This window comes from Haliotis cracherodii, unplaced genomic scaffold (genome assembly GCF_022045235.1).
Source record: "Haliotis cracherodii isolate W230 unplaced genomic scaffold, xgHalCrac1.p SCAF_25, whole genome shotgun sequence".
NCBI lineage: Eukaryota > Metazoa > Mollusca > Gastropoda > Lepetellida > Haliotidae > Haliotis > Haliotis cracherodii.
Genome location: NW_027266281.1, coordinates 5,448,051 through 5,520,139, shown reverse-complemented (window position 1 = coordinate 5,520,139; position 72,089 = coordinate 5,448,051). Strand labels below are relative to the sequence as shown.

At 41.7% G+C, this 72,089-nt stretch overlaps 2 protein-coding genes and 1 pseudogene across 2 annotated transcripts; 2 read left to right on the top strand and 1 right to left on the bottom strand.

Annotated features, from left to right (window-relative positions):
- The first annotated feature begins 21,501 nt into the window (after positions 1 to 21,501).
- On the top strand, positions 21,502 to 51,520 carry LOC139472872 (uncharacterized). The gene is made up of 15 exons (XM_071255339.1): positions 21,502 to 21,565; positions 24,802 to 24,928; positions 26,197 to 26,292; positions 27,043 to 27,147; positions 28,489 to 28,628; positions 29,984 to 30,081; positions 31,054 to 31,148; positions 32,632 to 32,772; positions 33,539 to 33,622; positions 36,183 to 36,282; positions 42,953 to 43,138; positions 45,236 to 45,376; positions 46,226 to 46,377; positions 47,447 to 47,517; positions 48,160 to 51,520. The coding sequence occupies exons 2-15, from the start codon at positions 24,821 to 24,823 to the stop codon at positions 50,219 to 50,221; spliced, it is 3,579 nt and encodes a 1,192-aa protein (XP_071111440.1). The 5' UTR covers positions 21,502 to 21,565; positions 24,802 to 24,820; the 3' UTR covers positions 50,222 to 51,520.
- LOC139472578 (uncharacterized) lies at positions 38,215 to 41,645 on the top strand (annotated as a pseudogene).
- Positions 51,521 to 56,968: 5,448 nt separating the features above from the next.
- LOC139472730 (methionine-rich protein-like) lies at positions 56,969 to 63,773 on the bottom strand. Its single transcript, XM_071255182.1, has 3 exons — positions 63,653 to 63,773; positions 60,481 to 60,855; positions 56,969 to 57,180 (listed from the first exon to the last, which is right to left on the bottom strand). Exons 1-3 carry the CDS (start codon positions 63,771 to 63,773, stop codon positions 57,107 to 57,109), a joined length of 570 nt encoding a protein of 189 aa, XP_071111283.1. The 3' UTR covers positions 56,969 to 57,106.
- Positions 63,774 to 72,089: the final 8,316 nt, after the last annotated feature.

Below are 72,089 nucleotides of genomic sequence, written 5' to 3'. Positions count from 1 at the left end.
ATTTCAATGTTAACATAACCACAATTTACGGTCTCCTGCATAGATACAATGCTACACAGACCACAGATGACCTTCCTCGGAGCGGACGTCCTAGGGTCACCACACCTCGACCAGATCGGCAGATTACCCGTCAGCACCAGCTACATCCGTTCCTAACTGCAAGTGAAAGTCCTCGACAGACAATAGGAACACATAATCGACACATTAGCCGGGACACTGTGTTCCGACGTCTCCGTTCCAACAACCTCAGATGTCCCCGACCAGCACGTCGTCCTGTTCTCCAACCATGGCATCGACAAGCACGACTTCAGTGGGACACAATTGGCATCATCGTGAGTGGAGGCGTGTCATCTTCCCTGATGAAAGTCGCTTTTGTGTCTCCCATGCAGACGGAAGAGTCAGAATTTTTGCAGTGTCGAGGTGATTGGACTTAATGTGAGACTTGGACCCATGTGCTTTCTGAATATTGGTCAGATCGGGGACACGGCGTCACTGCTCAGCGGTATATCAACCAAGTGATCAGACCCCACGTTGTTCCATTCTTTGCACAACATCAACAACACATTTTCCAGCAGGACAACGCTCATCCCCATGTTGCCAGAGCTACCATGGCCTTTCTGCAACAACACAACATCCATGTTCTACCGTGGCCAGCCCTCAGCCCTGATCTGAACCCCATTGAACACTTGTGGGATGAGGTTCAAAGGCATCTGCACAATGTGCGCCCAGTCCCTACACCTGCCGATGACTACGCACAGCTACTCTGGTTATGTGCAGGAGGATCTCTAGGGCCTTCACAAATCGTCTGATCCACTCAATGTACAGGAGATGTGTGGCAGTGATCAATGCTAATGGTGGTCACACCAGGTATTGACTGACATTTTGGGTATTGACCTGAAACTGTGTAATCCCTTTACATTTGAAAAAAAAACAATTATGTCATCTGCCTTTTAATCCATTAAACTGTCTTCAGTCAAATGTTTATCAATCTTGCCCTATTAGTATTTTTTGTCTTTACTGTTGAAAATAAATAACATGTATACTGCATACCCGACTTGCGTTTCTTTTGCGTGTGAGTTTATATAACATTCATTGACATGCCAAGACCTATGTGATGCTTTCTTTCCAGCTCAACAGTCTTAAGTGAAACGATCTTTCAACAACGAGATGCAGGCAAAAAAACATATATCGTGTTCAAATTATTAGAATTTGGATTCGATCTCGCAATGATGTCGTCAAATCGTATAAAGCTAAAAGCAAGAGAAAAGGTGAAAAAAACCCGTTTTTTTTAAAAATTGGAACCGCACTTGCAGCAGGATCACACAATGCGTATGGTTGAAAATGCAGCTCACAATATTTGTGACCAACTATAGCTGGAATATTGCTTATTGCGGCGTTAAACAACAACCAAACAACCAAACATACTTGCCTCAATCTGCTAATTATAACAGGAGTGGTGGAAACAGGCACGAGTTGGACTGGCTCCACAATGCACTTATGGAATGTTTCGAGTACCATGATTAAACTGTTTACTAACTGCCGTTCAGAGCTTGTTGTATATGTTGTGGATAGGAGGGTGAATGTTTATTGTTCGTGTCCCAAGGTGCAGGATGAAAGATTAATACGCCGGGGCAATGAAAAGTTGTCAATGTAAATATAGCGTGACAATGTAAAGCTGTCAAGGTAAATATAGCGTGACAATGTAAAGCTGTCAAGGTAAATATAGCGTGACAATTTAAAGTTGTGAAGGTAAGTATAGTGCGTCAATGTACAGTTGTCAATGTAAATATACCGGGGCAATATACAGTTGTCAAGGTAAATATATCGCAACAATGTACAGTTGTCAAGGTAAATATAGCGGGACAATGTACAGTTGTCAAGGTAAATATAGCTATATGAGGGTGGTCTGTAAATAATCAAGTCTTGACAAGACAATCCAGTGATTGACATCATGAACATCGATCCACTCAATTGGGTCAACCAAGTCAGTGAGTCTGACCACCCGATCCGGTTAGTCACCTGTTATGACAAGCATAGTCGCCTTTTGTGGCAATCATGGGTTGCTGAACCTATTCTACACCAGATATTCACGGGTCTAAGAGTAAATGAGTTGCATTTAATTTGCTTTGAAAAGTATGTCAGTTGCATCCTAACGTGTAAGCATGATGTGCCAGGGACGCCGTTCTTCGCTAGTGCCAAACCACAAGCAAACCTATTGGATTCGAATAGTCCATTGATCGGAAGAGCCAATAATGCTGCTTTGATATATAATTATAGTAATTTGGGATTTAATATACACTCTTCACAAAAAGAAACGCACTGGTAGATTTTTAGTGAATTTATTGTACCTTATAAAGTCGATATATTTAATTAAATATCAGAGATACAAATATGAAATTTTGGAGCTCGATAGTCACATGTTGTAGTTGAACAATAGAGCTGAAAACTGTTCATGTCTTGTCACATATGGCCACAAGATTGCGCTGAACTCTCCTCAAACCAGGGATGCGTCCTGGAGTCTCCGTGGCTGTGGTATTGGGATGATGTAGGTGGAACAGTCGAATGTAGCGATCCTGTGCAGGGGTGGTAACTCTTCGTCGCCTGGTTCTTGGGCGGTCTGCAGTGGAATAGAACTGTGCACTGAGTCTCGGCATTTTCGAACTTTAAAAATGTTGACAATTGAATGATAAATTATTGGATTATGTTTGCCTTTCTCGTACCATGGGTTGCAAATGCCTGTGTGACAATTGCTGCGTTTTGACGCACAGTTTGTCGAATATCAGGCCACCAACATTTTCCAAAAATATATATCCAATATCCAATATGGACCAGATTTTTGTGTAGTCAGGTTCAATGAACTAAATACTACCTGTGTGTTTCTTTTTTTGAAGAGTGTATCAGTATTGGAATTTTGGTTTAAGTTTTGAAAGCTGTGACACCATTTGCGTAGAATTCAGCTGTGTTCACACATCCTCATTATCTACGCCACAGGTAATGATATGCCTGTACTTCCTTGCATTCTCTATCATTGACATACGGACGTTATTTGCCATCACCTCTGACAGGGAACATGATCATGACCTTCCTTTTTGGGGCAGAAGAAAATAGTAAAGGTGATAATATTTGTGTTTTCTTTGTGGGAATATCATTGGAGAATTTGGGGTAAAGTCTCAAAAAGCTGTGAAATTGTTTGTGTTTGCATTCACAATGCCTCTTGGTACTGTGTGGCTGTTGGAGGAACTCCCATGCATAACATTCAAGAGTTCTAATGATAGTATCACGTTATGGCACGGGGACCATGGTTACAAAATTAATTTTGTCATTGATGTAAGTCATCCTGTCATCTAAACATCATTAATACAAAGCATACATGGATATCTGTGCGAATGATTGGAGTTGAATTTCGTGTCACTAGCCTAAGGATGATCACAGCTCCATGATCAGAATCAATTTCAGTCTTTGTCAACTTTTGCAAAGAAAAATACAGTGATTAACATCCAGGATTATCGTGTTTAATCCGTGGGCTTGTTTTTCTTCATTTTAACTGGATATTTTACGGCACATTTCAAATTCAATACATGAAAAGAATGTTGAAATTATCTCACTGTTCACTAAAACATTATAACTGTACAGATGTAGGTGGTTTTAAAACAGAAAAATGAAAACAGTAAGTATTTTATAAAACACTAAATAAAGACCATTTTTACCGCACCATGTGTAGCAGAACCCAGTCAACTTGGCATGTTTCGAGGAATTTCAATTATTACAGATGATGTGGATGATGGACATAACTAGCATAACTTTTGATGTCAACTGACGACTAAAAAAAACGTTACCAAACTGAAAGTTGGACAAACCAAACGAAACCCTGAATAGTTTTACAAAACGGTTGGGAATCAATTGACCAAACACAAAAACAACAGTTTGCTGAGTAATGCACGTGTTTCATTACCAAGTGCCTAGATTTTTGAAACGATCGTAGCCCTAAAATTATCGTAAATTTATCATTAGGAAATCGTAGGCTATCGTAGCATATTTTCGAAACTATCGTAGCCCTAAGATATCTTAAGACTGTTGTAAATTTAAGATAGCCCCATACCTGTTGTAAGTTTATTTTATTGTCATCCAAGATGGAGGCATACTTTTCCATAGATATTTTTCCAAACAATTAGTCTGCTTTACGTTCAAACACTGACATTTCATTTTGTAAAACTGAGTGATTCAAATTGACACTTCAAAAACATGAAGAACGCATCAAGGATTTCACGTCAAAAATGTTCTTAATCGCGACAGCGATCCACATAACTGTGGAGTCAATAGCTTTCTATATATATATAGTCAATATATTTCTATCCGAGTCTGTGCTGAAGAAGTGTGAAACAACATACCTTTTCGATGTTTTGGGAAGGATAAAAACGGAAGGTGCAGGCTACAGTAATGACCGTGACCTCATTGATAACTCAGGGGGAGCTAATCTTAGTTCAAACTCTAGTTGACAGTGGTTTCCCTTTGTATTCGCCCGGGACACCTTCATCAATGTTACAGTTTTCATAAATACATGTGGTCAAATATTTGTATACAATATCTAATATTTTTCTTGCAAAAGTAATTGTTATTTGTTTCATTTTAAATTCAATACCTATGTTATCATTGGTTAACGGCATATAATTAAATTTCCGTTGTGTTCATGGAAATTCCTGCATTCTGATTAGCTAAATTGGTCACGTGTTATTGCATTCATTTCCGAAATAAAATAGGTTCCTATGCTCATTCTGGTTCTCGTCAAAATGTAGCATAGTTTTCAAATTCCAATATATCTTCGCAGAAAAAAAAGTTTATTGAATGATCAATATAAAATACACATTTTCAACACAATAATCTTTGCATTAAATAAACCGGTTTTAACATATTTTGGTGTTTTTAATATTTAAGTCTACATCTTCCCGTTTTATGTTAAAAAAATATATAGATATGCTTGAGACCATTCAAACAATATAATCGTTGTCACGTTTAGGGTCAACGGACAAATACTAGCAAATAATCCTCAGCAATGCTGTCAGACAAGCCAAACATCATTGAACTACGTTCGGGAACAGATTTGACACATTACAAAGTATTTAGCTCCTTAGTCAGATTTAAATGAAATCAGACAAATCAGTGTATTAACTCTACTTAATTTAAAAGGATATAAAATGACTACATTATACGTATGTTTACATTAACTTGTGGTGTGTTCCATGAGACAATATAACTTGACAATTCCTAAATTATCTCTCTTTGCAAACGAAAATTAGTGTCACTTTTAAACTTTGAAAAGAATTATGGATCTACATAGATAAAAAATAATTTCATCATCTAAATACTTATAGCTTGATATTGTATTTAATTCCTTGGTTAATTCGTCAAATATATTGGATACATAAATAATAAAACAAACTTAATAAGCTTAGATTGTCATAAAATCTTGCTTGTGGGTGCGCTGCTTCCTGAACAATTTTTGTTTTGAGTGTTTCCACGTATAATGTTGGTGTTTACATTAATGTAAACTTGACTTTTGACATAAACACAAACATATACAGTATACATCACTTAACATCAGACTTGAACACGCATGTTAAATGCTGAACACATATGCTGTTCGACCAAGGGTCTCGTCATTGTCATTTAGAATAACGTCCCTTACTTTCGTCCTTGACTTTGTACGCGATGTGTTTATATAATAAAGTTCTGCGCGGTCACGAGAGGACCATTTGAAGGGAAAATAGTGAAGAATCTTTTGGCACATTATTTCCATTCTAATAGCTAAAGTGTGGTAACACTATACTTATTGATTATAAAACATTTTGGCTTTAAAAAATGCTATTGCATGGCACACGAATGCTTTTTGTGTTCAGTTAGTCATGGCATCTTTTATCATAAGAACAACACGTCTACATGTAGGACATATGTAGGATTGTACAGAATTTCACTTTAATATGTGTGGGTTAAACAATGTGACCTGACAATGTGATCATGAATTCCGTGTCATTTATCTATGTTGTTGTTATTGTCAGCAGCTTGGGAATCCCCATGACGTCATTGGAAACACCCACTTTTTCGATCTCTAACACAAATGAGTTCTCTGTCAGAGTTATGATAGGTATCGTAGCTCTGAACGATCTGCGACAGGTTTACGATAGTTTCGAAAATCTATCTTATCTTAACCTTAGGATATCTTATCTTTGAACGTAAGTTGTTAAGATTTTATCTTAGCTACAATCGTTTCGAAAATCTACGCCCAGATCAGTGGAACTTGAGTTTAAGCCTACAAAGATATGGATATAAAAGGAACAATGTATTGTTTATTCACACCCAATCCGTCGGACAGTGGCAAATAACATGCTGAGATTAATGGTACTGAAAGAACAAGCCTTGGTAGGATACATAAAAAAGCAACACATGACCGTTTTGGCTGTAGCCGAATGACAGTCACCATGCAGATCCGTTTTGGACGGGAGACAGGCGATACTTTGTTGACGTCGTCATTGGTGATGCAACAACTAGCCATGCACCATGATAATGCCCCTGGCGTCGTGGACCTTTTGTCCCCAAAAGCATTTTTATAATAGTGAAAAACAAGTACAAAGAAAAATGCATTTCTCAAATCACAAAGATCATTTTTTGCCTCAGATTCGTCAGAAATTAGGACACACTCACTTACATCATCACAAAATAGACACAGGTAACACCTGACCCATAAGGCTTCCATTTTATAGGCAAAACATTCCCATAAAGAAGAATGGTCCAGACAGATGTCAGTAATGTTTGAAGCCAATATCACTCAGTCCAGTTCTTCTGAATGGCACTCTCCCATTGTCATGGTTAAAATATGTGATAGCTCTTACGGCTTTGCCGTAGATTATAGACGCCTCAATGCAGTTACCAAACCTACCACCTCTGCCAATATTTTAGTGTGCTTGATTGTGCTAGAGGTTTTTGGCAAATACCATTCCATCCAGATGCAAAACACAAGTCGGCCTAAATTACACCTGGTGGTACTTTTAGATGGAATCGCCTCCCTTTTGGCATCAAAAAGGATTGTACAAGATAATTGATAACTAATTATGTTTGTATATATATCATCAAATACACATTATAACTCACAGAAAATGGAATATATTATCATAACATGACAGCTTGTATTTCCAACATCTTGCCATGGATATTAGTATTAGATTAACAAATTATTGATGTAGACTGTACTCTCGATTAATGAATGATAATCTATTGCGAGTCTTCAACTCTCATTTGATATGTTATCTGAAATGTCACCAATGAGTAAACAATATATATTTTTTTGTTCAATGACGTAACAATCTGCAATTGTATTTGTCTAGGCTAGTAGACGGTTGGTGATTTCCCGCCGCTGAGAATTTGTCGTCTGGACAGGTGCGCATGATTTGAATGATAAGATTCTCTTTGACTGAACTAGAAAGATTTGGTCCATCATGTTTGGAAAGATTTCCAAGGTGACCGACGAATAAATGAGATGGTTTATCACTTGACTAATACTGTCAGAATACTTTGCGGATTTTTCTAATTTTGGTATGTTGACTTATATGTGCTTTTCATATCTTTTGGAAGACTTGATATTCCAAGAAAATAATGTGCATATGATTGAGTAATGGAATGGAAATTATTTACAGCGAGAAAGCTGTCCAAATGGATCCAATATTAAACAACCATTTTTTAATATTTTAGCCTCATATATTTTAATCTCACATGGTTTAATTTATAACAGTAATGAAGTAATGAGATTTACACACAATACATATAGATAATCAATTTCTGAATGACAAAATGATGTCAGTATAGATGTGATTTTTCATATTTTGGATGTTTTAAATAGATTTCATTATGTTTTTTTTTCAATGTGCATTATCTATATTATCAAATGCTTCGACCAGTGAAATACGTATTAGTAATAATATTTGTTTTGTATCCTTAGTAAGAAATAGAATTTGCAAAAAAACCATCTTGTCTAAGAGCACAATAAGTGCATTCTTGTGTTTCTTTTTTCACAGTTTTGAATTGTAGCTGTTGTTTAGCTCGGCCAAATGAATAAAAGGAAAGACATAATAACTGAAAACCATTTATATTAAAGATTTTGCTCGAGTTATATTGTCGAAGTTCAATACCAAGAATATATTTTTCCTTTTATGACAAGTAATTGCATTATTTTCATTGACGTACAATCATTATCTATTTCAAACTTTTCCTTTTGTAGAATGGAAAAGTGTTCTGGAAATAAACTATCACGTATGTCCTTGAATGCATAAACTTCTAAAGTCGTATTCATAACGCAATATGAAAGAAAAAGTGGTATTTCATGGACTGGCCATACAAGCATATTTTGAGCAAAGGTCAAAGGTGGGCAGGCAATAGCGAAATACTAGCTGAGACGAGGATGTATGTTTTCTAGTGGTCATAGTAAAGCAAATTTGTTAAGTGTTTAGGGAACATGAACTGTATATACAATGAACACTACTTACATCAAAGTAATTTATATATTTGTAATTTTCTCTTAATCCAGACAGTACTTATAATTGTGCTGTAAAAACAATAGTATTGCCTTCTTTCACCTGTGCAAGTTATCAGCAAATGGCCTGGACAAAAAGAAACAGTTCGTTATATCCGTATTAAATATAGGCTTCTTAAATTGAGCTTTCAAACTAAAGTGTTAAAATTGTCCAATCTACATCTCGTTTCAAGCTTACTATCAGTTAGGTTTAAACCATTAACAACACATCATAACGCCCAAAGTATAAACAAGTGGTGTGTGTGATTGCAATGAATGTGTATTTCGACATAAATGTCATATTTCAATCACGGTTAGGGTGAGTGAGTCAGTTAAAATTTAACGTCGCATCAGCATTATTTCAGCCATATAGCGACGAGGCCAAGTTACTATATTTACAATTAATTCTTTTTTATGCAAAGTTTTATTTTAAAACAAGTTGTGAAACATATTTGAGCATACTATATTTAGAAACAATTGATGAAACATATTTGAGGATGACAATATTATATATACAGTTTTAAAACACGGGCTATAGGCTACCAGTAACCAAAGCTAGGCCACCTCACTAGGGACTTGCAGTATCTCTGCTTCCTGCACAATACACCAGCAGGATTTACGCCATCACTTTAGCTACTGGTGGTTATGCACAATACTAGCCAATATTAAAAATACTCAGCAATGAGTTGGCTTAAAAACACTGGTTAATGATAGTTGATTATGATAGGATTACGTGTCACACAGGGGGACAATAATTTTACGTGCTTTAACCACCTGCAGCTAGACTTCAATAATGTCAGTTGATATTAGCATCACACCAAATTTAAGAACAAGCATTTATTTATTCTCATACATATTTCAAATCTATTGTACAGACCAATTTCTTTCAAATAGCTGATAATAAGATGCCCGCTGACACGGGAAAAGAGATCTTTCAGATTTACGCTCTGATAATGTGAATGTGTTGAGATTGCAAAGTACACACATTCAAGCTATATGCTTGACGGCGCACCTTTGACCATTAGGATATGTACTTTCCAATGATATGAATTTTTTTGGACGTTTAGATTTCCAACAAGTGTGCTTACTTGACTTTACTTGCGATTATGAAGAAAAGTAGGAAACTTACAACAACAGCACTTTTATCAATGGCTAGGCAGTGCATAAATCTTTTGGATGTATTGACTTTAGATACTGTTGGAAAGACAATCAACTCGAGTTCCATGTTATACAATTTGGTTACACTATGTAAAGAAATATGAACGTTGTAACACTGTTGATACAATGTATAAATTTTTGAAACTGCGACCTCATCACAGTGCAGCACTGACGGCCAGGCACCATGAGGGTTAATCGTGCTGTCTACCAAAATGTATTGCCACACTGTCTCATTTTGTAGCCTATAATTGTACAAATAATTATTCATATATGACATCTGACAACTGTTGTAAAACTACTATTCTAAAAGTATTTGCTTCCGCGGTTGTGTCAAAAATTGGCTCTTTCGATCAGAGGAAGTTTATTGTGATTTGACACCTTTGATCGAGTATTTTCCAAATTCCTGGTAGAATAACCAATGTGCTCTTTAATAACAATTGTTATGTCTTGTACATTTAGGTAAAATTGGGGAGGTGAGGTGAAATGGGGTTTGACGTCACGTTCAATATCATTGCACCTGCATGCACGTGTGTGTGTGTGGCTGCTTGTACTAGCTCTAATGCCAATTAGACTTTTAAAGTCATACCCCACTGAGAGAATTAATACATGAATGCCCCACTCAGACACACTATACTGACTCCGATCAGTCCTTGATTTAGCTCTTTGATGCCAAGGCCAAACAGGGTAACAAAAAGTACCATCTTTCTAAACGTTTTGGTATACGCAGCCATTGAACGAACCCACAACCTTCCGTTTTCCGGGGAGAGGCTATATCCACTAAACAAGGGGGCGGTCCAGGTTTAACGTGGTACTCAAGACTAGGGGGCAAGCAGAAAGAGATACCTTTCCACAGACACAGTATACTGAAGGCGAGTCAGTCCTTGTTTCATCCCATTAACGCTGAGCGCCAGCCAGGGTAACAAGTACCAACTGTTATCGTCGTTTGGTATGACGCCACCAGTACTGACAATGCATAATGTTCTGACAATCAACATTGCTTTGAGTAGAGATTTCTTATGAATATGGGAAGTGTTTTGCGGTTTTTATTTGTTGAAACTAACAACGATATGTTAATTTTGAGTTACGTCTGTTGCGTTCAAGTGCAGATATATACAGGTTAAGTCACCCACTCACTGCTTAAATGAATGATAAAATTTACAACAGATGGTTAATGATAAAATTGTCTCCACAACAAAAGAACACAAGATGCCTGTTACAAAATCTGACATCAAATCATTTCATAAAAAATCCTGATCACCAAGATTCTCCTTATCAACACTTCACTGGACAAAAGAGGAAAGTTCAAAGAACGATTGAAATCCAAAGTAAGAAACCAGTCATTAACAAACACCAAGGCACCTACCTACCCAGTGTGTCACTGTGATTTAATCAAATCGTCAATCACAAATGGACATCTTGATTGACTTCTTGTTCGCGTTTCCATCGTCAGCCCCTTGTTATTACACTCAAACCGACCCTTGAAGATCTGGGGTGGAACAGGTCTTCAGTAACCCATGCTTGTCGTAAAAGATGACTATGCTTGTCGTAAGAAGTGACTAACAGGATTGGGTGGATTGTGTGGATCGATGTTCATGATATCAATCACTGCACTGTCTGGTCCAGACTCGATTATTTATAGACAGCCGTCATATAGCTGGAATATTGCTGAGTGCGGCATTTAACAACAAACAAAAAAACAAAAAACACTCAACCCTATCATAACACAATCATTATACTTAATTGCCTTCTCTTCCGTTAACTCGTTGGTTTTGTTATTATGTTGTTATCTTTGTCCATTAACCCTACCTGGATTAAACACACCATCGTGTATATGTAATAACTCTATATGCTAACTTAGTATTCACCTGATGAAGGTGCAAGAAGTAGCTCTGAAACATCACTGCCAAGTAGTTGTTATCCATTCAAAGTGTCCTGTATTCATGTTCTTCCAACATCCAAGTACCCATCAAAGACTATATTGATTGGAACTTTGTTATTTAGCTGCCATTCTCTACACAGTGAATTTCAGACATGTCCAAGGGTGGTATTCTGGCGGTAACAACTCTGGCAAAGGCTTATCTGATATCTATCTCCTCACGTTTCCTCAGCTGTTGTTTAATGTGACATATGTCATAGATAAGAGGTCGAATTTATTAATGGTACATGTATTTGTGGTTATCATGCTCATATATCACACGTTATCAGATATGTATTGTGGTCGTATTGACTCTTATAAGTTGAAACCATAAACAAATATTCACTTGGAGACGACAGCATCTCAAAATACATTCATAATTGTTAAAACAAGACTTTACAATTAAAATATGACAATTACATAAAATTGAAAAAAAGTAATAGATAATATTTTATTTTTTTAAACTTTAAAATAATCCGTATTCGATATTAACCACCCACAAAATATCTTCGCGAGAACGGTACCATGTCACGACATTTGAGATGCTCCCCTGATTGATTCTTTGAATGAGAACAGTGCCATGTTTAAAATAGACGACGTTTGACGTGCCCACCGATTTCAGAAGATTTCTGTTGATGTTATAGGAATGTGGCCATTTCAAAAGCACCAGCAGACATGCGCGGAACACTTTTATTACTTGTTCTTCATCTTGTGATGGTTTTCAATCAGTATCAATGTAATGATGAAACATTTGTGTATGTTTCCGGGGCCATGGTTCATACTGAAACAGCACCCCCATCTAAAGCTAAAACCGGAATTAAAATGTGTGGCGTCATGTGTGCCGAGACCACGGGGTGCAAGTCGTACGTCTATGACGCCGAGCGACTGTTCTGTCAACTGGCCTGGCGTCATACAATGAAAGCGTCTGAACCAGCAAGTGTTCACCACAGGATGAACGACACACAGGTAACTTCTAACTACATGTCTTTAAACAAATACGTCACAGTGTTGGGTCTTTGAAAGGCATTTAGTAGTGATACACATAAGGAAGAGAATATATGGATGTCCACTTCTTTATTATGAGGAACACAACGTTTCTGAGAATATACTTACCCCTTCATCAGGTTAATGAATGCCATGAGGCAGATTACATATATATGTAAATGTAAACGTTTTAATGTTTTTATCCGAGCGTTTACTAAAATAATGGACTTCTTTGTATCACATATATTCAGCAGCATGAAACAGGCGACTAAAACATTATCTGTTTTATATGTAAGAAACACGATTGAATGTTTTCTAAAATAAACATGGCATTGAAAGGTTATGTTTAATGAGAGTTTTCAGCATGTATTATCCATAAGTGACATCATAACATATATTAATAGTTCCTTGATTTAACGTAACGAAATCCGTTTGTCAACAATACGACAACATGTTGGAGAGCGTCGAGAAAAATATTTTCAAAATCAGTATGTAAATTGTTACAATATTTAGTTAAAGATGCTGAAATATGCTAAAATTGAAAAAAATCAAAGTATCATAGTTCAAATTCTTCAGAACTTCCTACCACACCTGGTGCAAGGTAAGTCAAGAAAGAATGTAAGATTTCTAGCTTTCATGAATTGCAAATACTGAAATCGAGACGGAACTTAAACCTGTGTGAAGGAATGCGACAAAACCGATTCCATAGCTACAAAAATCGAGTGTACATTGTACGAGTGCATCGCGTGCTTGTGTTTATGAATCACTATCAAATAGTAAGGATACCAGGTGCCCTACCGTTGGCACCCGTCACAAACAGATGCAAATACAAGTTAATTGTTTGCCTAAAAATGCCTCGGGAACATACGGTACAAGTCAAAATAGGAATCGCATCCGACATCATTTGTCACTGATGCGTTGAATTTGGAAATGTCCTCTACATGGCTACAATAATGCATTTAGAATTTTTTTCGGAGGCCTTAGAAATAGAGATTAGGGTCGAGTCTATTGTCGTAAAACAATGTGTTTCAGAGAGGTGCTGACTGACAATGAACTGGTATGTCTTCCAACCCCGTTGATGATGCTGTCCGTTGTCAAATACACATACAGGAAACAACGTTTATAACAAACACGCTTATAACGAACTGACAGATATAACGGACTGTTTTTTGTCCCGTCCATTTGCTGTATATATGCTGTAAATATGCTTATAACGAACTACGGTCATATCGATCTAATATCAGTGGTTGTTTTGAGTTCGTTAAAACCGTAGTTTTTATATATACGGATATAACGAAAATTTTTTTGTCCTGTCCTTTTGCTGTATGTATGCTGTAAATATGCTTATAAGGAACTACGGTCATATCGAACTAATATCAATGGTCCCTTTGAGTTCGTTATAACCGTAGTTTACTGTAAATCGAATAAGATTTGTTTCATTCTACTACACAGAAACTATGGAGACTGTGTGGGAAATGTCAACGCGGGACCAAATGTGTGAGGACGAGACGTGGAAGCCGTCAATGTACCGGCAACTAGTCCTGCAGGGCCATTTGTACAGCCCCAGTATTGTCATTTGAATATGATTAAAAAAAATTGTACTCGATCCTTCTTTCTCTTATTTTACATTATTTACTGCTCATGTATTTAACATTCATATACATGCCAAGACCTATGTGACACTTTCTTTCGAGCTCATCAGTCTTTAGAGAAACGATCTGTCCCCAACCCATGCAAGCAAAAAAGAAACAAACTATATCACGTTCAAATTATTAGAATTTGGATTCGTTCTCGCAATGATGTCGTCAAATTGTGTAAAGCTAAATGCAAGAGAAAGGGTGAACAAAGTTTTTAAAAATTGGAACAGCACTTGCAGCAGGATCACAAAATGCATATGGGTAAAAATGCAGCTCACAATATTTGTGACCTAACAAACAAACAAACAAACAACTCATTTCAACATAATGTGAACAAACAATCCAAGATTGATCCAGGTTGACTGTACATTGTCTCGCTATATTTACATTGACAACTGTACATTGTCCCGCTATATTTACCTTGACAATTGTACATTGTCCCGCTATATTTACCTTGACAATTGTACATTGTCCCGCTATATTTACCTTGACAATTGTACATTGCCCCGGCATATTTACCTTGACAAATTTACATTGTCCCGCTATATTTACCTTGACAACTTTACATTGTTGCGCTATATTTACCTTGACAGCTTTACATTGTCCCGCTATATTTACCTTGACAACTGTACATTGTCCCGCTATATTTACCTTGACAACTGTACATTGTCGTTCTATATTTACCTTGACAACTTTACATTGTTGCGCTATATTTACCTTGACAACTGTACATTGCCCCGGCATATTTACCTTGACAACTGTACATTGACGCACTATACTTACCTTCACAACTTTAAATTGTCACGCTATATATACCTTGACAACTTTACATTGTCACGCTATATTTACCTTGACAACTTTACATTGTCACGCTATATTTACCTTGACAACTTTACATTGTCACGCTATATTTACCTTGACAACTTTACATTGTCACGCTATATTTACCTTGACAACTTTACATTGTCACGCTATATTTACCTTGACAGCTTTACATTGTCACGCTATATTTACCTTGACAACTTTACATTGTCACGCTATATTTACCTTGACAGCTTTACATTGTCACGCTATATTTACCTTGACAACTTTACATTGTCACGCTATATTTACCTTGACAACTTTACATTGTCACGCTATATTTCGCTTGACAACTTTACATTGTCACGCTATATTTACCTTGACAACTGTACATTGTCACGCTATATTTACCTTGACAACTTTACATTGTCACGCTATATTTACCTTTCATCCTGCACTTTGGGACACGAACAATAAACATTCACCATCCTGTCCACAACATATACAACAAGCTCTGAACGGCAGTTAGTAAACAGTTTAATCATGGTACTCGAAACATTCCACAAGTGCATTGTAGGGGCCAAGCTAACACGTGCCTGTTTCCACCCCTCATGTTATAGTTAGCAGATTGTAGCAAGTTTGTTTGTTTGTTTATTGTTTAACCCCTTGATGCCACAGGGATATATATATATATATATGTCGCTTTTCTACAAACCTCACTTTGGCTCTTTGGTTGGTTGGTTGGTTGGTTTTTCAGCGCCGCACTCAGCAATATTCCAGCTATATGACGGCGGTCTGTAAATAATCGAGCCTGGACCAGACAACGCAATTAGGATCGATGATATGCATCAACTTAGTCAGCGAGCCTGACCACCCGATCCCGTGAGTCGCCTCATATGACAAGCAAAATCACCTTTTCTGGCAATCATGAATTGCTGAAGACCTGTTCTCTCCCGGATCTTCACGGGTCTAAGAGTAAGTGAGTTGCATTTAATTTAACACTGCTTTGAAAAGTATGTCGGATGCATTCCAACGTGTAAGCATGATGTGCCAGGGACGCCGTTCTTCACTAGTGTCAAAACCACAAGCAAACCTATTGGATTCGAATTGTCAAATGATCGGAAGGGCCAGTTATCCCGCTTTAATATATAATTACAGAAATTTTGGATTTAATATACACTCTTCAAAAAAAGAAACGCACTGGTAGATTTCTAGTAAATTTATTATACCTAATAAAGTCGATATTTTTCAGTTAACACCATCGTTACAAATATGCAATTTTGGAGCTCGATAGTTACATGCTGTCGTTGTACAAAGGCATTGAAAACTGTTGATTGTGATGACACATAAGTCCAAAAGGTTGCGCTGAACTCAGTATCTCGTGAGATCGCCCTGGGCAGCAATCACGGCTCTGCATATTCTTGGCTCTGACTGGATAAATGTAGGAATTATATCCTGTGGTTCTGCGCGATTCTGCTTGTAACGCGTGTGCCAGTTGTGGGAGTATCTGCCGCGTGTTTTAACGTTGACGTAAACGTCGATCGAGTTCATCCCAGAGGTGTTCGATTGGGTTGAGATCCGGAAATCTCGACGGCCAGGACAAGGCCTTGATTTTGGCATTATGAAGGTAGTCTACTGTCAAAAGAGCTGTGTGCGGTGGAGCGTTGTCCAGTTGAAACAGCTCCCTCTGGCGGTCAATGATTAGAAGGAGGTGAGGTTGAAGAATTAGATTCATGTAGCAATTTGCTGCTAAATTTCCCTGAACCACAACCAAGTCAGATCTCGTGGTGTAGGATATGGCCCCCCACATCATGACACTACCGCCACCAAAAATGTCGGCGAAACGCTCATTTCGACGAAACACGTTGTCTTCCATCTCCATGTTGACAATTGAATGACAAATTATTGGCTTATGCTTGCCTTGTTATAGCCACTATCACGGGTTACAAATGCCATAACTTGCACGTGCATTTTGCTTTACTGTTTTCTTCCATGACATTTTTGAACAAGTGTGAAAATAATGCGTTTAAGACATTGCAAATGGACAATTGCTGCGTTTTGACGCACCGTTTGTCGAATATCAGGCCACCAACATTCTCCAATAACATATATCCAATATCCAATATATACCAGATTTTTTGTGCAGTCAGGTTCAATGAACTACATACTACCTGTGTGTTTCTTTTTTTTAAGAGTGTATAAATATTGGAATTTTGGGTTAAGTTTCGAAAAGCTGTAACATCATTTGCGTGGAATTCAGCTGTGTTCAACCATCCTCATAGTTAACGCCACAGGTAATGATATGCCTGTACTTCCTTGCGTTCTCTATCATTGACATACGGACGTTATTTGCCATCACCTCTGACAGGGAACATGATCATGACCTTCCTTATACTTGGGTAGAAGAAAATAGTGAAGGGGATTAGATTTGTGTTTTCTTTGTGGGAATATAATTGGAGTTAAGATTGGGGTTGGGGCTATAGGAATTTTGGGTTTAATATAGGAATTTGGAGTTTCGAAAAGCTGTGAAACTGTTTGCGTAGAATTCAGCTCATGTTTCCATATCTTCATGAAATACAGTAAACTACGGTTATAACGAACACGCTTATAACGAACTGACGGATATAACGAACTTAGTTTTTTGGTCCCGACTATTTGCTGTGGTTATGCTCTATATATGCTTATAACGAACTACGGTTATAACGAACTAATATAAGTTGTCCGTTTGAGTTCGTTATAACCGTAGTTTACTGTACTGAAAAGGCCACAGTTAATGACCACACTCGCAATGCATCTTGGCACTGTGTGGCTGTTGGAGAGTTCTAGTGTTGGTATCACTTTATGGAACGGGGACCTTGGCTACAAATCAAATTTTGTCATTGTTGTCAGTCAGCCTGTCGTCTAAACATCATTAATACAAAGCAGACATGAATATCTGTGCGAATGATTGGAGTTGAATTTCGTGTCAATAGCCTAAGAATGATCACAGCTTCATGATCAGAATCAGTTTCAGACTTTGTCAACTTTTGCAAAGAAAAATACAGTGATTAACATCGAGGATTAAGGTGTTTAAATCCGGGGTCTGGAGGTAGAGTCGTGATGTTTTCCTTCACTTTTAGGGGCTGAGATTTTTTTCTGAAAAGAGAGCTGAGATTTATTTTACGGCACATTTCAAATTCAATCAACGAAAAGAATGTTCAAATTATCTCACTGTTCACTGAAACATAATAACTATGCAGATGTAGGTGATTTTAAAACCGAACAATGAAAATAGCAGTATAATAAACCATTTTATAAAACAATAAATAAAAGTGAGTGAGCGAGTATGGTTTTACGCCGCTTTAAGCAATATTCCAGCAATATCACGGCGGGGGACACCAGAAATGGGCTTCACACATTGTACCCATGTCGGGAATCGAACCCGGGTCTTCGGCGTGGCGAGCGAACGCTTAAACCACTAGGCTACCCGACCGCCCCCTCAGCTATTGTGACTCCAGATGGACTTTACTAACATAAATTGATGCCATTAGGGCAGCATTTCATCAATGACAAAACAGCACATCTTGAGGGTGTTGAAGCCTACGTTGATGATGTCATCAACCATTCAGTGGAGTGGGACAAACACCTGAAGAGGATCCATTCCTTCTCTGTACCAAAACCCAGTCAACTTGGCATGTTTGGAGGAGTGTTCTTTTCAATTACTAAGATGATGTGGATGATAGACATGAGTAGCAACTGACGAATAAAAGAAACGTTACCTAACTGAAAGTTGGACAAACCAAACCAAACCCTGAATAGTTTTACAAAATGGTTGGGAATCAATCGACCAAACACAACAACAACAGTTTGCTGAGTAATGCAGTGCTTCATTGCACAGATCACTGGAACTTGAGTTTGTAGTAAAACCTGTGCTGCACTTGCCTACAAAGATATGGATATAAAAGGAAGGATGTATTGTTTTTTCACACCCAATCCGTTGGACAGTCACAAATAACATGCTCATATTAATGGTACTGAAAGAACAAGCCTTGGTATGAAACATCAAAAAGTACGGAAGCGTAGTAGGGCCACGGTGAAATTTGTTTTTGTCTAAGTATCTCCTACGTAGGACTTACTATCTCCTACGTATGACTTAGTATGGCCTAGAATTACTATCTCCTACGTAGGACTTGGTATGGACTAGAATAACTATCTCCTACGTAGGACTTCGTATCTCCTTATCTTATTATCTTCTACGTAGGACTTAGTATCTCCTACGTAGGACTTCCTATCTCCTACGTAGGACTTCTTATCTCCTACGTAGCGTAGGACTTAGTATCTCCTACGTAGGACTTCGTATCTCCTACGTAGGAGATAGGAAGTCCTACGCAGGAGATACGAAGTCCTACGTAGGAGATAGGAAGTCCTACGTAGGAGATACTAAGTCCTACGTAGAAGATAATAAGTCCTACATAGGAAATACTTAAACAAAGAAGATTTCACCGTGGCCCTACTACGCTTCCGTTAAAAAGCAACACATAACCACTTTGAAATGAGTTTTGGCTGTAGCCAAATGACAGTCACCATGCAGATGGTCCGTTATGGACGGGAGACAGGCGATGCTTTGTTGAGGTCGTCATTGTTGACGTCATTGGTGAGGCAGCAGCATTGGCCAACGCCACAACTAGCCCACAATAACAATACCCCAGAACGTCGTGGAACTTTTGTCTCAAAAGCATTTTTAAAATATTGAAAACCAAGTACAAAGTAAAATGCATTTCTCCGATCACAGAGATCAGTTTTTGCCTCAGTTTGTCAGAAATTATGACACACTTACATCATCACAAAATTATTATTACATATTTGTAGCATCTGGCATCGCCCCCCATCTATACAACCATCTGAAAAAGGACTGGTCCGAATGGTCCAACAATTGCCAACAGACATTCGAAAAGCTAAAGCAAGCCCTTACAGCAACCCATAGCTTTGAATATCCCGACCAAAACAAACCCTTTATCCTCAGAACTGATGCATCTCAAACTACAATAGGGTACATTTTAGACCAACTAGATTCTCATGGCATAACTTGGAATGATGTTGTTAATTCATCATGTCTTTTGAATATACAATTATCTTCCTGTTCTGTTTTAAGGAACAAACAGTGTTGACTGGTAACATGTCTCTTGCTCGTGAGTTTCCTAGTAAGGGTATATAATGCTTAATGGTCCTTTCCCATCACAGTCAATAACTGTTTGGGCCTCTTGAAATGGAAGATTTGAAATGATTATTAACAAATAAGGGTTACTGGCATACTGTCTCTCATGGTCATGCTTATCCGTCAAAGATTATGGCTTTGCTCTGTCAAAGATTATGGCTTTGCCCTGTCAAAGGTTATGGCTTTGCCCTGTCAAAGATTATGGCTTTGCTCTGTCAAAGGTTATGGCTTTGCTCTGTCAAAGGTTATGGCTTTGCTCACGAAATATTCTGTACTGATGATGATGGCTATATTGTGGTCGAGACTTTTATGACATTTTATTGTAGTTTTAGCTTCAGTCACAGACATATATATGTCCCTGTGTGTCTGCATATATGTATGTGAATGTGTGTGTGTGTGTGTGTGTGTGTGTGTGTGTGTCTGCTCTGTTTAAAGGTGTTTCTAGGGGAAGGTGGACACGAGTTGGAGTAGTCAAAATAGGAAAAAGACAATGTTGTACTTATTTGATTTAATCATTTGTATATTCATTTATTCATAACAGGGTCGGTGGGGTTAGTTTGGTGGTTAAAGCGCTGGCTCGTCACGCCGAAGAACCTCTGTGTGTGTGTGTGTGTGTGTGTGTGTGTGTGTGTGTGTAGTGTGTGTGTGTGTGTGTGTGTGTGTGTTTCATATAAAGATAAAATCAAGCCCCTCTTTTACTGAAAAAAAATACCCATGTCGTGGATTGACGGAACAAAAATAACGTGCATTTTCTTGCAGATCGGTGTCAGCACCTATTTATTTTCGAAAAAATAAATGAGATCCTGAGCAAAACAACATGAAATGGTTGCTCCCATAGATCTATACATGAAATTTCAAACAACCATACGTGATCGATATTACAGCCAATTCACGCCCCGACATCACCCATGCTACTAGCGAGCCATTATATTTGTGGCTGTCACGTCAGTCTTTATTTCCACTTGCAAGGCTCAACAGAATCACAAACGCTTATGTTCGCGGCTTTTCAAACATAAAACATGTTTCCGGAACGTTGAATGTGGCGCGCAAATACAATCCAATATGTCGTAAAATCGCGCAGAGACAGGGACACGTGAATCAGCATAACTTTTGAGACAAAGTTTACTCAGCATCCATCAGTTTCAATAAATGTTTCTTTTAACTACTAAAGAAAATACAATACATGGTTCCTTTTTGATAATATGAATGTCGTAAACAATAAGCCGGAAACTGTTCTACTTCCGTAAGCGGCGAATTGAAAACTTGTTATGTTTGGACTTGTTCAGCGCTTTAGCGGCGAGCGCAAATTCCTTCTCTTGGTATGTTTTTCATTTCAACATTCAGTTTTTCATAATAGTTTATGCATGTATATGTACAAAATGAGATGCATGACATTTAAGTCGTACTCTTCTTTCTATTCGATTTTCGGATTGATAAAGTATCCGTTAGTTTAAGGGGTGGCACGGAAGGGGGACATATCCCTCCTAATTAACGCAAGCTGTCTATCTGCTGTTGTTTATCATGGTATCAATGCACTATTTTCTGAAGTTGATTTTGCAATATTTGATTTCAGAGGAGATTTGTTCATACTATGCTGTATATAAATTTATAAGCATTCCTACATGTTAACAGCTGGTCAAAATGAATTCTAAGCGCAAATTTTCAAATTGTTTACCTTTCATGGAAATTGGAAATTAAAAGCTATCAGGGGGTTATCAGCTACTGTTTGCGTATAGGAAACATGTAAAGTTCCAAATTTGTTTCTAAATGCTACTAAATCAGTAGTAAAAATGCAGTAATATCAATCAACACAATTTGAATCTTCTCAGACTTCTGTTTCTATTCATACTCCATGTCAACTTGATTACTGTCTTGATTGCTTATGTTTGTGGTTACCATGGTGACGGAAGTGGCACATTTAAATGAATTGTCAAGTTCCAATTACAATAAAAATGACTATTTCATTTCACCTCTGACATGACGTGAAACCATCATGCCAAAGGTTCAGACATCAAAGCAGAATTTTGGGCTGCTGGTTTTCATTTATTTGTCAAATGTTAACACAATTACTTAATCCACAATCAGACTGAATGATGGACCTCCCATGAAGACATCTTACAGATGGGCTTTTGGGTATTTTACCCATGTATTTTAAAATCATCGGGTATCAGTAATTCTATCAATTTTTTTAACATGTGGGTATTTAAGTTAAATATTTAAAAACACTTCATCCAGTCCCTGCAAACTTTTGTCGTGTTTGTTCGAGAGCTTTATAGGACTCAAAAATACTGTGATACTTCCACAAAAAAGTGTGATGGCAAATGATCATGATGTAACTGTCATCGTGGTGTTTGGCAAGGTTGACGGAATGTCCGTATACAAATTGTATATAATTTCAAAATAAATTTGATTTGCTAATTGAATACGCAGGGTTACTTCACAATATTTTGATGATAGGCACTAGTTTTATTTTTGTAGCGTTATCTGTAATGTTCATTGCGTATTTGATACGCTTGAATTTTATTTCACTGCACTTTTACTGCATTTCTGGTGTGTATTTTACGCAGATACGCAACTTATCTGGAGCTCTGATCTTATGTTTATGCTAAAACCATTTTCAACTCATTAGACAAACATCAGCCTGTAATTGAGTGTTAACTAACATTGTACATATGTTAAATGTATTTATAATGTTGACTTGTAGAATGTATGTGTTTATCATGTATTTATCATATAATAGCACGTGTTAGCATAGTCATTGATAAATCAATCTGATAAACTTGGTATTGCGTTCCGATAAATATGACGTATTCGACGTAATAAGCGCCCCGCTCTGACAAGCGCCCTCAGCGATATTTGCATATATATTGGCTAGTAAACAATCCCAATTAGCATCCTTCCGATTGATCAATGTACACAAGACTTTTTTATTTGTGTATAATATGCACTCGTGTGTTATATGCACACTTGATTACGGGCAATTAAATTCTGGAAAAATATATCTGTCGTGTATGATACGCACAGACCTTTCTTTTGTATCATTCACGCTGTCAGCATAAACCACGAAATTTACGATCTTTCAACTCTTTCACCAAATTTATATTCTAATAAGAGCCCCCTATTTCTAATTTTGAGAGCGCCCTGGGCGTTTATTACGTTGAATACGGTAAGCTCTGTTTGGCGATGTGGCGTTTACTTGCTCAAAAACTATTGCATAACATTCCGTCATTGATTAGGCTATAAATAATAATAGTCTTGGTTCTCAGGCTCACCCACATCATCATTGCACGTTTCATTTTTGTTTCCATTTTCAATATTTTTTGTGTGCATTGTGTTTAAATATTAGGATTTTAATATTTTTTGAAAACAGAAGTAAAAACAAAAGGTGCCGCTGATTTTTGATGATGCGGGTGGTGCCTGAGAACCAAGACTATTATCTTTTTTAGCCTTAGATAGTGGTTTCTTGATGTGTTAGTGTTTTTGTAAACATACCTGGCTGTTAATCATCAGATTCCGGGGTAGAATAGGTCTTCAGCAACCCATGCTTGCCGTAAAAGGCGACCATGCTTGTCGTAAAAGGCGACTAACGGGATCAGATGGTCAGGCTCGCTGACTTGGTTGATACATGTCATCGGTCCCAATTGTGTGGATCGATGCACATGATATTAATCACTGGATTGTCTGGTCTAGACTCGATTATTTACAGACCGCCGTCAAATAGCTGGAATATTGCTGAGTGCGGCGTTAAACAACAAACCAACCAACCAACCAATCTGGCGCTGTAGCAGAAATGTGATATACCGTATTCGACGTAATAAGCGCCCAGGGCGCTCTCAAAATTAGAAAAAGGGGGCTCTTATTAGAATATAATTTTGGTGAGATTAAAAACGAGGTTGAAAGATTGTAAATTTTGTGGTTTATGCTGACAGCCTGAAATGATATAAAAGAAGAATCTGTGTGTATTATACACGTTAGATATATTTTCAAGAATTGAATTGCCCATAATGAAGGGTGCATATAACAAACGAGTGCGTATCATACACGAATAAATAAGTCTTGTGTACATTGATTAATCGGAAAGGGTGCTAACTGGAATTGTTCACTAGCCAATACATACTACTCAAAAAAAGTTAAGGAACACAATTGTTACATGTGACAATCGAGTTAATCTGTCCTGGCATGAGAGATTAGCTGTAGCCATTTGAAAGAATCGGATGTTCCTTAACTTCTTTTGAGTAGTATATTAGCAAATAGAGAGTTAGTATAGTTTTACGCCGCTTTTGGCAATATTCTAGCAATATCACTGCGGGGGACACCAGAAATGGGCTTCACACATTGTACCCATGTCGGGAATCGAACCCGGGTCTTCGACGTGACGAGCAAACGCTTTAACCACAAGGCTACCCGACCGTCCCATATTAGCAAATAAAGCCGTGGACGCTTATTAGAGCAGGCGCTTATTACGTCGAATATGGTAGCTGGAATATTGCTAAGAGTGGTGTAAAACAATACTCACTCACAGCTTCAGACTAAGTGTGTCTTCATGATGTTTCAGGTGGTGTAGGGAGATCGCCATGAAGGGCAGGGGAGATAACAAGGTCCGGTACCGACTCAGTCCCAGTGAAGTGGAACAGTTGTCCAAGGATGAGACTACACGGAGGCGCAAGTTACGACTTGTTCAGGTAGAGATGGACCGCCTCCGTGGTATTGTGGTAGAGCGTCCGCCTGGAGAGCGGAAGGTCCAGGGTTCGATCCCCGGCCGCGTCATACCAAACGACGTTTAAAGATGGTACTTGTTGTTACCCTGTCTGGCGCTCGGCATTAAAGGGCTAAAACAAGGACTGGTCTGCTCTGAGTCAGTATACTGTGTCTGAGTGGGGTATTCATGTTAAACTGCGGCATGGTATCTTGGTGAGCTAGCAATCGGCATCAGTCCGGACTAGTACAAGCAGCCACACACACACACACACGTGCATGCACATCGTATATAAGTGCAATAATCTTGGACGTGATGTTAAACCCAATTTCACCACCTCACCTCAGGTAGAGACGTAGTGTTTTCGCACGCAGCAACAGGGTCGGAACCTACAGGCTCGACTGATAACATATAGCAAACTGTTTGAAATTTGACTAGCCATTAGGATACCCTTCACGTTAACAAAACTGGTCTGGTTGAGTGGGTGTTTCCTAATTTCCATCTTGTTTGCACGTTAATACACTAATCAGTAATTACTGCTGATATGCACCCTCAAACCATTTAATTCATAATGTGTAGAATAATGATGTAGAATAGGTCTTCAGCAACCCATGCTTGCCTTAAAAGGCGGCTATGCTTGTTGTAAGAGGCGACTAACAGGATCGGGTGGTCAGGCTCGCTGACTTGGTTGATGTATGTCATTGTATCCCAATTGTGTGGATCGATGCTCACGATGTCAATCACTGGATTGTCTGGTCCAGACTCGATTATTTACAGACCGCCGTCATATAGCTGGAATATTGCTGAGTGCAGAGTTAAACAACAACCAACCAATAACCAGCAACCCATGCTTACCGTAAGAGGCGATTAATGGGATCGGGTGGTCAGGCTCGCTGACTTGGTTAATGCATGTCATCGTATCCCAATTGTGTGGATCGATGCTCATGATATCAATCACTGGATTGTCTGGTCAAGACTTGATTGTTTTCCATATTGCTGAGTGCAGCGTTAAACAACAAACAAACAGACGAACAAACACATATTTTTTTTATGATTTGCGGGGATTGTTATGAAACAGGTTTTAAGTGAAATACCCAAGAAACAGTTGGGGGAGAAAAATACCCTCAAAAACTTGTGGATACCCAATCAAAATTGAACCGCTGGGGAAATTTCCCAAATAACCAAAAGCTTGTCTATAGCCCTGTAACCGTGGTAACAAACAAACATAATGTGATGATGTGTTTTCTGCCTCAGGTTCGAGAACAGGCCAAGGTGAATGCAGCCAGGATCAGAGAGGATGTGAGGAGGGAGAAGGCAAAACAGATGGACAAGTTGACCTGTGAGGTCAAGGTAAGCACCTGTAGTGTTGCCATGGTTACATAAGTAAATCATACTTACAGATGGGAAGGTCATGGGTGCCAATAGGGTTTTCAAGATTCATTGGTGCATCGTAGAATTACACGTGACAATACACTACACCTCCGTACATTTCTGTATGAAACATGAAGTAACACATATGCATGACGGTGCAAATCGTCGGTCACAGAGGGTCCATGGATGGGTGACCGCGATTCAGCAGCTTGGCTCCTGAGAGTTTCTAGGGCTTCGGTCATGTAACATATGTGGCCTCTCCTTGGGCAAGTGACTTTGTTCGAAATGTGCCTCTGTTCACCCAGCAGTGAGTGGGTACCCGGTAGGATGAGATGTCAATGTGGTTGTTAACATTTTAACGCCTGATAGGCAGATCAGGGTATATACTCCCCAGGGAGCTGAGAATGATTGTTGATCCAGTGACCGGGGTAATAGTAGTGCTTTGAGCATGCCCCTGAGTGGTGTGGAAATATGTGCAATGTGAATAGCTTATTATTATTATTATTATCTATTATTATTATTATTATTATTATTATTATTATTATTATTATTATTATTATTATTATGCTGAAACCTGGACTTACCAACTGGGATGCCTTCCTTGTCATGAGGTAGTTAGAATTGCCTGAAGCAGTGTAGATCCCAATTCACTTACATCCCCTCACTCAACCATGATGTGTTTTAGTTGGAAACTTTCTTTTGTCTTAAACAACGTTTTCATGGTTACAGAATAACCTTGAAAAAGAAAAACTGGAGAAGCTGCATCGTCTGGAGCAACAGTACGAAAACTCCCTGAAGAGCATTGGCACCGCGCACAAGGCGGCCAGGAATGTTGTAAGACTCATTGATCATTAACAACACCGATAAACCCAATGACGATCCAAGTTAGAATTGGTCTTCAGCAACTCATGCTTGTCGTAAGAGGCGACGAATGGGATCAGGTGGTTGGGCCTGACTTGGTTGATGGATGTCATCATATCCCAACTGGTGGATGGATGCTCATGATGTCAATCACTAGATTGTGTGGTCATGACTCCATTATTTACAGAGTCACAGTCGTATAGCTTGAATATTGCGGATGGAGGCGTTAAACAAGAAACTGTACTGGTAGTATGTTGGACATGTCGAAATGATAAATCACATTGCTAGAAATATACATGAAACCATGAGATGTGGACGAGTAGCCAAGTGGTTTCACATGGGTCTGTCATCATGGCCATGTGGCAGATCTTGGTTTGATTCTTCACAGGGTTCTAGTGGATAGAGTAGAAGGTCTGTCGTTTGACCCCTGGTCACTTCATAACAATGGACATTAAAAGATGGTACTTGTTTTTACCTTGCCTGGCGCTTGGTGTGTTCCATAGTAAAAACAGGACTAGACAGTGTTCGATAGTAAAAGCAGCATTAGACAGTGTTCCATAGTAAAAGCAGGATTAGACAGTGTTCCATAGTAAAAACAGGACTAGACAGTGTTCCATAGTAAAAGCAGAACTAGCCAGTGTTCCATAGTAAAAACAGAACTAGACAGTGTTCCATAGTAAAAGCAGGACTAGACAGTGTTCCATAGTAAAAACAGAACAAGACAGTGTTCCATAGTAAAAGCAGGACTAGACAATGTTCCATAGTAAAAGCAGCATTAGACAGTGTTCCATAGTAAAAGCAGCATTAGGCAGTGTTCCATAGTGAAAGTAGGACTTGCCAGTGTTCCATAGTAAAAGCAGGATTAGACAGTGTTCCATAGTAAAAGCAGCATTATACAGTGTTCCATAGTAAAAGCAGGACTAGACAGTGTTCCATAGTAAAAGCAGCATTATACAGTGTTCCATAGTAAAAGCAGAACTAGACAGTGTTCCATAGTAAAAGCAGCACTAGCCAGTGTTCCATAGTAAAAGCAGGACTAGACAGTGTTTCATAGTAAAAGCAGGACTAGACAGTGTTCCATAGTAAAAGCAGGACTAGTCAGTGTTCCATAGTAAAAGCAGCATTAGACTGTGATCGATACTTGTATCGAGAAGTAAAAAGTCAGATCGACCGATCCTTCGGAGTATCGTCCCACCACTAATGCTCATGATATCAATCACAGAAATATTTGCCCTTTAGACCTCTATATATTTAAAATAATTAACCCCTTATAACGTTTCTGAAATGCTTCTCTGTTCCGAAACGCGCCAACAGAAGGACTGTGAGCTGGAGAGGGCGGTACAGGGTCAGATGAGGAAAGAAGCTGCGCACCGCCGCTATCAGTCCGCACTCAAGCATCTGCGCAAAGACAGGGCACTGAAGGACTACGAGGATAACAAACACATCATTGCACGGTAACCATGGAAACAATGATAACTAGCTCAGGATGCAGTAGCTGGCACAGCAAAGCCTTTGAATCTATTTGTTTCTGCCTCCGTGGTGGTTCAGTCCACAACAGCGGCTTATCAAAAGATGTTAAAAGATGGCACTTTTTGTTACCCTGCCTGGCTCTCAGCATTGGGGAGATACAGCAAGGACTCTTTAGCACTGGATCATCTGGTCCAGACTGGATTATTTACAGGCTCCCTTATCGGCTTATTAGGCTAAAAAATGGGTGGCCCAGTTGTCTAAGGTGCTGCGATTCGCTGTGCAGTCGCGTCCCTTGGGCACGCCAGAAACCTATGGTTGTGGGTTCGAATCCTGGTTCGCCCCTATTATGTTTCTAAGTCATACTCGCCATACCCGTGCTCGTGGGTTTCACCGAAGTGGTAAACGTCTAAGACATGCATCACTTGGGGCTTTTCTCCCACATTAAGCTGACACGCCGCAATATAACTGGAATACTGTTAAAAGCGGCTCATTCACTGTATGATGGCCAATGTTTCATAAGCAGATAATAAGATTACGTGTGTATTTGTCTCGAAAAAAAAAGAGCTGGAAATAGCATTCTCTTGTTCACTCCCTTTCTCCCTTTCTTGGTTACTAGTTTGAACAACCCCCCATAAAATAACCTGCCCGCCAACACTATACATTCAAAGGCCATTGCCTGAGAATCAATTCTTTTATATTTTAAGTCTTATGACTGGAATATTGCTGAGTGTAGTATAAAAATATCAAACAAACACAGAGCTCCAGATAAGCTGCGTATCTGCGTAAAATGCGCATCAGAAATACAGAAATACGCAGTATAACAAAATCCAAGCATATCAAATACACAACGAACATTACAGATACGCTACAAAAATAAAACTTGTGCGTATCATCAAAATATTGTGAAGTTACCCTGCGTATTTGATTAGCAAATCAGCAACTTATTTTGAAATTATAAACGGGCACTCCGTCAACCTTGCCAAACTCCAAGATGACAGTTACATCATTTTCATTTGCCATCACACTTTCTTGTAGAAGTATCGTGGTATTTTTGAGTCCTATAAAGCTCTTGAACCCACGCGACACCAGTTTGCAGGGACTAGATGAATAGTGTTTTTTAAATATTTAACTTAAATACCCACATGTGTAAAAACTAGTGGGTAACAGAAATTTGAATACCCAGATAGAATTACTGATACCCAATGATTTGAAAATGCATAGGTAAAATACCCACAACACCAGAAGCTTATCTGGAGCTCTGCAAACAATTTGTCAATTCTTTGGTCTGCCCTGTGTTTATTGACTTGGTGAAATTAAGCCACATTACTCTCCCTCTTAGATCCGCTGCACTGGAGACAGAGGCGCTGAGGGCAGCCGAGGTTGCCGCTCTACCCCCACCACAGCCTGACCCCTGGGAGGAGGCACTGCAGTCTAAACGTAGGTTACAATCATCATCATCATCATCACCATCTTCATCATGGGGGCACGGGTGGCCCAGTCGTATAAGGTGCCGTGTTTCGCTGTGCCGAGTTGCGTCCCTTGGGCACGCCAGAAACCTATGATTGAGGGTTCGAATCCCGGTTCGCCCCAATTATGTTTCTAGGTTTGTCAGCACCATACCCGTGCTCATGGGTTTCACCGAAGTGGTAAACGTCTGAGATCTGCATCACTTAGGGCTTTCCTCCCACGTAAAAGGCCGCGATATAACTGGAATACTGTTAAAAGCAGGGTTAAACCCAACTCACTCACCCACCCACCCACCCACTCACTCATCATCATCATCATCATCATCTTTGCCTCTATTATCAATTCTTAGCTGTTTTTGTCCATTTATACCTTCATTCCTTTTCTGATGTGGACCGCCTTCCGTGGTCTAGTGTTCGAGCATCCGCCCGGAGAGCGGAAGGCTCGGAGTCAGTATGCTGTGTCTGAGTGGGGTATTCATGTTAAACTGTGGCATGATATCTCAGTGAGCTCACACTATAAATCGGCATCAGTCCGGACTAGTACAAGCAGCCACACACACGTGCATGCACGTCGCTGTATAATTGCAATAATCTTGAATGCGACGTTAAACCCCATTTCACCTCACTTTTCTGGTGCTTCTTCTAACCCGAATGTTAAGTCATTCAAACAGTTACTTCCCTTTCTTATGAACCTTACTTGGATGATCTGGAAGGTACAATATATAACTGTTCTGTTCTCCTATCTCACAATATGCATTTCTCTTTCTTTTTTTATTGTGTGAGAAGGGATAGGTCAAATCAAATCAAATCAAATCAAATCAAATTGAATTAAAATCCAAATGAGAAGCTTATAGAAATTGAATTGAGTGAATTTCCAGATTTGTGGGATGCTGAGTTTGTACAGATGATGATGACATACAGATATTTTCTCATCTTTTCTCAGCCAAACCTGTGCCGATGACGGACATGAATGCATTCTCTACGACACACTATCACATACCAGATTATGCAGTAGTCAAGGCCGGCCCTCTTGAACAGGTAGGCTGGATGGATGTGTCTTGTCGTAGTTTGTAATTAGTTGACAAACTTGGTAGAAAACGCAAATATGCAATCTACATGCTGTTTGTAACTATGGAGTTACCTCAGGGGGCACGGGTGGCCAAGTCGTCTAAGGCGCTGCGATACACTGTGCAGAGTTGCGTCCCTTGGGCACGCCAGAAACCTCTGATTGTGGGTTGGAATCCCGGTTCGCACTGATTATGTTTCTAGGTTTGTCAGCACCGTACCCGTGGTACGAAGTGGTAAACGTCTGAGACCTGCATCACTTCGGGCTTTCCTCCCACATTAAGCTGACACGCCGTGATATAACTGGAATACGAACATGCTCATTACAAACTGACGGATATAACGAACTGTTCATTTGGTCCCAGTCATTTGCCTTATACTTTATCATATAAAGTTGATGATATAACAAACATGCTCATAACGAAAAACGGATATTGCAAACTCACCTTGTGGCCCCATGAGTACTCTGTCAACGACAAGGTTTAAGTGTATAACAAACTCTTAATCCCTGAGCTGAATTTCTCACTTGTCACCGATCTGCCTATCAACACATCTGCAGCCAGGCGCTGATGTTCAAAGTGTCAATAAACAACTGGAGGCAAGTGATTTACTATTAAGTACTGACACCTTGTCCTCAAACTTCACGCTCAATTAACAACAGTAACACAGTGATTGAAGTGTATATATTCTGTACATGTACAGTGCACACTTTTGTGATTTATCGAGTAACATGTCACATGACTTTGTAACAGATGTAACCATACACACTCACTCACTCACTGAGTCTGGAATGCTTTGATTGGATGGGCTTGAAAGTAATTTGCAGGCCTTGAAGTTTAGGGAGTAATCCTTAAAAAAGCCTTGGATTTTGTGACTGTAGTTGTGTTTAGATTTGACTCTAGTTTGTCAAGCACCTCAGTTCTTTCAATTGTTTACGTCAACTCATTTTACATCATTTGTTGTGAACACGTGGGGACCCAGGTTAGATTCTCAGCACCTCATTGATTGTCCACATGAGTGTTGGAGGTGGTTAAGTTAGTGGGCGTGATTTGTGACTTGGCTGATCCGGTTGCACCGGTCCCCTAATGGTGTGGACGTTTTCAGCCACTGGTCCAGACAGGCTTCCCTGAAATGTCTGGAATATTTACAAGATCCGGGGTGGAATCGGTCTTCAGTGAAGCAAAAGACCATGCTTGCCTAAAGGCGACTATGCTTGTCGTAAAAGGCGACCATGCTTGTCGTAAAAGGCGACTATGTTTGTCGAAAAGGCGACTATGCTTGCCGTAAATGGCGACTATGCTTGTCGTAAAAGGCGACTATGCTTGTCGTAAATGGCGACAATGCTTGTTGTAAAGGGCGACTATGCTTGTCGTAAGAGGCAACTAATAGCTCCCAGGGGAAAAACTATCAATAAGCTTTGAAGTGTGTGTGATGCCCTCTGTTGATGATGTTGCAGAAGGATGCTTGTCTTGCTGCGGAAGAGGAGGACTTCAGACTCAAACTTGAGCTGAAGGAAAAACGACAAACTGACCAGGACAGGGTGGTCAGGGCTCGTATCCGTGGAAACGTGGCTCTTCGAAAAGAGCACCTTCGACATGTAAGTGTTTTCAAACAAAACCAGACTGAAGACCATTGCAGGTTAAAAGCACAAGACGACCTGAGACATCACTTTTTGCTTTCATACCAAATAATCTCGTCTTCATTCTGTTCATTTCTTCAGTTGCTTTCTTAAACTGCCAGACCAACTGCCACCCACTCACTCACTCATTCACCCAAGGACTCATTCACTTACTCACTCTCAGTCCCACCCACCAAAACCACTCACTCACTCACTCACTCACTCACTCACTCACTCACTCACTCACTCACTCACTCACTCACTCACTCACTCACTCACTCACACAGTCAGTCACTCACTCACTCACCCAAGGACCCACTCACTTACTCACTCACTCACTCACTCACTCACACAGTCACTCACTCACCCAAGGACCCACTCACTCACTCATTCACTCACTCACTCACAGTCACTCACTCACTCACTCTCAGTCCCACCCACCAAAACCACTCACTCACTCACACAGTCACTCACAATTGCTCACTCACTCACTCACTCACTCACCCAAGCACCCACTCACTTACTCACTCTCAGTCCCACCCACCAAAACCACTCACTCACTCACTCACTCACTCTTAGGAACATCAGTCAACAGTTTATTGAGAAAGAAGACATCCATCCATATAAGGAGCTTTGTGACCTCATTTGCATAATTATCAGAACATGATACCAAGTTTATCAGATTGGTCGATCTTGTTCATAACAATGGCGGTTATATGATAAAAACGATATCGTCCTGTTTCAGGAGTACAGTAACATGCTTCAAGACCTGAGCCTTTTACAGCGAGCTGACCGCCGGCGGAGACAGGAGGATGTAGCTGATCTACCAGTAGGTATCAGGGGACAACATGAATAGCTTTTACAAAATGAGTAGGATGCTGTTTGACCTCATCGCTGTGGTCCATTTCCTCCTAACCATGCACCCGTGAAGATCCGGGTAGAATAGGTCTTTAGCAATCCAAGCTCATCGTTAGAGGCGACTGAAGGCATCAGGTGGACAGGCTCGCTGACCTGGTTGATGCATGTCATCAATCCCAATTGCGTGGATGGATGCTCATGATATCAATTACTGGATTGTCTGGTTGAGACTTGATTATTTACAGACCGCTGTCAAATAGCTGGAATATTGCCGTGTGCGGCGTTAAACAACAAACAAACAAACGAAACAATCCTAACCATGCTGACAACTGATTTTGCTCACCAAATTCACACAAAGTGATAATTGTCCTGAAGTAAATACAGGCTAAGTAGCTTTTGTGTATTCAGTAATTGTCAGTGGCATCAAGTGACTGAAACACTGATGACAAATACTGAATCTTGAAATTAATGCGTCTCCAAATTAATACAACTGCTGACCCCTAGCCGAAAATGCGACTCAATATCAATGCGACTCCCCCACCCATCCCCAGTGGAATGATACATATCCTTACATAAATCCAATCAAACAGCAAATAGCTCAGCTTATTAGCACTGAGTAAAGCACTTCCGTAAAAACAGTATACAGTGTTTTTCTAAAAATAACACAAGTTTATATGTATAGGTAAACATGTCCGAGGGTTGTTATGATATTTAAAACCCGCATCCAAAGGGATTTTCCGAGGGTAAGGGTTTTAAATATCACAACAACCCGAGGGGAAGTGTTTTATCTTCCTTATTTATCGATTTTGAACCTTAAAATTATCCCTGAACTAAATTTCAACTCATTATAAGTGTACAATAAAGCACATCCAGGGGTTCCTATCACATTTTAAACACGCATCCCAAGGATAACGGTTTTAGATATCATAAAAACCCATGGGGAAGTGTTTTATCTAACTTATGAACCGAAAAAAGAAACTTAAAAAACATTTATCAACATTTTTATGTTTCGAACATACTTTCCATGAACCTTAGGAAACGGGCGTAAAATATCTTTTGCCGGCGTACAGATCTTGAAAAGGACATTCTAAAAAGCAGTGCGGCTATCAACACCTCTGTAGCCTCGTGGTACACTCACTGGGCTACAGATATGAAGGTTGCGAGTTCGATCCTCGGGAATATAAAGAAAACATTTGTCATTTGATTTTACATTTCATTACATGTTACAATCTGAACGGAAGTTGTATTAATAAAATACCCAGGACATTATATAAAATCCCTGGGATATTATAACACATTATATAGCAAATATGACTTGAATATCCTATAAAATCCAGGGGATATTGTATAAAATCCCAGGGACATTACAACGTCCCTGTTTATGAGATTTAACCCGACTGGAGAACACTAGGATAACCTCACCGGAGATTTATAAGTTTACTCTGTTGACTGCATTAAGACAATAAAACAGTTCACTGATTGGTATGCGGAGAAGGTGTCAACAAGCTAGACATGTGTTGGTAGAACTCTTGACTCCAGCAGTGATAACTCACCAGATGCCCATTGTGTAATTCCTATTCTTTGAATGACATTGTTATATACTCGTTACAACTGCTGATCAATAAACCGTGTTTGTGTTTATATTCAAGCAGGTATTTCCGCTATCCAAAGAATTGTTGATAGTCTTTTTGAAGACATTAATGCGAAGTTAATTAATGCGAGAGAAAACCACACATATTTTTCTCATTTAATTCACACTCACGTATATTTCTATATTTACATTACATGAATGTGATAGGCTTGAGCGTTCAAGACGTTTCAGGATGGGACAGTTTCTAGAAGGCTTGCGGGGGGCATGGGTGGCCCAGTCGTCTAAGGCGCGCGATTCACTTTGTAGAGTTGCATCCCTTGGGCACGCCAGAAACCTATGATTGTGGGATTCGAATCCTGGTTCGCCCCGATTATGTTTCTAGGTTTGTCAGCACCATACCCGTGCTCGTTGGTTTCACTGAAGTGGTAAACATCTCAGACCTGCATCACTTCAGGCTTTCCTCCCACATTAAGCTGACACGCCGCGATATAACTGGAATATTGTTAGAAGCGGTGTTGAACCAAACTCGCTCACTGGAAGGCTTGCGGAATCTATAGAAGGGGGACAAGATGGCAATTCAAGGTCTTTTCTACCCGACTTGTTTCTTATCTATACAAGTGTAAAAAATATTTAGATTTTACTAATTTGTATAAACATGAAATTTTAAATTCTTAATGTGTGAAGATTTGCTGACTTTCGCTGGAGACGTGCAGCTGAATATGAAGCTCTGAGCAGTTCTAGATAAGTCATAACATTCATTTTAAATTATCTCCTGATGACATTGTGTCAACTCCAAACACATTGCTTTGGCTGCCAGCAATAATGTCATCAACTCTTTAATGTCAGAAAATCTAGGCTGGTTATTCCCTAGCTTTGACAATTGATATTTGTAAACATGGAATGTTGCGGCATGGTGGTGTATGTTGTATTCTTGTTGCAGAAGCAGGTGTTTCTGCCGCCAGACCGGCGCCAAGAGGATAAGGAGAACAAACAGATGAACATGGAGAAAGCCTTTGAGGACATGTACTTGGCCGACCAACGTGAGTTGTATGCATAGTCAGGCTTGAAATGACGTTTGTTTGTTGGTTTGTTGGTTTGTTGTTTAACGCAGCACTCGGCAATATTCCAGCTATATGACTGTAGTCTGTAAATAATCAAGTCTGGACCAGACAATCCAGTGATTGACATCGTGAGCATCGATTCACGCAATTGACATGCATCAACCAAGTCAGCGAGCCTGACCACCCGATCCCGTTAGTCGCCACTTATGACAAACATAGTCGCCTTTTACGTCAAGAATGGGTTGCTGAAGACCTCTTTTACCCCGGATCTTCACAGTTACTGAACATGTTGAAATGACAAGAACGATTTAGTTTCCCTTTGGGGTAATTTTCCTTTGGGGTGCTATGTTAACAGTACGCGTGACACAGCACCTTGTTTATGCATTATTCCCAGCAGTTCTTGTATGTGTTAGGCCTGTATTCACTGAGTAAAGATCTGTAAAACATATACTGTGCATCGCTGTCTATAAAGCGACCCCATCTATAAGACGACCCCCCTGTACAAGCCTTTAAAATCGATGCTAATTACATTAAGTAATACGTTACCGCTGTTATACCGAGGCTGTTGTCTCCCACAACTGCTGCTATAGCGAAATCTACCACAGAGATCTCAATTACCTCATGCAGCACGTGCGTAGCCACCTAGCTGCCATGTGACACCCTTCACTCTTGTCTCTTCGCTTGCTCTAGCAAGACGTACAATAAACTGCTCAAGCGTTCCTGTTTCTCCGACCATTCGGTGATATTTATTACTGTTTATTCTCTCTAATAAACTGTGCTTTTACGGGGCGTTTGCTGTAACTACGTTTGGAAATATTTTTCCCGCCAAAAGGAAATATTTTTCCCGCCCTTTTTTCTATATACTTGCGGGGTGTCTCGTATGCACGTTGCGTCTTACGTTCCCCTGTTCTCGTATATCTTGGGGTTTTTACATCACTTATTCCTCTATATGTTATATGTGTATGTTCTATATTCCCATTGCTCGTTTATTTTCTTGTGAAAATACTCGTTTGTGACTATTTGTGGTGCGTGTGTTGTAACCATGTTTTGCTCTTTGTTCATAGTACAAACAAAATGTCTGACATGGATGTTTCGCCGTCCTCCACCCCCTCTACCCCCGCAACCAGGAGCTGCGGGGTGTGCCGCAAGCGAGCGCTACCGGCTGTATGTGCAGTCCGTTTCCACCCCTGTGGTGGCCGGCTCGTCCGGTCGGGGTCCCCTTGCGGGTACCACCACCACGGCTGCGGCGGATCCCTTGGCGGCCCGTGGGCTGTCCGGGGATTCCGTCACTGCATTACTTGCATAACTTGTGGACTCCAAGCTGGCGGCCTTATCTCAGGATAGGCCGCTGGCTGTTCCGTCCCCGGCCACTTTGGTGGCCGCGGGGTCGGACGCGGGGTCCACCGGTTCGGCGGCGGCTCCCGTGGTCACCGGTCCTTCCCCCGAACCGTTGCTCCCGCTATCGGTTAAGGACCGCGTGGCCATGGTTTATGACCTCTTTGAGGACATGCCCCGGCCGGTACCGCGGGGAATCCACGACTGTGGGTTCCTCCGAGGTATACGATGAGTCTTCCGACATGGCTTTCCCCGCATCAACCTTGCTGCGCGGTATCAAGCCTTCCTTGGAGAACGCCTTCGCGGCGGCCTCCGGTCGGGGTCTCCCGTTACCTCCGACGTCGTGGAGAAAGGGTTTATTCCCGGTACATGACCTTGCCTTTCCCGAGGCTGGTCCTACCGCGGAGGCCCATGTTGAGCGGTTGGGTGTCCGTGCCCCACCGGCTGCTACGGTAACGCAAGCTACCTTGCACCAGCTGGACGCCCTCGCTCGGCACTCCATGTCTCACGGAGACACTTACTTGGCTGCAGCGGCCAGTCTGGTCGAAGGTTCTCCCACGGACCGTGACCAGCGCATTTACAACTGCCTGCTCAGTTTAAATGCTTCCCTGGAGTACGTTGCCGAGGACTCTCGGCACACACTTGCTCTTGTTGGGTCCCTGCATAGGCGCCTGGGTGCCGCTCCTAACCGGAGCGCGCCCCAGGCTGCTGCGGCCGGTAGGTCTAAGGGGTCGGGTTCTTCTTCCTCTGGGAAGTAGCCCCGCCCTGAGGGCTCCGGTATGGGCAATCAGCTGCCCTTTCGCGGGAAGACGGGGAACTGGGGGAAGCCCAAGTCGTCTAAGGACGGCAAGGGCCCCTCCAGGTGACTCTCATTGGAGGGGTTCGTATGCCGACAGCGCCAACTTCGGTTGGCCCTAAGGCGAACCCGAGTCACTTGGCCCTGAACAGTTGCGCCTGCCGCAGCCTGTCAGGCCCCCCTTTCCTTCCCCAGTGGGAGCCAGACTCCAGACTTACTGGGAGAATTGGGAACAAGTGTTCGACGACCCGTGGGTGGTCAACACGATTCGGTACGGCTATCGGCTCGATCTCAAAGTGAATCCGCCGCTCACAGTTGCCCCGTCGGCAGGTTTCTATTCGGAAACCGATCTTCCCTTCCTCGCCGATGCCATCGGCAGGTTGGTGGAGAAGAGAGCAGTTCGGGAGTTAGCTCTACCAGAAATAACACCGGGGTTTTACTCCAGGATATTTCTAGTTCCCAAGAAGGACAGTGCCGAACTCAGAATGATTCACAACTTGAAATCGTTCAACGAGTTCTACCTGCGCAAGCCGCCCAAGTTCAGAATGTTGAGCTTGGCGGACCTGAAAGCACTGATCATGCCGGCCGACTGGCTCGCTTCGATCGACCTGAAGGATGCTTATCTGCATGTTCCGATTCACCCGGTTCATCACAAGTATCTCAGGTTTGTCTTTCAAGGCAGGCACTACGAATGGGTTGTACTCCCATTCGGTCTTTCATCCGCTCCCTGGCTGTTCACCCGGTTAACCACCCCCATAGTGGGGTTTCTCCACCGGAGGGGTGTCCGGTACTTCGCGTACCTGGACGACTCGCTAGTAGCAAATCGAATGACGGACACCCTGTCACGACATCTCGTTTTCGCACGTCGGCTCTTGGAGCAATTGGGGTGGATTGTCAATCTCCCCAAGAGCGAGTTAACCCCTTCTCAGAACTTGCAGTTCATCGGAGGTCGGTTCAACACGGTGTCCCATCGCCTCTTTGTCCCCCCAGACCGGTGGCACAAAATTCAGGCGATGATTGCCAAAGTCTTAGCGGTGCAACAGACTGTTCACTTTTGGGAACAGCTGTTAGGGCTACTTGTATCAGCCCAGGCCTGCACCGAACGGGGTCGGCTCCAACTCCGCCCGCTGCAACGGTTTTTAATCCAGTTGTTAGCTACGGAGGTGAACAGTGCGACCGTCGCCCTCCCGGATCGGCTCCGACCGCATCTGGAGTGGTGGACGGTCCCTTGACCCTGTATACAGACGCCTCTCTAGTGGGCTGGGGCGCCCATCTAGAGGGGGAGGTGAGCTCGGGGCTGTGGTGCGTAGACGAACTAGGTCTTCACATCAATTGTCTCGAGTTCAAGGCAGTGATCAACGCAGTCAATCACTGGAAGCATCGTCTCGTCGACGCCCGGCTCATGCTGGCGACAGACAACACGACGGTAGTGTCCTATGTGAACAAACTGGGGGGAACCCACAGTCACTCGCTACTCGATCTCACGTTCGAGTTTTACGCTCTGGTGGACAGTGTCCCGTGCCAGATACGCGCCCCTCACATCCCAGGTGTGCGGAACGTACTGGCCGACGCTCTATCGAGGCCTCAGGATCCGAGCCCCACAGAGTGGATGCTGAACCCAGTAGTGTTTCAGTGGCTGTGGGTCGTCCGATGGTTTGGGTCGTCCGATGGTCGACCTGTTCGCAACGCGGTTCAACAATCAACTCCCGTTGTTTGTATCACCAGTCCCGGACCCGAGGGCCATCGATCACGATGCTCTCGCGTTAGACTGGACGGGCTTGGACGCTTATGCTTATCCGCCGACAGCGTTGATACCACACATTCTAAGCCGGCTCCGAGGAGTTTGCTGTCGAATGTTACTGATCGCGCCCATGTGGCCGAACAGATCGTGGTACCCCGACTTGCTGACCCAGGTCACGCAGTCGCCACTTCCACTGCCTGTGAGACCGGATCTCTTGATCCACCCTCACACCCGTCAGCTTCATCCAAACGCAGGGCAGTTCAATCTGCACGCGTGGATGTTGTCACCGAGCGTCTGAGGAGTAAAGGTTTTTCTTGCCGGGCGTCTCAGGGCATACGTTAGTATGCATCGTGATTCTACCAAGAAGGTGTATAATGCACGTTGGGTTATTTTCACGAAGTGGTGTTGTAAACATCACATTCATTCGCCAGATAAGGTATCTGTGCAGGATATTGCTCGTTTCATGTCTCACTTGCGAGAGACCCGGAAACTCTCCGGGGGTTCCATTGCCAACTATGTCTCGTCCGTTGCTACGGTACGGGACGTTGCTATGGGTACCAGTCTCTCCAAAGAGCCAGTGATACGGGGTATTATCAAGGGTTTCAAACAGCACGATCTTAAGAAGGGCCGCCTTCGGGCACCGGCCTGGGATCTTTCCCTAGTGTTGCAATCACTTACGGAAGCTCCGTATGAACCCTTGCATAGTGCTTCGTTCCGGCATGTGACTTGGAAAACAGCATTTCTCCTCTCCTTTGCCACGGCGGCACGTGTATCCAAAATTCATGCACTCGATGTCGCCAAGGTACGATTCGATAGGGGTGACGAAGGAGCGGTCCGCCTGGGCCTGCTCATGGGCTTCGTCGCCGAGAATCGGGCAAACGGAGAGAGAATTCACTGTAAGATCACTCAAAGAAATCTTACATCCTGCTGATACTGAGGACAGAGCGCTGTGTCCGGTTAGGGCCCTTAAGTATTATCTTAAGGCTTCGAATGAACGTTGACAAGGGCGTGACCGTCTGTTCATATCGTGTAACCCTAATCGCACGGTTGACCTAACTCGCAACTCGATTGCGTTGTGGCTTCGTTCTGTCATCAATCTGGCGTACTGGTCTCGGGGGTTACCGGTAGCGGGGTCAAACCCGCACGAGATCAGGGCGCTAGCGGCAACATTTGCCCTACACTCGAATATCTCTGTTCGCAGAATATTACGAGGTTGTTACTGGCGTTCTGACTCGGTTTTTGCCAATCATTACCTCAAACAGGTCGCTGATGCCGTCGTGGAGAGTGTGCACCGTCTTGGCCCGCGGATCGCGGCGCAAGCGGGCACCTAAGGGGTGTGCCCAGCGCAATTCCGAACTCCTTAGGCGTCAGACCTTGCACGGTGGTCAATCTGGGTCGTCTCCAATGTCCCCACTGCCGTGGGTACAGGAGTTGGGGTCCCGCAAACCAGCGCACTCACACCACAGGTGAGGGCGGCTTTTTGTGTGCTTTGTCCTTATTTGTATTTTGACAATTATGTATTTAATTGTCTGTCGTGTATCCCAACCTTGTGATGCATGCTTACAAATACTGGAATTAGGTCACGCGCCTAATGCATACTTTAAGTAGGCTTGCTCTGGGATATACGGTCTGAATGAAATTAATTTCCCTCTTTTCGACTGTTTAACCTGATCTAAGATTAAGCTCACGCGGATACAGTGTTCTCATCCGCTGCGGCGATGAAATACCTATCCAGTGGGGCCGTTTGGAGTCACCAATCGTTTTGGCAATGACGATTGAGCCTTACGGTATGCGCTTGACAGTGCTTTGGTATTCCTATAGGGTAACGCCTAGCTAGGTGCATGCGCATCGAGTGCTTCCGCCTTGGTGTTTACTTCCGCTGGTCGGAAGGAACGCTAGCAGTCAGGATTCGGGTTGTAGGTGCTCCCCACCGCCTACTGTGGTAGTCAGCCTCGGTATAACAGTGGTAACGTATTACTTAATGTAATTTGTAGAATTTTCCTATTCGGAATATTCTATAAGTAATACGTTACCACTGGGCTGCTGCCCGCCCGTCCGTCCCACGAGCACTTGCTCTCGCAAGAGACAAGAGTGAAGGGTGTCACATGGCAGCTAGGTGGCTACGCACGTGCTGCATGAGGTAATTGAGATCTCTGTGGTAGATTTCGCTATAGCAGCAGTTGTGGGAGACAACAGCCTCGGTATAACAGTGGTAACGTATTACTTATAGAATATTCCGAATAGGAAAATTCTACAAATTTATATACCCTGTCTATAAAGCGAATCGGAATGAAGCACGTCACCAGCACATACACAATCTCTATATTTGCAATAAAAACGTGTTTGTCTTCCGCAAAGTTGAAAAGGATGCAGTGTGTTGTTATCTATCAGGCATTTCAATTTTTTTGGTACATTTTTGTATCCATGCAACTCAAAGACATAAGACATTATATTATCTACAAACATCAAGCTATTGCTCCTATGTGTTAACATAGTGAGTGAGTGAGTATGGTTTTATGCCGCTTTTAGCAATATTCCAGCAATGTCACGGCGTAGGACACCAGAAATGGGCTTCACACATTGTACCTATGTTGGGAATCGAACCCGGGTCTTCAGCGTGACAAGCAAACGCTTTAACCACTAGGCTACCCGACCATCTCGCATTAACATAGATCTGCAGATATCGCTGCAGATGTTTAAGGATGCTCAGTATTTTTTTAGGGGTCATTGAACTCAGGTTTCTCTGAAGAGCTTCATCCGAGTTTTGTTGGTTTCAGATCCCCCAGTGATGATGTCGCTTGACACCCAGACACCTCCCGACACCCCATCCAGTTCCGAGTCACATGACCCATCTCACCAACCCAACACTGTGTCACTACGGCAACCATCCACGGATGTCACAGCTCTCAAAGATGTCACAAATGTTACAATCTCAGACCAGACGGCCAAACTCAAGAAAAATGGTAATTAAATATGATGAGAAAGGTTGAGCATACTGTGAACTTAACAGCTAATGAGCTTCGAGGTCTCGTTCCACAAAGCAATCATGGCGCCATGACCATCTCAGCCAATATTGAAGTATGGGAGTTACAACAATCTTAGGCTAAAAAAAATAATAGTCTTGGTTCTCAGGCACAGCTCGCATCATCACAAAGTTTGCTGCATGTTTCGTGTAACGGTAAGTGCATGTAAATCACACAATGCAGAGTTGCCGGCCTGACATGTTGGCTTCACTGGTCATTACATTTGCCTCAAGCTCCTCACAGCGATAGCCCATTCGCGGAGCTCTCTATACTATCGCTGCCACCAGTCAAAACTCCCCACTGTGAATAGGTGGCCACAACCATGAATTTCTGTTTCATTAAAACTATCGTGTTACTGATATAGTAAGAATGTAAGAGAGAAGTTGGTTGATTTTCCGTTAGTCTGCTATCTCGAACCAATCTGATTATTAAAACAACAATGTTAATTCATCTGGAAAACATGGTAAGTCGTAAACCTGTTCAAAATGAAATATCATGGCATTCCCAAAGAAATAAACAAAAGTATCAATGTTACTACATTTAGGGTAAAGAGGGCAAATTTCAAGAATCTTGTAATGGCCGCCCATACTGGTGGCAGCGATGTTACCGAGAGTGTAACGAAGGTGTCACGCGCTGGAAAGGAGCTTGCATCTACCTGAGGCAAGGGAGTTAACTGACTTTAAAACGGGTGTGATCCCATGACCCAGTCATACCAAAAGATTTGTTGTCACCAATGTCTGGCGCTGGCATTAAGGGGTTAAAACAAGGACTGTTCGGCTCGGAGTCAGTATACTGTCTCTGAGTGGGATATTCATGTTAAACTGCGGCATGGTATCTCAGTGAGCTAGCACTATAAATCGGCATCAGTCCGGACTAGTACAAGCAGCCACAAATACACACACACACGTACATGCACGTCGCTATATAAGTGCAATAATCCTGGACGTGACGTTAAACCCAATTTCACGTCACCTCTAGATGATGATTTCAAGAAGAAACACAACTGTGACACTGTGCACCTGAACAGAAATGTCAGCTGTATGCAGCATGCAATGTACAGTTTTCATATATTTGAACAACCATATGTTTTTGTGTCCCCAAGACTCGCAATGTAACTTATGTTTCCATTCTCAATCAATCTCATTAAAATCAGACCCTATCTTTCAGTCGTTAAACAAAGATCCCATTACGGGTCAACAACCTTTCATCAGACCAATCAAAGCATCGCTTACAAGATGATGAAAGTGACAGTCAGAATGTGTTTTCTAATCATGCAACCTCGAAAACGACAGAATCAGCCTGTTTGACTGATTCCGTGAAAATTGTCGTCTATCTGTCGCTTCCGTTGGATGAACATTTGAACGGAGGAAGCACTGCTATACAATCTCAACAATATATTAGACATTCCAGAATGTGTGTATGTTCAGTTTTCAAAATTTTATTCGAGAATTGTTAACAGTTTTTTCAAGCGTAGTCTGAAATGGAAGTCGCCTGGTTGAAACGAGTGCCGTAAAGCTCCAGAAAGCTGCTTTCTAATTGGCTGATGTTGACTTCCTGTTAGTCGTTTCAGTGGTTGGTCAAAGTTTGCGAAAGGTCGTTCTGACATGACCCGTAATGGGATGTGCGCAGATCTTTGTTTAGCGGCAGCAAAAGTGTTTCTATACAAGGTATTTATTTAATGGGGTAGTTTGGAGATATGACTCCCTGGGTAATCCAGAAGGGTATTGAGATCGGGTTCATCTGGATATTTCCATATTTTTATTTCCCTTTTGTAGGAATGTGTGCTGTCCGTCCGTCCGTCAGAACAGAACTAAAAAACATGAGAGGTCATAACCAAACTTGGCACACACATGGGTCTAGTGGTGAACTGGTGCTTTTTGATAGTTTGGGATTTAAAAAAAAATTTTTTTTGAGTTTCCATGGCATCAACAGATCTTGAAAAGCATAAATGTTTCTGGGCTTCCACACAACCGGAGATGTGATATTGGCAGGGGAAATGAGTATTTCATGCTTGTTCAGTCCGAGTGTGTGTTACAGACGGTGCGCTGATGAAGTTGTTCAACCGTATTAAAGAACAGAAGGAGGAACATGCCAGCCGCTCCGCCATCGAGACGAGTCAGGTGGTGGGTGAGACGGTCAAGCCCGGGGTTCCCCTGCCTCCAGGTCAACTGGCCAATGGTGAGTCATTCAAAGTCACCCAGCCTTGTGACTGGGCTGTGGGTAGCCTACTGGTTAAAACGTTGGCTTGTCATGCCAAAGACCCGAGTTTAATTCCTCATGTGGATATTATGTGTGCCCCTCAATATGTTGTTAACAAAGATACCCACACTCACTCACTCACTCACTCACTCATTCACCCTCACTCACTCACTCACTCACACGACCCGTGAAGATCCGGGGTAGGATAGGTTTTCAGAAACCCATTCTTGCTGTATAAGGCAACTATGCTTGTTGTTAGAGGCGACTAACGGGATCGGGTGATCAGGCACACTGACTTGGTTGATACATGTCATCGTTTCCCAGTTGCATGGATTGATACTCATGATGTCAATTACTGGATTGTCTGGTCAAGACATGATTTAATACAGACCGCCGTGATATAGCTGGAATATTGCTGAGTGCGGCGTAAAACAACAAACAAACAAACACTCGCTCACTCACTCACTCACTCACTCACTCACTCACTCACTCACTCACACTTTCTCACCGACCCACCTTCTCTTACACTCACTCACTCACTCACTCACTCACTCACTCACTCACTCACACTATCTCACCGACCCACCCTCTCTTACACTCACTCACTCACTCACTCACACTTTCTCACCGACCCACCCTCTCTTACACTCACTCACTCACTCACTCACTCACTCACTCACTCACTCACTCACTCACTCACTCACTCACTCACACACACACACACTCACTCACTCACTCACTCACTCACACCCTCACTCACTCACACACACATTCATTCACACAGTCACTCACTCACTCACACCCTCACTCACTCACTCACTCTTGCAGGTTTGTCCCCACTATCGGAGTACTCGGCGCTGGAGACCTGCTCTCTGCCGTCCACAACTGTCCAAGGTTACAGTCCGGCCACAAGGAGTGATGTTCCCCGACAAGTCCACATCGAGGTCAGGTCACTGCGGGATCAATCTCCAGACACTCAGGTAAAGACATGATAATCATGATACTTTGTATCTCAAGGATAAGAAAGGGAGACACTTTTGTTGTTCAATCCCTCAGAGCTAAAACAAGTGAATATAGCGGAACACTAACCATGTGTTAAGTCTTCATTACACCTTTAGAAGAGCACATGCTGGTATTAGCCCCCTGTATAACACATGCTGGTATTGACTCCCCTGTATAACACATACTGGTATTGACTCCCCTGTATGACACATTCTGGTATTGAGCCCCCTGTATAACACATGCTTGTATTAAGCCCCCCTGTATAACACATGCTGGTATTAAGCCCCCTGTATAACACATGCTTGTATTAAGCCCCCCCTGTATAACACATGCTGGTATTAAGCCCCCTGTATAACACATGCTTGTATTAAGCCCCCCCTGTATAACACATGCTGGTATTGAGCCCCCTGTTTAACACATTCTGGTATTAAGTCCCCTGTATAACACATGCTGGTATTAGCCCCCTTGTATTACATATGTTGGTATGAAGCCCCCTGTATAACACATGCTGGTATGAAGCCCCTTGTATAACACATGCTTGTATTAAGCCCCCCTGTATGACACATGCTGGTATTAAGCCCCCTGTATAACACATGCTGGTATTGAGCCCCCTGTATAACACATGATTAAGCCCCCTGTATAACACTTGCTGGTATTGAGCCCCCTGTATTACATATGCTGGTATGAAGCCCTCCGTATAACACATGCTGGTATTAAGCCCCCTGTATAACACATTCTTGTATTAAGCCCCCCTATATGACACATGCTGGTATTAAGCCCCCTGGAAAACACATGCTGGTATTAAGCCCCCTGTATAACACTTGCTGGTATTGAGCCCCCTGTATTACACATGCTGGTATTGAGCCCCCTGTATAACACATGCTGGTATTAAGCCCTCTGTGTAATACATGCTGGTATTAGCCCCCTGTATGACACATGCTGGTATTGACCCCCCTGTATAACACATGCTAGTATTGACTCCCTTGTATAACACATTATAGTATTGACTCCCCTGTATAACACATTCTGTTATTGACTCCCTTCCAGACAGACACAGGTCCCCCAGCACAGACAGACATTGAGAGAAGGGCCTGGCAAGACAAGATCATCAAGTTAGAGTAAGTTTTGTAGCCTTCAGTACCATACCCATAGTGTCTCCTGGCCTGTGAGAACCTGGCCCCACGTGGGGTTGACAGCTTATGATACATATAGTTAGTGAGCAACCTGTGTTAGGATCGTTAGGTTACACTCTGTGACTTGCTGACTGCATGTCATTGTTTCTGTTAGCATGGGACTTTCCTCATCATATAGTCACAGGCTTGTGTGGCCCTTATTTGGAGTGTTTACAGGCCACTGTGATTTTGCGTCTTAAGGTACTGTGTTTGTTTGTTTGTTGTTTAACTGCACACTCAGCAATATTCCAGCTTTATGATATCAGTCAGTAAGTAATCTAGTCTGGATCACACAAACCAGTGAACATTATTGTGAGCAATGATACACATTATCAGTGTACAAAGACACACAAATCACCGAGTATAACCACCCGATCCATTTAGTCACCCCATGCGAGGTGAGGTGAGGTGAGGTGAAATAGGGTTTAACGTCGCGTCCAAGATTATTGCACTTAAATAGCGACGTTCATACAGTTTGGCCCTCACTCTATGCAGGTTCATACTCCAATGAACTCACACAAAGTGAAGGTCAATTCTTAAATAAACAAACAAAATACTACAAGTACAAACATCCTTTTTCTGTTGCAGAGAAAAACAGATGGAGCTGGATGGGTTGATCAGCAAGTTCAAACAGATCTCAGGGATTAATGAGAACACTGAGGTCCCCCCAGGGCTACAGCCATCAAGTATCCCCCCAACACAAGTCGAGTTTCATGCTGGACAACCAATGTCTCAATATAGGCTAGTCAACACGACCACAAACCAGGTCACTTCTGGCGCACAACATCTCCCAGATCCTGGTCGGAGAGATCACAGAGCTGAGACCTTGGCGTCAGATCGGTTCGGATCTGTAGGTCAAGCCGCTTCCAGTGGTATTTTCCATGCTGTGCCTGTTCAGGTTGACGGAAAGAGAGAGGGTGGAGGAGAGAGTGGATACTACTCCGGTTTTCCTGGTACTACATTTCGGGGGTATCAAGGATTGAGGTCTGGTGGTGCTGCTGGCACGGCTCAGAGGTCAAGTATTAGTGCCCGAGACATGGCCTCTCACTCCCTCGGTCTGGCTCAGCAGGCAGACCATGTGAGGAAGGTGAGAGAGTATCAACAAAAGATCATTGCATCCAGTCAGAGAGACCTGTCCCTGTCACAGTCTGGTCTCCGGTCAGGGTTCTCCTCCACTCTTGGAACCAGCACAAATTCGGATTTGGATAGCAAGGTGAAGGAATACCAGAAGAAAATTCTCATGGGGAATGCTGAGAGAAGGAACTTTCTGGAGGAAACCAGAGCTAATATTGAAAGGCAACGAGAGGAGCTATACAAAAAGTATCCATTGACAATGGGAAGGACTGACTCTTTCAAAGGGTCATCTACTCTTGCATCAAGTTCAGTGGAAACCAGGCCTCATGATGGAGGTGCCCATGACTCTCTTGCCGACAGAATTTTAGCTGATATTCGAGATCCCTTTCGACCAAGAAGTCTTGACATGGACGACATTCTTGTACGTGGTATGTCGAGACATGATTTCATTGATAATAGTAGGAACTTGTCAACATCCCAAACGTCGGCTAATACGTCAAAATCAAAACTTGAGAGGGTGAAGAAGTCCTTGTTATTTGAGGATCCGGATGAATCTCTGACCAGAACTCCAGGGAGGGACATATCGATTCTAGCACCATCTGACCTTGATGAAGGGGACATCACTCTAACGTCTTCCTCCGAACGTGGAAGTCCAAACCTCAGCAAATCTGTGAGGTCGGATGGATCAACAGAAGGCATGTCCTTGATATCAAGAGCACGGGAAACCGGGAACGTGTTCGACAGGCGCCAACAGGAGCTGAAGAAACAGCTGGAAGAAGTGCAGAGACAGAAACAGGAGATTCTTGAAAGATACCAGCTTGGGCAACAGAGGATACAGGATTCCAAGACAAACCTGAAGTCTAAGCTTGACACTTCAGGCTATTCCCAGGATATGTCAAGAACATGGAAGTCATCTTTTAGCGGCCCTGACTCATCCTATGCCTCCTTGCCAACAGATGGAAACATCCGTCCTGCCCCAAGAGCAGCCTTTGTTGATTCTCAAAGAGCCTCAGCACCATCAATCCTGAATGGTTCAGCATCCACAGACAAAGTCCTTCCATCAGTTTCAAAGGAATTTTCAATTTCCTCCGATTTTCCAAAATCATTTGAATATTTCAATCTCATGGACTCTACACCTAGTACAGGCGCATCTCTTGGAGCAAAGTTAGACAGCCTTTCTTCACCGACAGAGAAGCCATTGACAGATCAGTCGAGGCTGTTCTCAATGGAACTGGAAGAGGAATCTTTGGTGTCTGGAAGTAGATCTTCTCCTGTGGCAGTACCAGACCGATTATTTGATGCAGGATCCTTGACCCTTGAAGAGGAGTCCTTATCCCCAGGGAGTAAGGTCAGCATGACGGGATCGGAATCTGCCAATGACAAGATTACATGGTCCAATCTGCTGACAGGGGTCCCTGATGTGTCCCCTGATGAGAATGATGGGGTGAAGGGCGCTGAGGTAGCCACAGACTACATCGGACACGAGCTGAGCACTATCTTTGAAGTGGACACACCAACAACCCAAGGAACCAGGCAGTCTGGACAGTTTGTGACGTTGAGCTCAACGAGGTCGTAGAGCTTTGACAAGTTTTGACACAAGCTTGGCAGCCTCCAGAGGTGGACATCTAACATATGTAGGAAATAGGAAGTCTTGTGACGTTGAGCTCAGTGAGGTCTAGAGCTTCACAAGCTATGGGCAACCCTTGAGATAAGCTGAGCACTATCTAGAGGTGGACATCTAATGTATGTAGGAAAAAAGCTGTCTGGACAGTTTGTGACGTTGAGCTCAACGAGGTCGTAGAGCTTCACAAGCCATGGGCAACCCTTGAGATAAGCTGAGCACTATCTAGAGGTGGACATCTAATGTATGTAGGAAAAGAGCTGTCTGGACAGTTTGTGACGTTGAGCTCAACGAGGTCGTAGAGCTTCAGAAGGCATGGGCAACCCTTGAGATAAGCTGAGCACTATCTAGAGGTGGACATCTAATGTATGTAGGAAAAGAGCAGTTGGTACAGTTTGAAACAAAATTTGCTGACTGAAGAATTGTTATAAAACATATGTATCAGTTTAAACAATTTGGTAGTTTGGCAACATGTGAGACCCATAGCTGATGTAGTGCATTGCATTCTTCAATACGTGTATCAATAGGGAACTGGAGTACAATAATCAAAGAGCTGCAATCTCATTTAATTTATTAAAAATATGAAAAGGATAACCTTTTCTGTTTCCTGAAGGTTTTAGTTTCCTGGTGAGAGTTTGCAGTATGTATTGGATGGTTATCTACAAAGCTCATCTTTCAGCTGCCTCAGCTGAGTACCAAATAGATTGCATCTGATGGGAAACAAATATTTATTCCATATGCATGGTGTGAAGTGTAATAAAGAAACTGTGTTCTAGTGTATAGGCAAGTCAATAGCTCTGTGGTTACACTGTTAGCCTGTCTTGCCAAGTGTTGAGTTTGGCTCCATCAGTGATTGTGTGCTTGAGTAATGTGAAGTGGATGTTGATGTGTGGGCTCCTAAATGGCTTAAAGCTGTACTGCAGGAACACAGTCAGAAATTGTAAAATGAAAACATGCTTCTTTTGGAAATGCTTGGACTATGGAGCTGCAAGATCCCTGTGGACATACGCTACTCAAGGGATGTTAGGGAATGTCATGCCATGACAGATTATCTTCATTAATCTGAAAGAATTGGGAGGTCCTTAATTTTATTTTGAGTATACAAGGAAATGAACAAAACACCTGTTCTAACATGGTGTGTGTACATTCATTGATTCTGTGATATTAAGAATTGTATACATATTTCTTTTAGGAGTTATACTGTCAACATATTCACTTGTAGTGAAAACAGTATCTTCCAAGCCAGTATTTTATTTATTTTATTTTTCTGATCATTTAATGTATCTAGTTGTGATATTTGTAATTTGTGATGTACATATATGTATTTTGTAAATATCAAGCCAAATAAATTCAGAAATGAAAGGAATGGTTGGTTGCATTTAAACAGTTGTGTGGAATGATAGATACGCATGTAATTGAAGGTCTTGGTCATAATCAGGTCATATCTGGGATTCGAACTAGGGTCACATTGTGTTGCCTAATGCTACTGGACCACCCAACTGTTATAGGAACTACCTCAGCAAGTATACGGCACTCGTATATAGCGAGCTTGACCACATGATCCAGTTAGTCACCTCTTATGACAAGCACTGTTGCCTTTTGCTGAAGACCTATTGTGGTATTTCTGTACTGGGTCTTCACGGGTCTCAACTGTAAGTGGTGCCAAGTCCAACAATGATGAGCCACAGTTTTGGAACTGGTGAGAGTTCCCGATAAGAAAGCAGTTCCACAACCTATGGTGGTCGAAACAGGCGACTAAATAAGATCGGGTGGTCAGGCTAAGTGAGTTGGTTGATTGCATGTTATATCTAATGTTGTGTGGCTCGATGCTCATGTCAATCACAGAATTAGCTTGTCCAGAATGGATTATTTACAGACCTCCTTTAAATAACTGGAATATTGCAGACTGCAGGGTTAAACTATAAACAAATAACCACGTTTTAAAACTTTTGATTCTGATTCACATTCTACTGTGTACTTCACCATGTTAATGCATTACAGCACAGACTTTGGTACAAAAAACGGGAACATATATTTAATATAGCGGACACCCCTTTCAACTCTCTACTCTCTTCCCATTCTCCCCATGGTCACGCCAGAAACACATTAATGCGCGTTCGAATCCCGGTTCGGCCCGATTATGATTCTTGGTTTGTCAGCACCTTACCCATGCTTGTGTGTTTCACCGAAGTGGTAAACGTCTGAGACCTGCATCACTTCTGGCTTTCCTCCCACATTAAGCTGACACGCCGTGATATAACTGGAATACTGTTAAAAGCAGCGTTGAATCCAACTCACTCACTCACTCACGCACTACTAACATGGCCTTCATTAAATGTTATAGGCCTACGTCTGCGGCACATGGACATCCTGTCAGGTCTTTACCACGGGGATCTCGAATCATTGCAAGTGATGACAGGAATATATATAAAGAGTGTGGCGTTAAACAACCAACCAACCAACCATTAAAATAATCTGATAATAGCTAGACGTGCTAAGCAGAGCCATCATCAGCGGTCTAACCGAGGCTTCCACCAAAAATTAAAGTCCGACAGCAACGAGAATCTGTACAACTAACAACTTAACTAGCCTTGTGGCTAAAGCTTTCGTTCGTCTCGCCGAAGACCCGGGTTCGATTCTCGACATGGGTACAATGTGTGAAGCCCATTTCTGGTGTCTCCCGCCGTGATATTGCTGGAATATTGCTAATAGCGGCGTAAAACCAAACTCACTCACTCACTTAACTTAGAAAGTCTTTCCCAAATATAACCTTTGTTACATTTGACTCCAATATTTGGACGTTTTGTAAATTTCCTAAGTGAAAATGTCAGTCATTGTACACCATGACTGTAACATATATACTACTCAAAAGAAGTTAAGGAACAAACGATTCTTTCATATTACTATAGTTAATCTCTGTCATAATCTGAGATATTAACCATAGTAATATGAAAGAATCGGGTGTTCCTTAACTTCTTTTGAGTGGTATACATCAAATAACATATAACATGACACTGTGTGCTTTAAGGACAGACCGCCTGTAGGGATATTAGAGGCAGCGTCTGTTGGGCGTACAGGAATCTTAGGATGATGTGTTCGAGAATCAGATTCGTGCTGATTAAGATCCTTGGTTTGTCAGCTCCGAATACGTGTTTCTGGTTCTCATCAAAGAGACAGATGTCTAAGACCTGCAAGACCTTCCTTCCACATTGTTCTGACGTATGTAATGCCTGTACGTAAAGAAATGGCTCAGGACATGTATTGTGTTTAATTACTGGTATTCTGATACGTATGATTTCCTGTGGAGATGATGGTTAAAATAGAACCCCAGCACTCTGGTGCTTGTCGTGAGAGGCCGTTAGGTACAGACTGAATGATCTGTCTGATTGCAGATCGTGCACTGGTGTATCGTATCTCACTAGTTGGGGATCAGGCGGCCTAGAAGTGTGAGGCGCCCCAACTCTACAGAGTTGCTTACCTTGGGCACGCCAGGAACCTATGATTGTGGTTTCGAATCCCGGTTCACCCCGATTATGTTTCTAGGTTTGCCAGCACCATACCCGTGCTCATGGGTTTCACCGAAATGGTAAACGTCTGAAATCCACGTTTCCTCCCACATCAAGCTGACACGTCGTGATATAACTGGAATACATCTTCCCGAGGCAAGGAAGTTAACTGACTTTAAAAGTTCTTTTTCCTCCCTTGCCGAACTAGGCTTGTATTACGGAGTTACGTGTTGGCTGGACTAACGGGTCTATGCATAGTCCAGTCAAAATTGCGCAACAAAATCGAAAATCGGTTCGTCAAGTGTCATGAAGATTTTTGTTGTTTGCAGGATTTGCAAAGCATGTTCACCGCCAACTCGTTGTCAACAAATATTTTCCAAATCTTTTCATGTTTTAATTCAAGGTGCTAACGAGATTTGATGCACTTGGTGTAATGTAAGACCCGTTTTTTCACAATATAGATCTTGATTATCGATCAGATCGTCTTGACTGGGGGCCGTCATTTTGTTTTGAAGCAAATGCAAGTGATACGAGAGGTGGAATCTGATTGGTCCATAGGAGAGGTTTAGAAGGGACATAACTCTTTATAACCACTGGTGGCGCTACGATCGAGCCCAGGAATTCCAGCTGAGTTCGGCAAGGGTGAAAACTGGACTTTTAAAGTCAGCTAACTCTCTTGAGATGACTGGAATACTGTTAAAAGCGGCATTAACCCCAACTCACTCTCTCACTTTAGTTATTGGTTTGCCTGTCCTGCAATCGAATAAATAGGCCGTTGACACAGTCATGCATTCGTACATAAGAGACACTTAATTACTCCTTGTATTGGTGTGAAATGGATGTTCTCTAATGAGAGGAGAAGTATGAATAGAAAGAAAATAAAGAAGTAAAACAACAGCTGATTTAATAAGGAAACAAACAAGTTCAACACAAAAGGTCTACGTTAACAATAAACTACTCTGTAACTACAAAGCCTGGCTGCTAGACTGTTGTCTGCACCTACAACCTGGGTACCTACAACATGCTGGTCTAGTTTCCAACAGTGACGTTATAGGTTCTCACCAAGCCTACAAACCAGTACAGACCTCATCTCCTGGTGATGATATACTCTTAGGAACCCATCACTTAATATTCGAGTGGGGGTAAGCTCTTTAAGACATACGAATTCTCTTTTTTTCTGGGAGGAGAGAAACAAAATTGTGGGCCCTGAACACATTTACTTTCAGAATATTGTCACATGGCAGTGTAATTTAGCTAAATTTGAGCTAAAAAATGTTTAATTGTATCACATTGTTTCTGTTGAGATTCAGTAGAGGTTCATAACGTTGTTTTGGCAATGTTTAGTTGTCAGGAATATGGTACTATATATTGTAAGCAGTTGTGTGGAAGTTACTATTTAAAAATGCTTTTGGAGTCAAGTGTAATCTGGAATTTCCAGAACTGCTAGACATATCCCGCACTGTATAGAACCTTCTAGAACGTATTTAGACTATATAAGGGAACAAGGGCGTGCCAGTCTCATCTCACATTACATCAAGACCAGCGGTTGTGTGAAGATCATCGTTTTCACCCTGGATATCCAGCCTAACCTATTTTGGAAGCTTGACAATTTATTATACCTGACATTTTTGCCATTACCACTGCTATTGTATTTTATACTGCCGTTGAATATTGTACTGCAATTGTATATTGTACTGCCACTCTATTGTGTACTGCCTTTGTAATTACTTTGTAGCAATTTGTATTGACGTGTAAATCTCGTTAAATTTATAATACATTTTTTAATTGTATAACATTTCTTTGTTGTTTGTTGGTTTCAAATTTAATTCTTTTGTGTATGGGTTCCATTTGGAAGTCGACACGTATCGATATGCATAATTTCGAATTTCTTTCTTTTCAATATGCGGACATATATTTGGGAACACAATATGTTTCTATTCCTGTTCACCATTATCAAATGTGCTGCCTCGTTCTGTGCAGAAGCGTTGGTGTATGCGTAACTCTGCAAACCGTCTTGAGCAGCCAGCTCTGGACATTTTGACATCCAAACTTTGCTTCAGAAACGTAAACTGTTTCTGTCGAGGACTTATGTGACGAATAATTAAGCAACAATATGGTCATGAAGCAACATCAGTTGTTGGACGTTCTATAGCTGTAACCATACTATACTACCGATAAAAAATAGGGGAACTAATTATGTGAAAGCAGCTGCCGCTAGGTGTATATTTACAATACCGTTGTGTTGCCTCTGGACGCTTATCTGACCACTATGATATTTCACAAGACGCATGGACTGCACGTGATACAGGTACACACTGAAATCAAAGTCTGTGCACCTTTTGGGGAATTCAAAATCACAAATGCAGTTGAGTTCAGCACACGCTTAAAATGCCAAGATAGTATCCCAAATGAACAGACGGGGAGACATCAATATTCCAAGTTGCACGAATGTTTGGCAAATCAAAAAGTGTAATTTCTCGCCTGTTGACAAGTATGGTGTTGGGTTGCAGTGATACTTGGAGTTGCAGGCCGACAAGAAGGACGCCTCGACAAGATGTCTCATTATATTAATTGCAGATTTAAATCTGCTCCTGTTAGAGAATCTATAGAGAATTCCGTACAATACAAGGAAGGCGAATTTCAACGCCTACCGTTACAAAAGAGTCTTTGCAGCCCGAATGAAGGCAAGACGTTCGGAGTAGGGTGAAACTAATAACTTACCACAGGGGGCAACGGTTGGAGTGGGCATGGCAACACCAGAGATGGGCCCTTCGCCAATGGCGTTATACCATGATTACAGACGAATTAAGGTTTCACCTCTGTTCACAGATGGCAGAAAACGGTGTTGTCGACGTAGCGGCGAGAGGTATGCCAGGGCAACAATTCTTGACCACGATCGGTATGGGGGCGGTAGTGTCATAGTGTGGGCGGTATCACACACGAAAGGCGAACTAATTTGGTTATTGTGAATGGACATTTAACTGGCCAGCCCTATATTGACGGCATTTTGATTCCTGTCGCTGTCTCATTCGCAACACCAAGGGCCAACATACAAGTTAATCAGCAGTGTGCCATCACGGTGTCGAGCATGCATCGCCCATGGTTGACACACGAGATATTGATCTACAAGCCTGAAATTTATTCTATAGACATTTATCGCCATTGCGCCTTCAATATCATTTCATGAGTTCCCGTATGTTTTGTCGGTAGTATAGACGCTGATTGGTCAATGACGTGTCTCCCTGTTGATGGTGACAGATACTGAAGTAATGTTCCTCGGGGAGTTCAGAGAGTAACACAAGTTTACTGTTACGTTGTGATGAATATTCATTATCTAGAGGGCGAACATTTCAGCCATATTCTTCATCAATATCATGTTTGCTGATGAATGAATTAACCCTTTGCTGACTGAAACGAGAGAGAAAACGTTCATTAAATATACATTATGAATGCAAGACAATAACCAGCCTAAATTTTCTGCAGAAACAAATTCACTTAAGGGGCATATATCTGTGGGAATTATATGAATGGACCACTGAAACATGAAAAGTGATGACACCAGGTGTTCGCGAAAAGGGTAAGCATAAGGGTAAGTGTAGGAGAAACCATGTCTCCGAGGGATTACTAGAGATTGTAAATCCTCACATGAGGGTTTACAATCTCTAGTAATCTCGAGGAGACATGGTTTGTCCAACTTCTAAACCGACTCATCGCATAGACAACGTATATAATGAAATAACTGTAAAAAAACTCTCAGATGAAATATGAAATAGATGAAATATCGCCTGCAGTCCTGAACTCGGTTCAATGAAACCGGTGACCTCAGCACGTGGGTTTCGCAACGGTGCGAAATCTGCACGTGCGTCTCGCAATGGCACGAAATCTGCACGTGCGTCTCGTAGGCTGAGACTATTACATGTTTTGCTTTGACCGACGCTCATTCATTGTACAGCCAGTTGCTGGCGTACGGATCTTGAAAAGGACATTCTAAAAAGCAGTGCTGCTTATCAACACCTCTGTAGCCTTGTGATACACTCAATGGGCTAAAGATATGAAGGTTGCGAGTTCGATCCTCGGGAATATAAAGAAAACATTTGTCATTTGATTTTACCTTTCATTACATGTTACAATCTGAACGGAAGTTATAATGATTGTAAGCCCTACAACGAGGTGTAGGGGGCACGGGTGGCCCAGTCGTCTATGGCGCAGAGATTCGCTGTGCAGAGTTGCGTCCCTTGGGCACGCCAGAAACCTATGATTGTGGTTTCGAATCCCGGTTCGCCCAGATTATGTTTCTAGGTTTGTCAGCACCATACCCGAGCTCGTTGGTTTCACCGAAGTGGTAAACGTCTAAGACCTGCATCACTTCGGGCTTTCCTCCCACATTAAGCTGACACGCCGCGATATAACTGTAATACTGTTAAAAGCGGCGTTAAACCCAACTCACTCACTCACTCCTACGAGGTGTTACCACAGTTTCAAAAACTCAATGGAGTTACACAAACAGCCAGAAGGTTTATTATGCCTGATTACATCAGTACTCCTGCCATGCGCCTGTGATTTTATTAACTGGCAAATGTATCAACTGAAACCCTGGAACAACCAGTTTCCGATATGTTGGAGAATCCAGGTCACCACAACATGGGAGAAGCACCAGGAACACGTATAGTTTTGGGGAAGAGTCCAAAAAGGAATTTCTGTTCACATGTTTGTTTTAATTAATAATCATTTTAAATCACTACCACTACTGCCGTGTCGAGTTAAAGTGCTAGCAATGTTCTCTTGATTTTATATGCCAATGCACAGATATAGTAAAACAGACCGTTCACTCAGATTCTGTAACTATTGTAGTAGTAAGGGAGTTAATGTCATTGAGGATGAATTCCATGTACTCTTTTATTGTAATTTATATTCTGCCCTAAGACAAAAATACCTTGTTAATCTTCCTATGCCTACTCAATACAGTAATTCTCATGTAATAAATATTCTTAGTAATTATAATGAGCAAACATTATTTCTAGTTTGTAAATTCTTATATTATGCTCACAAAATAATTAATGTTAAATTCTGTGCCCTGTAAATGTTATGTTCACATGTCTGTATTTTGGGCCATTGGCCTTTTACTGAGTAAACATGTCTGTCTGACAATGCACAACTCACCATCGATGCAAATATAAAAAAATAATAAAAATTGTCTTTGAAAGGCATTTGGAAGTTATGGATCTCAACTTCTTTATTATGAGGAAAAACAACGTTTCGGGGTATATGCTTACTCCTTCATCGGGTGAATTCAAATGATGAAGGAGTAAGCATATACCCCGAAACGTTGTGTTCCTCATTATAAAAACGTTGACATCCATAAGTTCTCTTCCTTGATATAAATAGTGCCATATACTACTACGAGTGTAACCATTACCACCACCACAGCTACTACTACTACTACTACTACTACTACTACTACTTCTACTACCGAACTTGATTCTTATCTGGTTAATATTTTAAATCCTCTGCCTCCCAAATACTAACTCATTATACCCGAATCAACAATACTGTTATTGATTCTAGGCTATTGTCTATTGAAGAGAAGGAAATATTTTGTTTTCATGCCCAGACCATGCTTGACATCACTATGTGTGTGTATGTGATTTTCGTGAATCGATCAGAAACTGAAATTGGAATTTGCATCTCGTGACTTACTAAACATACTAATCGACCTCCGCATTTCTGAAATAATTGTTGCTCAGTCGTTTGTGCAAGTCGTTGTGCAGAGTTGCGTCCCTTTGGCACTCCAGAAACCTATGCTCACGATTCGCCCCGATTATTATGTGTCTAGGTTTGTCAGCACCATAAACGTCTAAGACCTGCATTACTTCGGGCCTTCCTCCCACATCAAACTGACACGCCGCGATATAACTGGAATACTGGTCAAAGCGGCGTTAAACCAACCCTAAGTTGTTCTCACGAGAAACAAGTTATTGTTTTGCCGTATTGGCGTACTTTCTCAATGTAAACATTCATATTTCTTGGTTAATAAGTCAAACATAAGAATTCTCCTTAGTTTTACCCTTGTGTTTAGTACTGTTTACATGTCCAACCAAATCAGCCAATGAGCGGCCTTCTTTCACTTAGCACATAACCTAACACGTTTGAGCCTCACCTCTTCTCGAGCCCCTAAACAATACGTAATCACGCGCTTTATGACATAATTAAGGTAGACGCTTCAAAGCCCACCGAAGACATCAACGTGTTGGCCATTTGTGGCTGAGGTTATGTTACGAATTAAGCTACACGAGGTAAGATATTTATTAAATAGTGAAAACGTGCCTTACAACTTACTTTTTTTCACAAATGAACCTAATAAGTTTGCATTAGAACAATTGTATGTACCGATGGCATATTGGCTGTTGTTTGTAAACTTTTTGGCTGTAATGTCATGTGACTGATCTATTTTTAGATTTTGCATCTATTTTTAACGTGACTGTTACGGAGGGGCTCGAAATCAGGTGACGGTAACAAGATGGCGCCTGATCGACTCGTCTCGCTTGACAAGACATGATTATTTGACTATCCAATTGTAAACACAAATAAATGTTCTCAAAGGTAGGTAAGACTTAATTTTAGTGTATTTCGATTGTTATTAGACACGGAATGAAAATATTTCTTAGGGGCTTGAAAGCACAGTACGCGATGACACTGACAGTTACCTACCGTATGAAGGGCAGCACATGCCGATGGGTCCCGCTTGTACACATCGTCTTCCTGGGTATTTGAAGGGGCAGAAGTCATTGGCCGGGGAACACCCTCGGGGTAGGAGATACCGCAGCATGGACTCCACGTCTATCCCGTAGGAACACCCCAGTTGCTTTGCCCCGAGGTATGATGGCGACCTGCGGAAGCTTGGCCTTCGTCTCCCCAGCATACCAGCCATCATACCTCCTGGCATACCGCCCATCATACCTCCTGGCATACCACCCATCATACCCCCTGGCATGCCGCCCGTCATACCCGATGGCATACCTCCCATCATACCGGATGGCATACCTCCCACCATTGGGGAGGGGAATCCTGGCATCTGTGCTCCGACTGAAACCATGAACAAAAGTAATGATTAGCATATGACTACATTCAACGTATATATCATATAATGGGTAGGTTTCTAGGCAGGATAAAGCCAACGGATAAAAACGGTATCCAGTGAGGTCATATGCGGATAGAGATGCGAATATCAAAGGTCAAGTAGGAACTACTTTCACTGTTATTAACAAACATGGCGTCGCCCTTGTCATTCGGCGATCGAGTCAGAATTAACCATCGGGAATCCTCAGAAACTACTGGGATAATTGCTATCATAATCAAAAGAACAGACTAATACACTGAAAATCAGCGTCTAACTGTGACGTTACTGAGACGTTTTACAAATTTTGGCAACTTTTGAGATATAAATTGCGAAACAATCCCACATCATGCTGACACGCCGTGATAGAATTGAAAGACTGTTCAAAGCAGCGTTAAACACACCTCACTCACTCACTCCTCCCACATCAAGCTGACACGCCGTGATAGAACTGAAAGACTGTTCAAAGCAGCGTTTAACCCACTCACTCACTCACACACTCGCACACGGGTATTTGTGCAGGTGTGTAAACGGTGTTCGGCGATGTGTGGCGCGTTGTCAAGATGGAGGCCTCCACACAGCTGTTTCTTGGTGATTGTCAAGTATACCCATTCCGGTATCTGTTTTAGCCGTATGTGTGTTGTCCCGTGTCTATTGTCACTTACAACTGCGGACGTGAAGACAATTCCCACATGTCACAACGTTAAATGAAAGGCATATGTTTTACATTTCCAGACGAAATATGAAAGGGTTGTAACAATTTATGAATTTCTGTTCGGCAATTTTAATCAATGCAATCATAGTGACGAAAAGGGGGATATCTTCAACTTCAGCTTTATGTTGAGGAATATACCAGCAGCTCCGGCGTTGGTGTCTACGTTTCGCAACGTTGGAAGAATCCTACGAAGATTTCAGACCCCTGTAGAATAGGTCATCAGCAACCCATGCTTGCCGTAAAAGGCGACTGACTATGCTTGTGGTAAGAGGCGACTAACGGGATTGGGTGGTCAGGCTCGCTGACTTGGTTGATGCATGTCATCGTATCCCAATTACGTGAATCGATGCTCATGATGTCAATCACTGGATTTCGTGGTCTAGACTCGATTATTTACAGATCGCTGTCATATAGCTAGAATATTGCTGAGTGCGGCGTTAAACAACAACAAAAAAAACAAAACAACAACAACAAAAACGAAGATTTCAAACAGCGTCATGGGACTCTTGCTCAAAGGTTGTTTTATCAGGGTCACAACATTCGAGGCTTCAGTAAAGAGTTCGAAAGGTTTCATAGTAGACATGTAGAAGACGTTTCAAAATACGTTTTGACGAACCTATAACAAAAATGAAGTTCGATGCAATTCCTATGTTGACATATTTTGTTCCCTGTAAACAGGAAAGGGTTTTGTCGCTCTTACTTACGAACCATATCACCTCTCATATATTACATCAAGATGGAAAGGGTAAATGTTTCAAACCCTGAACTGGGTTACATACTTCGTCCATTAGCTACGTTGGTTATACACATACATTCCTGGGTGTATCCGGCGACAGACCAAGCGCCGTGAGTTATCCACGCCGAAACTGAATGTGTACTTGCGTTTGTTCATGCCAAAATGATGCAGTAAAGTATACAAGTTTTTTTTCTCGATGTCGTTAATTCACCTTCCCGAGGCAAAAGAGTTAACTGACTGTAAAGGTCCAGTTTCCTCCCTTGCCGAACTAGGCCGAAATTTTTGGTCTCGATCGTAGCGCCACCAGTGAATATTTCGAGTTATGTCCCTTCTATGTCTCTCCTACTAACCAATCAGATTTCACCTTTGATCACCTTTCCCCCAAAACATACATGATCCCTAACCTTTTTTGCCGAGTATGCTTAAACATAATCATAGATTTAGGAATATTTGTCCACCCCGTGCGAGACACGGAGCTAGTTTTCGCGTCGATTGGTCAGGTTTGGTCCCTTGATCGACAGCCATAGTATCATGTTGTTCATACTATCAACCACTGGTTTTTCAGACATATTTTAACATGAAGCCGTGCTACAGTTGAGTCATAACAGCAGGATCGATCAACTAGACTATCAAAAATACTAATTACATTCAATGTTATGTTCATTGTAATGTTAACTGTTAATGTTAACAATTCTGACGTCATACGCTTTGGGTAAGAGCCAACAACATATTTGACAGTATCAATACAATATAAAGTCATCACACAACAACATACGTGTATGTCACTTTTCACAGAACAGAAAACTTCTTACTTCCACAAGAACTGTTTTGTTAGCATCAGCCTGTGCATTCTTTCATATGTATTGTAAAAGTCGGTAAGAAGTATAAACTTAGTGCAAAAATATAATGTAGAGTCGCAATCCATTATTAAAAAACAACGATGGCGTCGGAATAACTCTTGGTCAGTGTAAAATACAGCTTTGTATGGTCAGCTTTGTCAAGGACAAATATTTTCTAAATACTTGTAAGATACATTATCAATTTCGAAGTTTAATTTTCTTTTCTTTTTCTTTTAATTAAGCTACACAATTACAATATGTTATCTTTATTCCCAACAGCATCGTGTTTGTAACAAAAATATAATATTAATAAATGTCCATTGATTTTATCTATTCATTTTTTGAAATATCGTCCATTCGGCATAGTTATTTTTCAAATTATGAATAATATACAAATATGTGTCATGTGTTTTTGTGCATTTAAAAGACCAGGTCTCCTAAATGTTTGATTCGTATAAATCCGGCAGTAATCTTACCTATGCATGCTGAGACCACGGCGACCAAGATGAATGTGGAGAAAGACATCTTCCTTGCTGTGATCCGGCTGACGTCGGTGGGCGGAATAACTTGTGACTCGCCATCCGGTCCTTTTATCATGGGGATCGTACTCCCCTGTCACCGCCACGTCAGGCATGCGTCGTACGAAACCGGACCTACTTACCTACCCATGTACAACCAACCTCACGCGCCATAACTCACGGGTTTCTCGAAAACACAACTCTGAAAGAAACGTGGACATACGGATTTACGGTTTACACAGCAGTGGTTAGAGGAGGATTCATGGTGTCCATGGCAATTTACAGTCCTAACAGTCGTTAAACTCAAGTCGTTTAGGAGAGATTACGTGTCTCCAAACTCATTTATTTTTACATCAATCAAGCTAGAAATATGTGACTGCAGTCATTAAATTTAATGCGGTGTGTCATTTTCACAAGGAAGAAACATCTCCCTGACCTAGTCACGATTCTGTCTTATTTTTTGTGTCGTGTTTATTGTTTAAAAGACAGCGACATTCCAGTTACATGACGGCGGTTTATAGATAATCGAGTCTGCATCAGACAATCCAGTGATTGATGCACACGCGAGGTTGATTGGTTTGTTTTTTAACGCCGCACTCAGCAATAATCCAGCTATATGACGGCGGTCTGTAAATAATCGAGCCTGGACCAGACAATCCAGTGATTAATATCATGAGCATCGATCCACGCAATCGGGATCAATGACAGGCATCAACTAAGTCAGCGAGCCTGACCACTCGATACCGTTAGTCGCCTTTTACGACAAGCATAGTCGCCTTTTACGGCAAGCATGGGTTGCTGAAGACCTATTCTACCCCGGAATCTTCACGGGGCGCACACACGAGGTACAATGAAAGTAATCAACCAAGTCACAGTGCCCGAGCACTGAGTACCCATTTCATTCCCTCGTACGACCTCGTTAATCTCCGACTAATGAAGTAGCAAAATGCAGTAATACCCATGAGGGTTAAAATATCGTGTTTACGTTGTACTCGATATTTGCACATAAATATCATATGAAGAGCTCAGAGCCAAAACGGGCCGAAATGCACTTTGGCCATTTCAGCATATTATTGCATAAATAGCATCTATGACTTCTTGTCTACCTGTAAAAAAATATTGTATGTTTTCATTGACAATCTCTTGAAATGTAGCTACTTAAAATTCTGTAAAAGGGCCAAAGTATTCCAAAAGAGCCAAAGTCACTTCGCTAGATTTTGGCCCTTTTAGCTCTCATTTCCGTGTGTGGTTGAGACTGGTTTATCAAGAGATTTTGAAAGTTTTTGACCTTATTATTATGTTTCAACTATTTCATGTTGGCATTAGTTGAAATCATTTAAAAGAGCTTCAATAGTATGTGTTTGTTCTTTCAGTAGTAGTTTATCAATGTCACGTGTTAAATCCCATGTAAATGCCTGAGGATAAAAAGGGCCAAAATACAGACATTGGGTCTTTCCTACCTTAAACAAATTAAAAACGGAAGTTTATGTCCTCTTTTGAATGTTTTTTTATAACAGCATTTATGTCTTTGCTGTCAGAATATGCTAATGTCTCGGAATTTATCGGTGAATAAAAAATGTTCATGAACATACATGGTTATTGTTTTCATTACTTTTCTCCAGTCAGACTCCACATGACACTGGCTCTAAGCTCTTCATGAGCAAATTACTGATTCTCAAACCTTATCGGTCGGTTGAACTGTTCTGACATCATACTGTAGCACCGTAAGAGTGAGTGAGTGAGTATGGTTTTACGCCGCTTTTAGCAATATTCCAGCAACATCACGGCGGGGGACACCAGAAATGAGCTTCACACATTGTACCCATGTCGGGAATCGAACCCGGGTCTTCGGCGTGACGATCGAACGCTTTAACCACTAGGCTACCCGACCGCCCCTTAATAAATTTAATAAGTTAAAATTGTATATGTTTAAGTTTCTTAAAATCACCGTGGATAATAACAAAAATAACTAACCTTCTTGCATAAGGCGACCTCTGTCCAACATATATACCTGGAGATGCTCCCTCGTTATAGGATCGAACTTACACCCTTATTCCTTGACGCTCATTGGCTGTTGTCTATATTGTTTACAGGCAACGGTATACTCACAGCATATCAAGAAACAATACCATTCTTTAGTGTGTACAATATCATCAGCATTGCATTTCATTGATTAATTGACCGCCTCCATGGTCTAGTGGTAGAGCGTCCGCCCGGAGAGCGGAAGGTCCGGGGTTCGATCCCCGGCCGCGTCATATACCAAAAGAATATACAAAATGTACAATTTGCAGACATATCTTTATTAAGAATATTGAGATACGGGCCAAGACCCCAATGCCCGAGACGAAGTCTGGATAAGAGAACGCTATGTCATGGCGCTATGTCATGAAGATGACGTCCTTTTAAGAATGATGCCCATGTCTGTTGCCATTATGTTTTAGCATGGCGATTTCTAACGAGGACTTATTCTACAGGAGAAGGCGATTTAAGTCCACGGTAGCTTTGGCTTACTTATCAGCCTTCTCATGTCCATAGGGGCGGTCGGGTAGCGTAGCAGTTAAAGCATCAATAACGAAATTAAGGCCGTAGTTAACTTAGTTTGACGGGGAGGGGGGGGGGGGGGGGGGGGGGGCGCAAATATATGTACAAGTATCTCTTGTCTCCAACTTGATTCAAATAAATCCAGGAGGGACAACCCCCCCCTCCACCCCCCACCCCCCAACCCCACCCTGCATCCCCTGGCTACGGCACTGGAAATTGCTCTATGTTAATACAATTTAAAGCAGGCGTGATAGTGCCCAAAATATGTAATGGATTTAATGATGTAAGCATAAAATTACAAGTTACATGTTATTCTTTGTTTAACGACGCGCTCAGCAATAGTCCAGCTGTATGTAGGCGGTCTGTAGATAATCGACAATCCAGTGATTGATACTGAGAGCAAAGATCCACTGCGTTGGGGTATTATGTCAAGCAACCAATGAATTTTCCCATCTCAAAATGAGCATGTAACCAACAGACAGAGAAGTGTATGCACTATACCTAGTAACGGTATGTGTGCAACTACCTGTCACCTTGCATGGTTCGCAAACACTCTCAACGTTACAGTGGCCCTTGAGGCAACCTTGTCTGTAAGTGGCTCTTGCCCTCACACAGCGATAAACCAGCGTGGGCAGAACAGTCTGGCACACCGAAGGATGAGTGTTGTGAAACACCGGTGATGAATGCGGTGATGAATGCGTCCCCCCAGGTTACATCAAGCAGCACGGATGCTGCTCTAGATCATCCAACACATTCACTTATAAATAGAATGGTTAATGTTGTGCCACACTGGAAAGGACTGATGTGGCTGTGTACAGGTTCTGACTTATAGCGTAAAGTACGGTTATAACGAACTCAAAGGGACTACTAATTTTAGTTCGTTATAACCGTAGTTCGTTATAAGCATATATACAGCATAACTACAGCAAATAGTCGGGACCAAAAAAGTAAGTTCGTTATATCCGTCAGTTCGTTATAAGCGTGTTCGTTATAACCGTAGTTTACTGTATGTCTACTTTAAACCGTTTGGCCCCCCTTTGACAATAACTATAATGTAACAATGTATTTTGTAATCATTATTTTGAATTAGTCAATAATATAAGCATTTAACCTAAAGCGCTGGGTTCCCTATTCAAATATAGTAAACTCCGGTTATAACGAACTCAAAGGGACCACTAATTTTAATTCGTTATAACCGTAGTTCGTTATAAGTTCGGAATATACACAGCAAAAAAAACCCAGTTCGTTATATCCGTCAGTTCGTTATAAGCGTGTTCGTTATAAACGTAGTTTACTGAAAGTGGTATAGTGAGTGAGTGAATAAAGTTTTAGCAATATTCCAGCAAAATCATGGCGGGGGACACCAGAAATGGGCTTCACACATTGGGTGAATAGTTACACACATGTTGTTTGTTTGTTTGTTTATTGTTTTACGCCGCATTCAGCAATAGTCCAGCTATATGACGTCGGTGTGTAAATAATCGAGTCTGGGCCAGACAATCCAGTGATCATGAGCATCGATCTACGCAATAGGGATACGATGACAGTCATCAACCAAGTCAGCGAGCCTGACCACCCGATCCCGTTAGTCGCCTCTTACGACAAGCACCACGCATGTCAAAACACAGTTTGTTTATCTCCTATATATAGCTAGTTGTATATACTATTATTCATTATTCACTTGAACTTATCAATGTCAATATCTGTGTCACATTTAAAAAACAATGGAGAGGTAAATGTGTATCGATATGTGAGCATGTGTGTAGGGGTATGGGTACATGTGTATGTGTGTTAGTATGTGTGCATGTGCGCGTGTGTGAATGCGTGCATGTGTGTGTGTGTGAATGCGTGGATGTGTGTGTGAATGCGTGCATGTGTGTGAGAGTATGCGTGCATGCGTGTGTGTGAATGCGTGCATGTGTGTGTGTGAGTATGTGTGCATGTGTGTGAGCGTGCGTGCGTGCATGTGTGTGTGTGTGTGAGTATGCGTGCATGTGTATGAGCATGCGTGTATGTGTGTGAGCGTGCGTGCATGTGAGAGTATGTGTACATGTGTGTGTGATTTTACTGATACTTGACATTCATCTCAATCTGACAACTGGCAGTGTAGAACAATGACACACATTTCTCCCCGGGAACGGCTGCAAGATTCCTGATGCGGCGTTAAGCAATAATTGCTCACACACTTCATTTATCCATACCTGCTCAGAGGCCAGTATTCAGCTCAAAGTATGCTTATTTGTTTATTTGTTAGTTTATGCCGCACTCCAGCTATATGACGGCGGTCTGTAAATAATTGAGTCTGGACCAGACAATCCAAATGCGACTAACGGGATTGGGTGGTCAGGCTCGCTGACGTGGTTGATGCATGTCATCGATTCTCAATTGCGTGGGTCGATGTTCATGATGTCAATCACTCGGTTATTTACAGACCACCGTCGTATAACTGGAATATTGGCGTAAAACAAGAAAGAAACAATGTGATTTTAGGAAAATATATATTTTCCTTCTATGTCCATTTCATGACATGACTTTGATGCTTGTCGAGATGCCGAATGAGTTTTTGATAGCCCGGAGATCCTGTTGTGCAATATTATGACATTTTCTTGAATTAGATGCACCTCACAGAAAAAACCCCACAAAAAACAAACATCTTCAACCTAGATAGTTATAATACCATAATAACGTAATAATACCATCGGTGAAGAGACTCGTTCAAAGATAATGATGACATATATCGTGGTATATACATGAGGCGACTAACATACTCACTCACTCCCTCACTCACTCATACAATGGAAAAACACGTCAAGATCCGGGGTAGAATAGGTCTTCAGTAACCCATGCTTGCCGTAAAAGGCGACTATGCTTGTCGTAAGAGGCGACTAACGGGATCGGGTTGTCTGGCTCGCAGACTTGGTTGATGCATGTCATCGTGTCCCAACTGCGTGGATCGATGCTCCTGATGTCAATCACTGGACTGTCTGGCCCAGACTCGATTAATGACAGACCGCCTTCATACAGCTGGAATATTGCTGAGTGTGGCGTTAAACAATAAACAAACAAGACACACATGCATTGGTAGTATCATGTGTCATATCTCTGTGATAGAAACGCAATGCCGTAAACAGTCTGCATAGATACTCAGGTTCTTACAGAAGATGTCCAGTGGTGTGTCACGGTGTGTCACGGTGTGTCATAGAAATATTTAAAATGTCTCACAATACACAAATCTGGAGCAATGATGATTCCCCCTGGCCGACAGACTTAGGGCGATGTGGCTCCCATTCATGGATGCTATGTCAGGATCCGTGGCGACAAACAACGTAGGATTAACCTGTCCGGTGAAGTGAGTTAAACCGTCACAGGCGGTGTCACCGACAACCACTTTGCCTCTTAAATAATTTATGAACAAATGATAATGGCACCCTCACGACACATGGCGCATAACACTGTGGCGTCATGCTGCATGATTCAAATACCCTAAGGTTTCACAAAACACCGATCAAACAAATATTTCTATTTGAACCCTATTTCTACTTTAGGTGAGGCGAAACGGAATTTACGCTGCGTCCAATATTATTGCACTTTTATAGCGACGTGCATGCACGTGTGTGTGTGTGTGTGTGTGTGTGTGTGTGTGTGTGTGTGTGTGTGTGTCTACTTGTACTAGTCCGGACTGATGCCGATTTATAGTGCTCTCTCACTGAGATACCATGCCGCAGTTTAACATGAATACCCCACTCTGACACAGTATACTGACTCCGAGCCGGCCAGTCCTTGTTTTAGTCCCTTAATGCCGGCGCCTGACAGGGTAACAACAAGTACCATCTTTTAACGTCTTTTGACGCAGCCGTGGATCGAACCCCGGACCTTGTGCCCTACGGGCGGATGCTCTACCACTAGACCACGGAGGCGGTCTCCTCATTAAGTCTTTGAATGACTTAAAAAGTGATACACATAAGGATGAGAATTTATGGACGTCAACTTCTTTGTTATGAGGAACGTTTAGGAGTGTATACCTAATCCTTCATCAGGTGAATAAATGCTATGTGGCAAAGAACATACATCTGTACATGTAAGAACAACAAAAGTAACCAGATAACAGGACCAGTCATTTCCAACTCGAAACTGTCAATGTGTGACTTTGCATCAAAATGTAAATATGAAAGGTAGATTATGTAATGAATTTAACGAGACTGTCCAACACATTGTCAGTGGATGCCCAGCTTTGGCACAAACACAGTATCTTAAACGACATGATGGTGTAGCTCGATCATTTTATTACCGTCTTCGCCATGCTTGTGGTTTTGACACAGAGATCCATCCATGATACGACCCAAAATATGTTGAGGGCGTCATTGAAAATGATGAATACAAAATGCTTTGGAATAGGCCCGTATACAGCCTCAGACCTATCCAGCCAATAAACTTAATCTTGTCCTTTTTGATAAATCCAATGAAATCATTTATATCATTGAATTTTCAGTCTCTTTTGACACTAATGTGATGACAAGATTTAGGAAAAACATGGCAAATATGCGAACCTCGCTTTCGAAATGTCACGCTTGTATCCCAAGTACCAAGATGTCCGACTCCCCTTGTTCTTGGTGCCTTAGCTTTGGTACTTCCTAATCTGTTGACTGACATTGGCAGAGTACCCGGGTTTGCTACCAGGAATACAGCCCTTCTGACAATCTGGGTAATAAAAAAGGCTGCAGTGTTGGGGAGTCTTCACATTCTCCGAAAAGTTCTGGGTGGGTTTGACTAGGCAGCGCTTCCTGGGAGAAGTCCCATTCGCTGTCTGGGCTGCGTGTAGAGGGGGCAAGGGCCCTGAGCTGATGATGAGCCTAACCAGCCTGACTGTGCCAGGATCAAACAAACCCTCCTTGCTGCATTTTTTTATTTTAATCTGTAAATAATAATAATAATAATAATAACAACAACAATAACAATAATAATAACACCCAAACCCTTTTTGCTGCATTTTTTATTTTAATCTGTAAATGATGGTGATGAGGATGAGTATATTTGCATGACACTAATTCCACATAAAGCATGCAAACGTAGCGAAAACGACGATGTTGAAAAGACATATGTTAATTCATATTGCGTTTTGAAAAAAATTATTAAAAAAAAGTTAATCAGCAACCTGGATTGAAAAGAACATTGTCATTAACGTGGTACGAAATATCCTAAAACTCTATGTCCCAGGACATTACCCGAGTTACAAACTCCCCAGCTCGGCTGATGAATTGCAGGTTTCACAACACGGTCCTCCATAATGGAAGTCTCTACTTCATCCCAGTTGGCTACTTTGTCATCCTTACGACTACCCCATGTCAGACAAACACGACCCAAACACGAGTCTTTCTTGTTGACATCAACTGCTTAGGTCCCATTACGATGTTTAATATGGAAACTCATTTGCATATTTTTTTATGATCAGTGTAATATATGTTGACCCATAGAACGTGTAGTAAAGCAATAATTAAAGAAGATATATAAGGTTTTATGATCCCTGCGGGCATTCCTGATCAGAATGGTTCGCCCTGCTCTTATCTTAGCGCTAAAATGGGGATCTCTTACAGTAACACTGAAACCTCTTTAGCTCTGTGTTCCAGAACTACACTGAGTCCTCCGTTGTACGATACAAAAAGATTGCTGTCATTTGACTATGGTGTCAATGAGAATTGTATTGGGACATAACTTACGAGAGAAACTATAAATGGGCTTAAAAGATCAGGAGTAGAATAGGTCTTCAGCAGCCCATGCTTGCCGTAAAAGGCGAATGTGCTTGTCGTTAGAGGAGACTAACTGGATCGTGTGGTCAGGCTCGCTGACTTGGTTGATA

Excerpts from the sequence above, each read along its gene's own strand:
- LOC139472730 (XM_071255182.1), bottom strand. The coding sequence starts at position 63,773 with ATGATAAAAGGACCGGATGGCGAGTCACAAGTTATTCCGCCCACCGAC. Across the intron at positions 60,856-63,652 it reads CGTGGTCTCAGCATGCATAG|TCGGAGCACAGATGCCAGGA; the intron begins GTAAGATTACTG and ends TCATGGTTTCAG. Across the intron at positions 57,181-60,480 it reads CATGTGCTGCCCTTCATACG|TCAGCAAAGGGTTAATTCAT; the intron begins GTAGGTAACTGT and ends CTCTCGTTTCAG.
- LOC139472872 (XM_071255339.1), top strand. The coding sequence starts at position 24,821 with ATGAAGGGCAGGGGAGATAACAAGGTCCGGTACCGACTCAGTCCCAGT. Across the intron at positions 32,773-33,538 it reads GAAAAGAGCACCTTCGACAT|GAGTACAGTAACATGCTTCA; the intron begins GTAAGTGTTTTC and ends GTCCTGTTTCAG. Across the intron at positions 43,139-45,235 it reads GGCCAAACTCAAGAAAAATG|ACGGTGCGCTGATGAAGTTG; the intron begins GTAATTAAATAT and ends TGTGTGTTACAG.